This window comes from Pseudophryne corroboree, chromosome 8 (genome assembly GCF_028390025.1).
Source record: "Pseudophryne corroboree isolate aPseCor3 chromosome 8, aPseCor3.hap2, whole genome shotgun sequence".
Classification (NCBI taxonomy): domain Eukaryota; kingdom Metazoa; phylum Chordata; class Amphibia; order Anura; family Myobatrachidae; genus Pseudophryne; species Pseudophryne corroboree.
In genome coordinates, this window is record NC_086451.1 from 25,952,858 (window position 1) to 26,024,413 (window position 71,556).

Below are 71,556 nucleotides of genomic sequence, written 5' to 3' on the forward strand. Positions count from 1 at the left end.
CAAAGTTTGATATTCTTGAAGAATGTTGAAAGTCATTTGAATAAGGAATTCTGTACCCCATATTATATACAGGGGCTCTGTGATGCTGGATAGGTGGAGGCTTCAGGCTCCGTGGGACTATATCGTGCTCTCAATAATATCATACAGAACAAAAATCCACTTTCCCTTCTGGAAATTTTCGAAAGACTACGATCTACTAGGATATTTAATAAAGTTGATCTCCGTGTGATGAGTGGAAAATTGACTTTTAGAACATATCATGGACACTGAGGCCAAGCTTTATCAAGCCTTGGAGAGTGATAAAGTACCAACCAATCAGCTCCTAACTGCCATGTTACAGGCTGTGTTTGAGAACTGGAACTTGCACTTACTCCATGTTAGATGCAAGAGCTATGACTGAAAATGGCTTGAAATGTGCATCCGCACGACACATAATAGGTAATAGTTTTGGATACACTCCCATGACTCACCTACGGAACATGTCTATTATGTGCAAACGTCTCATGGTCACAGAGTAAAGCCCATTTAGTTATCACCGAGAAATGACTGAGATGCGTATGACAAATCTCTTGTAAGCGCTCGGAGATAAGTATGCAGCCTACAGCACATGTCCAGTTCACTAAAAAATTGCTAGGTACCTCCATGTTTGGACTTATGTGTTACTCAGAAAATCAGGCCGAGTGCTGGTTATGCATTTTGAACTCTCTTATGCCATGTAGATAACTCTGAGTTCCCAAACGTTGTTGTGTAAGATAGACTCGAGGATACCTCATGCATTGGATACGGTGGTCTAGGAATATCACTGCCAATCCAAAATGATATTAGCAGTGACTACCTGCCATACCACAATTGAAGAGTCCTATTGCCACGTGTGTGATATTCATCACTGCAGGAAGTTCAAACACCCCGAAGAGATAAACAGATGCAATCTGAAGATGCACCAAGAGCCCCGTTCCACAAATTATGACGTTCATATTGAATGGAGCAAATGTCAAAAGTGTTCGTAACCTGTAGCTTACAAAGTTATTGTTGGCCACTATCTGGTGGAGTACCGATGGTCAAAAGTGGAGATATTAGCTTTTGTAGAAAGCTAATTTTGTTCTAAGATGGAAGACTCTCCAAAGGACCACATTGCAGACCCAGGAACACAGTTTATAATTCTATATCTACAACTAACTCATGTGGAATTTTGTGTTATCACGAACAATAATATTTCCTGGTTAATAATAGAGGAGCAACTTGAAACATGGACTCCACCCTCTTGTCATCCTGGAACAATTGTTCCTCTGACGTTAATGGGTATCTGAAACCGACAGAAACTCACCTCACACCCCCTCATTGCCACTGCCCACCAGCTGTTAAATCCCTGTGAACAAGGTGACCAATGACAAGGTGGAGGATGGAGAACACCCTAAAGCTATGGGCGAGGTTCTTGTCCAAAATGGCAAGAGGCACACATAATAGGGATGTCTCTTCTCCATTGATGGTCTGATAGAGATGGTAAATAGTTTTACCATTAATTGTTGTTCACCAATGGAGGCGCAATGGTGGATGTTCATTGATCATCAACATCATCTATGGAGGTCAGCTGTTGGATGGTGGCCACAGTCTGCACATCCGAGTTTTACCCACAACGGATGTTCACTGATAGTCAACATTGACCACAGTAGTCCGATGTCGAATGGCGGTCGCGATCTGCGCATGCATGCTGGGGGTTCATGGATGGTTCAACCAATAATGGTTTCATCCTGATGGTTAAAAAACCCATTGACAATAATGTAGGAGACCTGTGTTATTCCTAAAAATTATGGACCTTATAGTCCCCATCCCATGCTTTATAACCCATGAACAATAACATCCAACTTCTATTGGGTCCCATACATCAACAAACCAGATTCCCTGTTGATACACAAAATAAAAATCCTCGGATCAATGTTTCCAAACATGTTTGGATCAGAATTGGCGAATCGAGATGATCAAACTTGTTGGATTTTGCCAATTGTTACCACAATCATCGGTACAACGCAGAATTGTGTAGATTGATTGTTGATGTATGGGCACCTTTGGGTCGGGTGATCTGCAAAATCCAAGAGACTTACCGATTCTGATCATATTTGGGTATAAATCAGCAAATCGGGGATTTCCAACATGTTGGATGTCACCGACCCCCCGACCCTAGCATCGGAAGAACGGCGAGTTGGCCCAAAACACCCCTGATCCATGGGCCCCTTAAGGAGGGTGTACCCGATGACGATCCGATGATCGGCGACACAGATCGCCAGCCGTCGTACTCCAATGATCATCGATTTCTCGAGGGATCGTCAAAATACAGGTTAAAAAAATCACCGATTTGCAGATCGGAGTCGATGAATCGATATTGGCTAACTAGTTGGGTTTTGCCAATTACCCGACCCAGGCATCGGCATAATGGTGAATTGCCCCAATTGATCGCCTGACAATGGCTCGTGGCGACGTCCCCGACTCCTGGTCCCGGGCTCACCAGTCACCAGTGACGGCCCAGCGCGTAAGCTCCGCCCCCTCTGTCTCCTATTTATCCGACACCGCCAACCAGGACTCAGGGGTGTGCCTCCGTGTCGAGCGTCACCCTATCGGCAGGAGGACCGAGACAGTAGGCGGGGCTCTGGGCTGAGAGTGGGCGGGGCTCACTCCCGCTGCTCTCCAAGTCTCGCTCTCCCCTAGTCACGGCTGCTGATCGGGGAGTTCCCCCGCCCCGACCGGAAGAGGAAAGAGATCTGTTTCCGCTTCCGTTTCCAGCGTCGCTCCCGCCCGTTGTGGACTGATCTGCGAGAGAGCAGGTAAGAGGATTATGGCGGCGCTGCTGAGAGCTTGGGGGCCTCCTGTGGGTGCTAGTGCGTCACCGGGCGGGGTCCGGAGGCTGGGGAGGCCGTGTACCTCCGTCACCCCCTGTGCCTGTGACACCCATCCCTCAGTACTAGGTACACTGGACTGGTCTATGGCACCATATAGGTCTATACTTACTGAGGGCACTGACCCCCTGCGGCTTGCCTGTGCTCTGACCCCCCCTCCCCCCAACACTCCCCCATGACTCCCCAGGGCGCTGGGCACCTCCTCCTGCGCCTCCCCAGGGCGCTGGGCACCTCCTCCTGTGCGTCCGCAGGGCACCTTCCTCCTGCGCTTCCCCAGGGCGCTGGGCACCTCCTCCTGCGCCTCCCCAGGGCGCTGGGCACCTCCTCCTGCGCCTCCCCAGGGCGCTGGGCACCTCCTCCTGCGTCTCCCCAGGGCGCTGGGCACCACCTCCTGCGCCTCCCCAGGGCGCTGGGCACCTCCTCCTGCGCCTCCGCAGGGCGCTGGGCACCTTCCTCCTGCGCCTCTGCAGGGCACCTTCCTCCTGCGCCTCTGCAGGGCGCTGGGCACCTCCCCCCCCCCCCCCCCCCCATGCACCTCCCATGGGCCCACCTTCTGCATCCCCCCGGCGTGCCTGCCCAGGGTGCTGCGCCTCCCCAGTATACTTGTATACTGTTGAAGCTACTCCCTTGCACTGTGATCTGTGCCCTAAACATAGTATTTATTGTTCCATTCACACTACATTGTGTCTTCAGCATACAGTTTTCTCATACAGTATGTGCTCTGTTATAAGCATACAGTATGTGCTGCTCCATAAATATGCTGCACGTGCTGTTCCCTTCTATAGTATACTGCGCTGTGATCATGCTGTGTACACTGCACTCTAATCATACTTTTTGATCGTACGCTCTCGTGAGCGGGGTCCTATTCCCTCATATTCTTTTCCTCTCTTGATCCATCATCACCTTTCACTGCCAACAGCAGCAGGAAACCTTTGTGTCTGGCTGCCCTGCTGCTTATTTGGCTACTGTGGCAGCTGCTGCAGAAATGTCCTGCAATGCTCTGTACTGTAAGTCACCCTTTTCTTCTGCTCATGCAGAACTGTATGGTGCTGCGGACTCCTTGGGGCGCCATATAGATAAAGGATAATCATACCTTAGATGCTATGGGGGATATTCAATTTGGCCCAAAGAGACTTCTGGAGTAAAAACCCCCGATGTTTCTTCGGGTGCTGCAGTCGGGCTATTTAATTTGCTCGGCCGGTAACCAGTCTTCTTACACCCGAAAACACGCAGGTTGAGTGAAACCTGTGTGTTTTCGGGTGAAATAGCCAAGTTTTCAGGTGAAGCAACCCCCCCGATAAACCGCAGCACGCGCCGGCTTATCGGGGCCAATTAAATAGCCCCCGGCGCCGATACCTATCACCCGGCACCCTCGGGCCAAATTGAATATCCCCCTATGTCCTTCCGTTGCATGCTTTTCTCTTCCACTGTATGCTGTTCTCTGAACTGTATACTCTCCTCCCACCCGCTGTATGCCGTTCTCTGAACTGTATACTCTGCTCCCACCCACTGTATGCCGTTCTCTGAGCTGTATACTCTGCTCCCACCCACTGTATGCCGTTCTCTGAACTGTATACTCTGCTCCCACCCACTGTATGCCGTTCTCTGAGCTGTATACTCTGCTCCCACCCACTGTATGCCGTTCTCTGAGCTGTATACTCTGCTCCCACCCACTGTATGCCGTTCTCTGAGCTCGCACCCGCTGTATGCCGTTTTCTGAGCTGTATACTCTGCTCCCACTCGCTGTATGCCGTTCTCTGAGCTGTATACTCTGCTCCCACTCGCTGTATGCCGTTCTCTGAGCTGTATACTCTGCTCCCACTCGCTGTATGCCGTTCTCTGAGCTGTATACTCTGCTCCCACCCGCTGTATGCCGTTCTCTGAGCTGTATACTCTGCTCCCACCCGCTGTATGCCGTTCTCTGAGCTGTATACTCTGCTCCCACCCGCTGTATGCCGTTCTCTGAGCTGTATACTCTGCTCCCACCCGCTGTATGCTGTTCTCTGAGCTGTATACTCTGCTCCCACCCGCTGTATGCCGTTCTCTGAACTGTATACTCTGCTCGCACCCGCTGTATGCCGTTCTCTGAGCTGTATACTCTGCTCCCACCCGCTGTATGCCGTTCTCTGAGCTGTATACTCTGCTCCCACCCGCTGTATGCCGTTCTCTGAGCTGTATACTCTGCTCCCACCCGCTGTATGCCGTTCTCTGAGCTGTATACTCTGCTCCCACCCGCTGTATGCCGTTCTCTGAGCTGTATGCCGTTCTCTGAGCTGTATACTCTGCTCCCACCCGCTGTATGCCGTTCTCTGAGCTGTATACTCTGCTCCCACCCGCTGTATGCCGTTCTCTGAGCTGTATACTCTGCTCCCACCCGCTGTATGCCGTTCTCTGAGCTGTATACTCTGCTCCCACCCGCTGTATGCCGTTCTCTGAGCTGTATACTCTGCTCCCACCCGCTGTATGCCGTTCTCTGAGCTGTATACTCTGCTTCCACCCGCTGTATGCCGTTCTTTGAGCTGTATACTCTGCTCCCACCCGCTGTATGCCGTTCTTTAAACAAATGACATACACTATCCCTTTCCCAATACACCACCTCTTTAACATACTGTTTGTGCTACGTTCTTCCCATGTGCGCTGATACCTGTACTTCTACCCCTTTCACATCGCATCAAAAACCCGGTATATTGACGAGTTTTAGCCGTGTCTACCCGGTTTGAGCTGCAGTGTGAAAACGCCACAATGAATTTACCGGGTCCAACAACCCGGTATTTCAGCCCTTGTTAAAAGAAGGATCCAACACGGTTCGGACCCGTTTCATTTGTCAGTGTGAAAGCCTCGGTCCCGGTATATTCAAACCTGGAATCTTAAAAAGGAGGTGAGAGGCTGTCTCCCTGCATGATGTCACCAGCCTGAACCCGGTAATAACAAGCAGCACCCTGTAAACACTGGATGAGCGTTTGTTATACTGCAATCACAGTGCTATTACAACATGGCAACCTGGAGTGAGGATGAAGTTAGGGAGTTGTTGAGGATTAGAGGGGAGGCTGAAATCGCCATGCAAATTGCAGGCACTGTAAAGGATGCAATAACCTATAAAAACATCACAAGGATGCTTGCAGCCTCTGGTTTCCAGAGTACCTCACAGCAGGTAATAAATGAAAGTACGGTTCAATATTAAAATAAGGTGTTTTAAATGGGTGAACCGGGTTCAGTGTGAAAGGCACCAACCTGGGAATAACACTGCTCCAAAATACAGTGTGAAAGGGGGTATAGCTTGTTCAGACCCGGGTCGGACGCGTGTTCAAAAGCCGGTTCCTTACCGGGTTAGCGATGTGACAGGGTATACTTGTATGTGCTTCTCCCCTCCAATTTACACTTCTACTTAAATATACAGTATTTTCCACTGTCTTCAATTCTGAGCTGCTTCCTTTCTGTTTGACACTACTTACTAAACATAATGTCTGGGCTTCTTTTCCCACAAAAGCATGCAGTGGGCTTCTTTCCACTACAGATGCCTCCTGCTGCTGTTACATATTGTAGCACAGCTTCTGCGTACAAATAAGCTGTTGCTGTAGTATCCATCACTGAATCTGGCTCTGATCCCTACCACTGCTTCCTGAACATACTGTTTGAGTTGATCCCTACCTCTGTATGCTGCTCTATAGACGTATTGTACCTGCTGATACCTACCACAGTGAGCGCTTTCACTTGACACTATTCCTTTGTATACAAGAATACTTTGTATACAATGCTCCGTTTCATTATAAACTGTTGAGTCAACACGTGTTTGTATAAATGCGTATTTCTCTAACGTCCTAGTGGATGCTGGGGACTCCGTAAGGACCATGGGGAATAGCGGCTCCGCAGGAGACTGGGTACAGCTAAGAAAGAATTAGGACTACCTGGTGTGCACTGGCTCCTCCCACTATGACCCTCCTCCAGACTTCAGTTAGAATCCTGTGCCCGGCCGAGCTGGATGCACACTAGGGGCTCTCCTGAGCTCCTAGAAAGAAAGTATATGTTAGGTTTTTTATTTTACAGTGAGATCTGCTGGCAACAGACTCACTACAGCGAGGGACTAAGGGGAGAAGAAGCGAACCTACCTAACTGGTGGTAGCTTGGGCTTCTTAGGCTACTGGACACCATTAGCTCCAGAGGGATCGACCGCATGGAACCGGCCATTGGTGTTCGGTCCCGGAGCCGCGCCGCCGGCCCCCTTACAGAGCCAGAAGCAAGAAGAAATCCGGAAAATCGGCGGCAGAAGACATCAGTCTTCACCAAGGTAGCGCACAGCACTGCAGCTGTGCGCCATTGCTCCTCATACACACTTCACACTCCGGTCACTGAGGGTGCAGGGCGCTGGGGGGGGGGGCGCCCTGAGAAGCAATAAATACACCTTGGCTGGCAAATATATCACAATATATAGCCCCAGAGGCTATATATGTGATAAATACCCCTGCCAGAATCCATAAAAAAGCGGGAGAAAAGTCTGCGAAAAAGGGGCGGAGCTATCTCCCTCAGCACACTGGCACCATTTTCTCTTCACAGTGCACCTGGAAGACAGCTCCCCAGGCTCTCCCCTGTAGTTTTCAGGCTCAAAGGGTTAAAAAGAGAAGGGGGGGGCACAAAATGTAGGTGCAATATTGTTATACAAGCAGCTATTAGGGGAAAAATCACTCAGTTATAGTGTTAATCCCTGCATTATATAGCGCTCTGGTGTGTGCTGGCATACTCTCTCTCTGTCTCCCCAAAGGACTTTGTGGGGTCCTGTCCTCAGTCAGAGCATTCCCTGTGTGTGTGCTGTGTCGGTACGGCTGTGTCGACATGTGGGATGAGGAAGGTTACGTGGAGGTGGAGCAGAGGCCGATAAATGGGATGTCATCCCCTGTGGGGCCGACACCAGAGTGGATGGATAGGTGGAAGGTATTAAACGACAATGTCAACTCCTTACAAGGCTGGATGACGTAAAACAGCTGTGGGACAGCCGGCTTCTCAGCCCGCGCCTGCCCAGGCGTCTCAAAGGCCATCAGGGGCTCAAAAAAGCGCCCATTACCTCAGATGGCAGACACAGATGTCGACACGGAGTCTGACTTCAGTGTCGACGAGATTGAGACACATACACAATCCACTAGGAACATCCGTTACATGATCTCGGCAATAAAAAATGTGTTACGCATTTCTGACATGAACCCAAGTACCACATAAAAGGGGTTTTATTTTTGGGGAGAAAAAGCAGCCAGTGTTTTGTTCCCCCATCAGATGAATGAATGAAGTGTGTAAAGTAGCGTGGGTTCCCCCAATAAGAAACTGGTAATTTCTAAAAAGTTACTGATGGCGTACCCTTTCCCGCCAGAGGATAGGTCACGTTGGGAGATATCCCTTATGGTGGATAAGGCGCTCACACGTTTGTCAAAAAAGGTGGCACTGCCGTATTAGGATACGGCCACCTTGAAGGAGCCTGCTGATAAAAAGCAGGAGACTATCCTGAAGTCTGTATATACACACTCAGGTTATATACTGAGACCTGCAATCGCCTCAGCATAAATAGTGCTGCTGCAGCGTGGTCTGATACCCTGTCAGATAATATTAATACTCTAGGACAGGGAAAATAGTTTGCTAACATAGAGCATATTAAAGACGTTGTCTTATATATAAAGGATGCACAGAGGGATATTTGCCGGCTGGCATCCAGAAGTAATGCAATGTCCATTCTGCCAGGAGGGTATTAGAAACCCGGCAGTGGACAGGTGATGCTGCCTATAAAAGGCACATGGAGATTCTGCCTTATAAGGGTGAGGAATTGTTGGGGATGGTCTCTGGGACCTCGTATCCACAGCAACAGCTGGGAAGAAATTTTTTTTACCTCAGGTTTCCTCACAGCCTAAGAAAGCACCGTATTTTCAGGTACAGTCCTTTCGGCTTCAGAAAAGCAAGCGGGTCAAAGGCGCTTCCTTTCTGCACAGAGACAAGGGAAGAAGGAAAAAGCTGCACCAGCAGCCAGTTCCCAGGATCAAAAATCTTCCCCCGCTTCCTCTGAGTCCACCGCTTGACGTTGGGGCTCCACAGGTGGAGACAGGTGCGGTAGGGGCGCGTCTCGGGAACTTCAGGGACCAGTGGGTTTGCCCACAGGTGGATCCCTAGGTTCTGCAAATAGTATCACAGGGATACAGGCTGGAGTTCGAGGCGACTCCCCCTCGCCGTTACCTCACCTCAGCCTTGCCTGCTGCCCTCGGAGAAAGGTAGTACTGGCGGCAATTCACAAGCTGCACTTCCAGCAGGTGAAATCTAGGTACCCCTCCTTCAACAAGGCCGGGGTTACTATTCCAAAATGTTGTGGTACCGAAACCAGACGGTTCGGTGAGACCCATTCTAAAATTGAAAGCCTTGAACACTTATATACGAAGGTTCAAGTTCGAAATGGAATCGCTCAGGGCGATTATTGCAAGCCTGGATGGTATCACTGGACATCAAGGATGCTTACCTGCATGTCCCTATTTACCCTTTTCACCAGGAGTACCTCAAAATTGTGGTACAGGATTGTCATTACCAATTCCAGACGTTGCCGTTGGTCTGTCCCCGGCACCGAGGTATTTACCAAGGTAATGGCCGAAATAATTATCCCGTACTTGGACGATCTCCTTTTATAAAGGCGAGGTCCAGGGAGCAGTTGTTCGGCGGAGTAGCACTATCTCGGGAAGTGCTACAACAGCACGGCTGAATTCTGAATATTCCAAAGTCGCAGCTGGTTCCTACGACGCGTCTACTGTTCCTGAGTATGGTTCTGGACACAGAACAGGATAAAAAGGGTTTCTCCCGGAGGAGAAGTCCAAGGAGTTGTCGTCTCTAGACAGAGACCTCCTAATACGTATACAGGTGTCGGTGCATCAATGCACGCGAGCCCTGGGAAGGATGGTAGCTTCTTACAAAGAAATTCCATTCGCCAGGTCCCATTCAAGGATTTTCCAGTGGGATCTGTTGGACATGTGGTCCGAGTCGCATCTTCAGATGCATCGGCGGATAACCATGTCTCCAAGGGCCAGGGTGTCGTTGTTGTTGTGGTGGCTGCAGAGTGCTCATCTTCTAGGGGGCCGCAGATTCGGCATACAGGACTGGGTCCTGGTGACCACGGATGCCAGCCTTCGAGGCTGGGGGGCAGTCACACAGGGAAGAAACTTCCAAGGCTATGGAAAAGTCAGGAGACTTCCCTACACATAAATATTCTGGAACTAAGGGCCATTTACAATGCCCTAAGTCAGGCTAGACCCCTGCTTCAACACCGGCCGGTGCTGATCCAGTCAGACAACATCACGGCGGTCGCTCATGTACACAACAGGGCGGCACAAGAAGCAGGATGGCGATGGCAGAAGCCACAAGGATTCTCCGATGGGCGGAAAATCATGTGTTAGCACTGTCAGCAGTGTTCATTCCCGGAGTGGACAACTGAGAAGCAGACTTTCTCAGAAGACACAACCTCCACCCGGGAGAGTGGGGACTTCATCCAGAAGTCTTCCAAATGATTGTACACCGTTGGGAAAGGCCACAGGTGGACATGATGGCGTCCCGCCTCAACTAAAAGTTACAAAGATATTGCGCCAGGTCAAGGACCCTCAGGCGATAGCTGTGGACGCTCTGGTAACACCGTGGGTGTACCAGTCGGTGTATGTGTTCCCTTCTCTGCCTCTCTTACCCAGGGTAATGAGAATAATAAGAAGGAGAGGAGTAAGAACTATACTCATTGTTCCGGGTTGGCCAAGAAGAGCTTGGTAACCAGAACTCCAAGAAATGATCTCAGAGGACCTATGGCCTCTGCCGCTCAGACAGGACCTGCTGCAGCAGGGGGCCTGTCTGTTTCAAGACGTACCGCGGCTGCGTTGAACGCCGGATCCTGAAGGAAAAGGGAATTCCGGAGGAAGTTATCCCTACGCTATTTAAAGCTAGGAAAGAAGTGAACGCTAACCATTATCACCGCATAGGGCGGAAATATGTTGCGTACTGTGAGGCCAGGAAGGCCCCAAAGGAGAAATTTCAGCTAGGTCGATTTCTGCACTTCCTACAGTCAGAGGTGACTATGGGCCTACAATTGGGTTCCATTAAGGTCCAGATTTCGGCTCTATCGATTTTCTTCCAAAATGGAACTGGCTTCACTGCCTGAAGTTCAGACATTTGTCAAGGGAGTGCTGCATATTCAGCCTCCTTTTGTGCCTCCAGTGGCACCGTGGGACCTCAACGTGGTGTTGGGTTTCCTAAAGTCACATTGGTTTTAGCCACTCAAAACCGTGGATTTAAAATATCTCACGTGGAAAGTGGTCATGCTTTTGGCCTTGGCTTCGGCAAGGCGGGTGGCAGAATTGGCGTCTTTGTCATGCAAAAGCCCCTATTTGATTTTCCATATGGATAGGGCAGAATTGAGGACTCGTCCCCAGTTTCTCCCTAAGGTGGTATCAGCTTTTCACTTGAACCAACCTATCGTGGTGCCTGCGGCTACTAGGGACTTGGAGGACTCCAAGTTACTGGACGTAGTCAGGGCCTTGAAAATTTATGTTTCCAGGACGGCTGGAGTCAGGAAGACTGACTCGCTATTTATCCTGTATGCACCAAACAAGATGGGTGCTCCTGCTTCAAAGCAGACTATTGCTCGCTGGATTTGTAGCACAATTCAGCTTGCGCATTCTGTGGCTGGCCTGCCGCAGCCTAAATCTGTAAAAGCCCATTCCACGAGGAAAGTGGGCTCTTCTTGGGCGGCTGCCCGAGGGGTCTCGGCTTTACAACTTTGCCGAGCTGCTACTTGGTCAGGGGCAAACACGTTTGCAAAATTCTACAAATTTGATACCCTGGCTGAGGAGGACCTTGAGTTCTCTCATTCGGTGCTGCAGAGTCATCCGCACTCTCCCGCCCGTTTGGGAGCTTTGGTATAATCCCCATGGTCCTTACGGAGTCCCCAGCATCCACTAGGACGTTAGAGAAAATAAGATTTTACTCACCGGTAAATCTATTTCTCGTAGTCCGTAGTGGATGCTGGGCGCCCGTCCCAAGTGCGGACTGTCTGCAATACTTGTATATAGTTATTGTTAACTAAAAGGGTTATTGTTGAGCCATCTGTTGAGAGGCTCTGTTATGTTCATACTGTTAACTGGGTATAATATCACGAGTTATACGGTGTGATTGGTGTGGCTGGTATGAGTCTTACCCGGGATTCAAAATCCTTTCCTTATTGTGTCAGCTCTTCCGGGCACAGTATCCTTACTGAAGTCTGGAAGAGGGTCATAGTGGGAGGAGCCAGTGCACACCAGGTAGTCCTAATTCTTTCTTAGCTGTGCCCAGTCTCCTGCGGAGCCGCTATTCCCCATGGTCCTTACGGAGTCCCCAGCATCCACTATGGACTACGAGAAATAGATTTACCGGTGAGTAAAATCTTATTTTATTTTACTGTTTTATTATACATACTTGGCATAGTCCCCCGTTACTCACAAATGATATATTGGTGAAAACTGAGCTGATTAGTGTTCACGCTATGGTGACCTGCAGGCAGTGTGCATGCTGGGAAGGGGGAGTACGTCTACACACACTGAAGGCGCGTAAGCTGCCGAAAAGGGGACTCGACCGATCATGGGAGGGAGGTGTGAACTCATGACATGCCCCCCTTGTCCGTCACTGTCTGGGGAGGTGCCAGCACTTACAAACATGCCAGGATGCCCCCAAGCTCTCCCCTCACTGAATAGATGGCGTGCACATGTGCGCTGCATCTCTTTACCGGTGGTATGCACTACACTGCAACTTTTCCCACCCGTGGGATGCAGTCCTTGTGTGGGTGGGGAGATATGAGGGCAGGCTGTGTCAGTGGGGTGCCATGGTAAGGGTAGGGCACATTTGCCATTTTAAAATTGGGCGGGGCCTAGCGGGAACACTGGTGATTCTTTTCAGATTTGCTGTGTGTAGTTGAATATTTTCTGCACAAGGAGGCTGGGTGCACTGTCCTCCAGTCATGTTATTCTATTAACATGATGTTTTGGCAGAAATTATTCAGTGTGTAAAAGTAATGGGCGCCCGACTGATGATATTCAATTGTTCTGCGAGTGTTTTAGATGACCATTACTTATACCCCTTTCACACCGCACAAATAACCCGGTATTGACCCGGCATATTGCCGGGTCGACACGGGTCAGCGTGTGGTGTGAAAGCGTCATGTGGGAAATCCCGGGTTGCCTGACCCGGCAGTTCAACCCGGGATTAAAGCCGTGTTATTCCCGGGATGAATACCGGGTCAATGGCAGCGTAAACAGGCTCCCGGGTCGATGGGACCCGTTGACTACAACACGGAGAGGCGGCGCGGAGATGAGCTCATCTCTCGGCTATGCCCCCTACTGCTATGGCCACCAGCGTGGCATATTGCAGAGTCGGGGAAGCCAGCAGCAGCTGCCAATGCCGGATCCCACCCGGGAAGGACCAGTTTCCAATTCCTGGGTTGGATCCGGCATTGGCGCTGTGAAAGGGGTATTATTGTGCCCAAATGCACCAGGATTATACACTTTGTGCCAATTCAATAGTTTTGGCCTTATAAAACTCTTCTCTAAACAGGACTGTTTAGACGCCCAAACAATTGTCACAATTCAGTTAATGTTTGGGTACCCATGCACACTGCGCATGTTGCGCCCAAATAGACCGGGTTTAGCCGCATAAAACGGCTACACCCATCTAAAGTCCTGCTTTGGGCGTTCGAATGGTATGCCCAAAGTGCCAACTTAACACACACCTCCTCTCGCACCACAGGAGGCTGCTGGAAGAAATGTCAGTCCCGCAGGTACTGGGCATCTAAACGGAGCAACAATTGAATTGCCTTATTTTGCGCCTCCTAGTGGTAGCATGGAAAAACAATTGAATCAGCCTCATAAAGCAGCTAAATATAAGTATTGGGCGAGCTGCTTAAACGGCAGTATGGAAGCTCAAAAGCACAACTTTTTGCTGGTTTCTGCTCGTCACCTCAGAAGGTAACGGCCACCCACGGCACTTGTGCCCAGTGGCTAAATAGTTGAATTCTCCAGTCGGGGCACCCAAAAACAATTGACGTGACCCGCCATAGATGGCCGTTGAGTACACAGAAGGTTTAGAGATGAGTTTTGCATGCCAACATTGTGAAAGTGATTGAGAGGAGCATAGAATTAGACGTAAAATAAGATTCTAAGATATTTTCTGTTATTACTGTTTGACTGCCGACAATAAATATATAATGGGACATCAGGTAGTGTACGTTTTTGCAGGGGCTGTTCTCAGTGTAGATGTTCTAACGCATTTCACCACTGGCATTATCCTCTTCAGGATGGTAGTTATGATGTGGCAGGGATATGAAACTAGTATCATCTGTGTACATTTGAGCAGACGTTGTATTACCAGCTGTGTATAAGTCATTGACTAGAATATTCTGTCCCTTTCATTGTATGGAAGGAGATTTTCACTTTTTACATTCTTAGTAAATCTGTACATTCCACAGAAGTGACGCAGATTTATCCTCCTCTCTCGCATGGTTCAGAATTTTTAAGTTTACTTTGCTACGCAGTTACTTATTCAGCTGTGTGATGTTGGTAGTGTTCCAGTGAAGTGTGTGGTATTTTCTCTAACGTCCTAGTGGATACTGGGGTGACATTAGTGTTATGATTCCCGTACTGCAGACCAGATGAGATCTTATGGCAGAGGTCTGAGTACTGGAAAGATATGCTGGTTACGGGAGCAGGAAAGCCTAGTAACCCCTGGCGCCCTAACTCCGTTGTCTCGCCCGTGTTATCAGAAATCCCCTGCGAGACTATGGTTGCTTGAGCCCATGGCAGCCGCGTTCGAAGGGCGGATTATGTCTGCCCAACCCCGATGCCCCCTCAGGTCTTAATGGGAGACAAAGGGAAATCCGAGACAGGGTGATAACAAGGGGCCCTCTGACTAAGCAACCAGACCAGGGGTTACAAGCTATCTAACTTAACCAAAAGTATGTGCGGACAAACCGCCAGGGAAAAGGACAACCAAAGATCCACTGATCTGTTACTCCTATCCAGCACCGCTGGATACCAGAGTGGACTAGTGGGAGCGGAATCCTCCGCAAAAGCTCCGGAACACAATAAAACTAAATAATAAATAGTAAGCGGTCAAGCCGCAACACACGGCTACGCCGCGACTCACGAACACCACTGGATGTTAAAGGTGCTCGGTAGGACTCCAGGAAAGATGACAAATTCCGAGTACTGGATCACTGAGGGCAGGAACAACCGGATGGAGCAGGACTGGAAACTCTCTGTAACAGACACAGCAACAGGAAGCTAACACCGGCGTCTGTGAGAAGTCCTGAGAGTGCTTTTATTTAGAACCCCTCCAATCCGGATCCAGACAGGGTAATGTTAATTATGCCGTGCAGCTGCATGCTGCACGGCCAGGATGCAATTTGACCTGATTCATTAGACCTAGCAACGCGGAACGCGGTCCGACAGTGGCGTCCCCGTTGCTATGGTCAGAGCGGCTCCGTGCGCCCGGCGTCTAGCGTTGCTAGGGAGCCGGCGGCTGTCTGCCTGCGGCGTCCCTAGTTGCTAGGCGCCGGGCCGCACTGACGGGCGGACCCTCGGCGCCTAACAGTACCCCCCCCCTTGAGGAGAGGTCAAGGAACCCCTAAGGCCAGGCTTCTGAGGAAATTCTCGAAAAAACGCCCTTTTGAGCCTCGGGGCATGGAGATCCTCATCCAGGACCCAAGACCTTTCCTCTGGACCATAACCTCTCCAATGCACCAAAAAATAAAGCCGACCCCGGGACAACTTGGAATCGAGAACCTTCTCCACTAAGAACTCCTGCTGACCCTGTACGTCTATTGGTGATTTCCCCTGAGAGATCTTGCGAGGAAATTTACTGGACGAAACATAAGGTTTTAACAAGGAGCAATGGAAGGTATTTCCGATCCGTAAAGTTTTTGGTAACCGTAACCGGAAAGCCACTGGATTGACTTTTTTGATAATTTGAAATGGTCCAATAAATTTAGGACCCAATCTGGCTGAGGTTTGTCGAAGTTTAATGTTGCGAGTCGACAACCATACCCTATCTCCAACTTTGAAAGTGCACGGCCGCCGGAGCCTGTCAGAAAATTTTTTCTCCCGAAATGCCGCTTTTCTGAGAGCCAGGTGCACTTTTCTCCAAATGAGTTTGAGATGAGAGGTCAAGGTCAGTGAGGAGACAGAGGAATGTTGAAAAAAGGAATTAGCTCTAGGGTGAAAACCAAAAACTGTAAAAAATGGAGATACATTGGTGGAGGAATGACAGGCATTGTTGTAAGCAAACTCTGCTAACGGAAGAAACTCAGACCAGTCATTTTGGAGTTTGGCCGAGTACAAACGCAAATATTGTTTTAATGATTGATTGACTCGCTCAGTCTGCCCGTTGGATTGGGGATGGTAGCCAGACGTTAAAGATAATTTCATCTTCAATGAGGCACAAAAAGACTTCCAAAATTGTGCAATGAATTGTGGACCCCGATCAGAAACAATATCAGTGGGTAACCCATGGAGTCTGAAAACATGGCGGAGGAACAAGACTGCCAATCCCTGGGCAGATGGCAATCGGGGAAGAGCAATAAAATGGGCCATTTTGCTAAAACGGTCCACTACCACCCATATGACTCGGCATCCGGCTGACAGAGGGAGGTCCACCACAAAATCCATGGAAATATGAGACCATGGCCTAAGAGGAACATTCAAGGGCATAAGTTGACCGATAGGCAAGGAACGGGGAACCTTATGCTGTGCACAGACCTGACAAGAAAAAACAAACTCCTTAATGTCTTTGGAAAGACCAGGCCACCATACCGAGCGGGAAACTAATTCAAAAGTCTTAGCGATCCCCGGATGCCCGGCAACTTTGCTATCGTGAAACTCTGTCAAAACCGTTGCTCTCAAAAACTCGGGGACATAAAGACGACCAGCAGGAGTATTACCAGGAGCTTGATGTTGAAGCTGCTTCAACTGGGTAAATAAATCTTGTGTGAGGCCTGCCCGAATGACTGAAGACGGAAGTATGGGAGTAACAGGACTGTTGTCTTGAACTGGAAGAAAACTGCGTGATAGGGCATCTGCCTTGGTATTCTTGGAACCTGGCCTGAAGGTGATAATGAACTTGAAACGAGTAAAAAATAAAGCCCAACGAGCTTGCCGGGCATTAAGCCGTTTGGCTGATTCAATGTATTGAAGATTTTTGTGATCAGTCAAAACTGAAATGGTATGAGTGGCTCCTTCAAGCCAATGCCTCCACTCCTCAAAAGCCCATTTAATAGCCAGTAATTCCCGGTTACCAACATCGTAGTTGGATTCAGCAGATGAGAATTTCCTGGACATGAAGGCACAAGGATGTAATTCTAGGGAATCCGGATCCTTCTGAGACAGGATAGCCCCTACTCCAACCTCCGAGGCATCGACCTCAACAATGAAAGGCAATTCTGGGTTGGGATGTCTGAGGACAGGGGCTGAGACAAAGGCTTGTTTCAAGGCCTGAAAAGATAACTCCGCATCACGTGACCAGTTGGTAGGATCTGCTCCCTTCTTAGTCAGTGCCACAATGGGAGCAACTAGGTCAGAGAAAGAGTGAATAAATCTTCTATAGCAATTTGCAAACCCTAAAAAGCGCTGAATTGCTTTTAAATTGGTGGGTTGCGCCCAACTAAGGATGGCTTGGAGCTTCTTTGGTTCCATACAGAATCCCCGAGGGGAAATAATGTACCCTAAAAAGGATACCTCCGTGACATGAAATTCACACTTCTCCAGCTTGGCATATAGGTGATTTTCACGTAATTTTTTTTAGAACCTGACGCACCTGGGTAACATGTTGTTCTATAGAGTCAGAATATATCAAAATATCGTCTAAGTAGACTACAACGAATTTTCCAAGAAATTCACGGAGCACATCGTTAATGAGATCCTGGAAAACTGCCGGAGCGTTGGACAGGCCGAAAGGCATAACCAGATACTCATAGTGGCCTGACTGAGTACTGAATGCCGTTTTCCACTCATCCCCTGACTTGATTCTGATGAGGTTATATGCTCCTCTCAGGTCAATCTTAGAAAAAATCAACGCCGAACGTAGCTGATCAAAGAGGACAGAAATCAGCGGCAAAGGGTAAGTATTCTTTACAGAGATTTTATTCAAGGCTCTAAAGTCGATGCAAGGTCTGAGTGATCCATCCTTCTTCTCCACGAAGAAGAAGCCTGCACTTAAAGGGGATTTAGATGGCCTGATAAATCCTTTCCCTAGGCTTTCTTTAACATACTCATTCATGGCCACAGTTTCAGGTCCGGACAATGCATATAACCTTCCCTTAGGCAAAGTGGCACCAGGAATTAACTCAATAGAACAATCATAAGGCCTATGGGGAGGCAGAATATCCGCATTGCCCTTGGAAAATACATCAACAAAATCCTGGTATACCACAGGAATGGGTGCGGGAATGACAGCAGCAATTCTGATGGGAAGCGTAATACATTCCTTATTACAGATGGTACCCCATTGTAAGATCTCCCCCAACTGCCAATCAATGATGGGATTATGAAAGGCCAGCCAAGGGTGACCCAGAACCACAGGAACTGCTGGGCAATGGGTAAGGAAAAACTCAATCTTTTCAGAATGCAGAGCTCCTACCGAAAGTAGAACAGAAGGTGTACAGAGAGAAATAACCCCATTGGACAAGGGACTCCCATCTAAACCATGCATGGTGATACACCTACCCAAGGCTAACTGAGGAATACCTAAGGCCTTGGCCCATGTTAAATCCATAAAGTTCCCTGCAGCTCCACTGTCCACAAAAGCCGAGACCGAAGAACAGAGGCTGCCAAAGGAAACTTTAGCTGGAACCAACAGTGAATTATTTGAGGAGATAAGCTGTAAACCAAAGTGAACCCCCTCACAACTCACTTGGTCGAGGCGTTTCCCGACTTGTTCGGACAACTACGGGCAAAATGTCCCTTACCCCCACAGTATAAACAAAGACCAGAATTTTGCCTTCTGGTTCTTTCTTCTGGAGACAGTTTGGAGAGGCCTATCTGCATGGGCTCCTCTATGTCCACAGGAATGGAAAAAACACAAGGAGTAGACCCGACAGATGCTCCTTTTTCAGCCCTCCGCTCTCTGAGACGACGATCAATCTTAATAGAGAGCTCCATGAGTTTATCGAGAGTCTCAGGAGCGGGATACTGAAGGAGACTGTCTTTTATAGACTCGGATAAGCCGAGGCGAAACTGACTGCGCAAGGCTGGGTCATTCCATCCACAGTCGTTCGACCAACGGCGAAACTCTGTACAATAAATCTCTGCGGGATTCCTACCCTGTCTGAGAGCACGCAACTGACTCTCGGCGGATGCCTCTCTATCAGGGTCGTCATACAAAAGCCCTAAGGACCCCAGAAAGGCGTCTACAGACAATAAAGCTGGATCGTCTGTCTTTAAACCAAAAGCCCAGGTCTGAGGATCCCCCTGTAGCAGAGAAATAATAATTCCTACCCGCTGAGATTCCGTACCTGAGGATACTGGTCTTAAACGAAAATACAGTTTACAAGACTCTTTAAAATTAAAAAACTGCTTTCTATCCCCAGAAAAACGGTCAGGCAGATGCATTTTTGGTTCAGGAATGACCCTCGGGGAAGTCCGTAACAGATCTTCCTGTGACCTCACCCGAAGGGACAGATCCTGAACCATCTGAGTAAGCTCTTGGATCTGGCTAACTAAAAGCTGGCCAGGATTTGGCCCAACACCGGTGGGATTCATGAAGCTGACAAAATCTCCCAACTGAATAAGGGAAAAAATTAACTCCTGTTAATTTTAAATTTTAGTCTGGCCGGTGTTAATGTTATGATTCCCGTACTCCAGACCAGATGAGATCTTATGGCAGAGGTCTGAGTACTGGAAAGATATGCTGGTTACGGGAGCAGGAAAGCCTAGTAACCCCTGGCGCCCTAACTCCGTTGTCTCGCCCGTGTTATCAGAAATCCCCTGCGAGACTATGGTTGCTTGAGCCCATGGCAGCCGCGTTCGAAGGGCGGATTATGTCTGCCCAACCCCGATGCCCCCTCAGGTCTTAATGGGAGACAAAGGGAAATCCGAGACAGGGTGATAACAAGGGGCCCTCTGACTAAGCAACCAGACCAGGGGTTACAAGCTATCTAACTTAACCAAAAGTATGTGCGGACAAACCGCCAGGGAAAAGGACAACCAAAGATCCACTGATCCGTTACTCCTATCCAGCACCGCTGGATACCAGAGTGGACTAGTGGGAGCGGAATCCTCCGCAAAAGCTCCGGAACACAATAAAACTAAATAATAAATAGTAAGCGGTCAAGCCGCAACACACGGCTACGCCGCGACTCACGAACACCACTGGATGTTAAAGGTGCTCGGTAGGACTCCAGGAAAGATGACAAATTCCGAGTACTGGATCACTGAGGGCAGGAACAACCGGATGGAGCAGGACTGGAAACTCTCTGTAACAGACACAGCAACAGGAAGCTATCACCGGCGTCTGTGAGAAGTCCTGAGAGTGCTTTTATTTAGAACCCCTCCAATCCGGATCCAGACAGGGTAATGTTAATTATGCCGTGCAGCTGCATGCTGCACGGCCAGGATGCAATTTGACCTGATTCATTAGACCTAGCAACGGGGAACGCGGTCCGACAGTGGCGTCCCCGTTGCTATGGTCAGAGCGGCTCCGTGCGCCCGGCGTCTAGCGTTGCTAGGGAGCCGGCGGCTGTCTGCCTGCGGCGTCCCTAGTTGCTAGGCGCCGGGCCGCACTGACGGGCGGACCCTCGGCGCCTAACAATTAGTACCATGGGGTATAGATCGGATCCATTGGAGCCGAGCGCTTTAAGAAATCAATGTGTGCCAGCTTCTCCCCTCTATGCCCTTCCTGCAGACTCCGTTTAGAAAAATGTGCCCAAGGAGCCGGGTGCATTCTCTGGAGCTCCAGAGAGTTTTCTTCAGACTTTGTTAGTTTGTTATTTTCAGGCAGCACTGGTTGGCAACCAGTCTGCCTGCATTGTGCGATGTAGGGTTGGGGGGCGGGGGGTTACGAACCAACTTAATATAGCTCATGCCCCAGGGTGTGAGCCCACGCCGGCAGCATGCCGCCACCTCTAACAGATGCCGAATAGACGCGGTGAGTACTACACCGGGCCTCGAGCTGCGGTGCCCGCTGGGGTCCCACACGGGCGCAGAGTAAAAGGGGGATTCTAATCTCTCTCTTTACACAATATGACATAAAATGCCAGTATAATCTCTATCGGGACTGCGCGCCAGTGAAGGGGCGGGGCTTCTAGGAGAGTGGAACCAGAAGCTGAAAGGCCCCATTTCCTGCTGCACGTTGAGACTGCTCCTCCTTAGAGGCCACTGAACCACTAATTATACTGGTACCAGGGGTCTGATAGAAAGGGGGCAGCATATATACAGCGGTTATACCGCGGTGCTAATAGCAAACATATAAATATACCCAGCGGGGCGCTGCTCTGGACTGCGGTGTTGTGAGCTGGTTCCAATCCTCTCTGTGTCACTCCAGTCAGGGCTGTCTGGGCTTATTGTGCTGTCTCACTAACGTGTTGTCACTGCTCTGTGTTATATCTCTGTGTTTCTGCTGTAAGCATGTCTGGGAATAAAATCTGTGTGTCCCTCTTGCAACACCAAGTTTACACCCTCTTCACAAGGGTCCCTACTATGTACCCAGTGTTCTCTGCCTTCACAAGGTAGTGGCTGAATGGGTAGAATAATTTAAAACTATGATTACTGATACAAATACAGAGTTTGCTGCTGCAAAGCGGGAAAGGCAAACCCTGAGATAGTTTGTAGATGATTTCTTGGTTAAGACTGCTGACCACAGTCGGGCTACTCAGCCCCCTCTGGTGGTCTCTTATAAACGCACACTCCCACAGATGCGCCAGTCTGACTGATACTGAAATACCAGTTATGGTGCCCATACACTTGTGCGATGACCCGCGACGCGACATCGCGGGGCATCGCACCGGCAGTTCAGGTGTTGTGTAATCACGTGTTGGGCACGTCACAGCCGAGTGGGGGTGGCCTCCGGCCACCCCCGGTGGGTGCCCATCGCGCAATGCAGTGCGATATATCGCATGTGTTTTTAAAAACACATGCGATCGCACTGCGATTCGATAAATATTAAGTGCAGCACTTACTATCTTGAGACGCGACATTCGACCGGCGTGCCCGCGCATCGCGTCTCATCGTACCTAAAATGTGCATACAATCTATCGATTTATCTCACAGATGCGGTCGAAATCGAAGAATTGTACCTGATATCTCAAGTGTTTGGGCTACATAAGATGAGGGAGAACTGGAGGTGGAAGATGACAGTGCTCTGTCCCTGGTGGTTGAGGCCCTGATTTATGCTATTAAAGAAGTCCTCAACTTACATGGTAAGGAGACAGACCCAGAAGAGGAATTGTTGAATGTGAAACCAAATTCCTCTGTCGCCTTCCCTATCTCAAAAGAATTAAACTCCCTTTCCAAAGAGGCGTGGGTAAATCCTGACAAGAAATGTATTACTCCTAAGAGGTTACTAAATTCCTTTCCATTTCCTGCTGAGGATAGGAAAGTGTGGGAAAGCCCACCATCCGTGGGATACTTCAGTGTCCAGGCTGTCACGTAAGCTCATACTGCCTGTACCTGGGGCTGTTTCTCTCCAAGACCCAGCTGATCGCAAAATTGAGACTACTCTCAAATCAATCTATACAGCAGTGGGCGTAGCTCAACACCCCACTATTGCTTGCTGCTGGATATCTAGGGCCATTATTAAATGGTCCGATAATATAATAAATGGGTTTCACTCCCTACCTCAGGATGAGATCATTATACTACTGCAGCATACTCAAGATGCTGCAAACTTTGAGGCAGTTAAGGAATTATGTCTCATTAATGGCCGTACCACCGCTATGGCGGTCTCGGTTGCAGAGCCTTGTGGCTGCGACAATGGTCAGCAGAGGCGGATTCCAAAAGGGGTGTTGAGAACCTTCCTTTTACGGGCGATGCCTTGTTTGGAGAAGAACTAAACAAGTGGATATCTCAGGCGACAGCAGGTAAGTCTACCTATCTACCGTCTGCTGCACCTCCTGCTAGACGTCCCTACCCTGGGCCCTCTCTGCAGTCCTTTCGTGTGGCAAAATTCAGAGGCAGAGCCAGAATTACGCACCGTCCAATGCTGCTAAAGGAACTTGTGGTAAGTCCCGTAAACCGGCAGCTGCTGCAGCTCTGGACCAGGCCTCTGGATCCTCATCCACAAAGCCCTCCGCGTGACGGTGGGCTCCAGCAGCAAGGCGACTTCCAGGTAGGTGCTCGCCTTCAGCACTTCACCCATGTGTGGGCAAAGTCCTGCCGGGATCCTTGGGTGAGGGAGCTCATATACCAAGGATACCGGCTGGAATTTCAGGAACTTCCTCCTCTCAGATTATTCAAGTCTGCCTTGCCAGCTTCACCTGAAGCAAGAGTTACCTTGCAAAACAGCAATGCAAAAACTGCTTTCCACAGGAGTTATTGTGCCAGTACCACCTCTGCTGCAAACAAGGGGATTTTATTCAAGTCTCTTTGTGGTTCCGAAGCTGGACGGCTCGGCATGAGTCTTGAATCTCAAATCCCTGAACCCGTGTCTTCGCGTATTCAAATTCAAGATGGAATCCCTAAGGGCAGTGATTTCCGGTCTGGAAGAGGGGGAGTACCTGGTATCTCTGGATATCAAGGATGCATACCTTCATATCCCAATATGGCCACCCCATCAGGCTTACCTTCGGTTCGCTATACTGGATCAACACTTCCAGTTCCAGGCCTTACCCTTTGGTCTCTCCACAGCTCCAAGGGTATTAATAAAAGTCAAGGTGGAGATCATGCTGCAATTGCGCAAGATGGGAGTCAACATAGTCCCGTACTTGGACGATCTGATAAAGGCGGTGTCCAGGGAACAACTGCTACAAAGCATCGACTTGACATCTCTCCTGCTTACGGATCACGGATGGATCCTAAATTTCCAGAAATCTCACCTGGAACAGTCTCAGAGAATTCAGTTCCTGGTAATGATCCTGGAGGCGGTATCTCAGAAGGTATTCCTTCCGATGGACAAGGCCTTGACTATCCAGGCTATGATCCGCTTGGTGCTCAGACCATGCAAACTCTCGATTCATCTTTGCATTCGATTGCTGGGCAAGATGGTGGCCTCCTACGAGGCAATACAGTACGGTAGGTTTCATGCGCATCCGTTCCAGCTGGATCTGCGGTCAGGTTCTCACCTGCACATGCACCAGAGTATAACTCTCTCACCAAAAGCATGGATGTCCCTGATGTGGTGGCTACAAGTCTCTCGCCTTGTGGAGGGTCGGTCTTTCAGCACCCAGTCTTGGACCATACTGACACGGATGCCAGTCTCAGCGGTTGGGGTGCTGTGACCCAGGGGGATCAGTTCCAGGGAAAGTGGTCGAGTCGGGAATCTGCCCTACCCATAATTGTCCTGGAACTCGGGGCAATTTACAATGCTCTTCTACAGGCCTCCTATCGCCTTCGGAATCAAGCCATCCAGGTGCAGTCGGGCAACGCCACGGCGGTGGCGTACATCAGCTGACAGGAAGGAACAAGAAGCAGGGCTGCAATGCGAGAGGTGTCAAGGATACTTCTCTGGGCGGAAGCCAACGCAAGCGTCTTCTCAGCCCTATTCATTCCAGGTGTGGCCAACTGGAAAGCGGACTTCCTCAGCAGGCACGACCTCCATCCGGGGGAATGGGGGCCTTCACCCTCAGGTGTTCCAACAATTTGTTCACCGGTGGGGCTGTGCGCAGATAGACCTGATGGCTTCTCATCTCAACAAGAAGCTCCGTTGTTACTGTTCCAGAACGAGGGATCCGCAGGCTGCAGCAGTGGACGCTCTGACGGCGCCGTGGAACTACCAGTTTGTATACCTGTATCCTCCAATCCCTCTCATTCCAAGAGTTCTAAAAAGACTCAAAAGGGAAAGGGTTCAGGCAATTCAGCCTCGACGGGCCTGGTACGCGGGCCGGGTACAGGGATCCTCTCTGGAGGAACCCTGGCCTCTGCTGCTACTCAAGGACCTTTTTAACAAGGACCGTTCGTCTATCCAGACTTACTGTAGCTACGTTTGACGGCTTGAAAGTTGAGAGGGATATCTTAACTAGAAAAGGTCTCCTGTCCGAGGTTATTTCCACTATGGTCCAGGCCCGTAAGGTGGTCACGTCCAAACATTACCATTGTATCTGGAAGAAATATGTCTCGTGGTGCGAGGGTAGAAAATATCCTCCTGCGGAATTTCAACTTGGCCTTTTCCTGCAAGCAGGTGTGGATAAGGGCCTACGGTAAGTCTCCATCAAAGTTCAGATTTCGGTTCTCTATAGTCTTCCAGAAACAACTAGCGGTACTCCCAGAAGTACAGACTTTCCTAAAGGGAGTTATTCACATTCAGCCACCCTTTGTCCCTCCCACAGCTCCGTAGGATCTCAATGTGGTCTTGACTTTTCTCCATTTCGAACTGGTTTGAACCCTTACACAGGGTAGACTTGAAATATCTAACGTGGAAAACACGTTGCAGGCTTTAGAATCTGCAAGACGTGTATCGGAATTGGGGGCCTTATCCTGTAAGAGCCTGTATTTGATATTTCACGGGGATAGGGCGGAGCTCAGGACTCGCCCACAGTTTTTGCCGCAAATGGTATCTGCTTTTCACATTAATCAATCGATAGTGGTTCCGGCACTGCCTGACACATCTGTTGCTCCAAAGTCCTTGGACGTTGTGAGGGCTTTGAGGATTTACGTCAAGAGGACAGCTTGTCACAGGAAGTCGGACTCCCTTTTTGTCCTTTGACGCTACCAAAATTGGTCGTCCTGCTTATAAGCAGTCCATTGCTCGTTGGCTCAGGTTGACCATTCAACAATCCTATTCTTTGGCAGCATTGCCGCTGCCGAGTTCTATCCAGGCCCACTCCACTAGGTCAGTGGGTTCTTCCTGGGCGGCTACCCGGGGTGTCTCGGCTTTACAGTTGTGCCGTGCAGCTACCTGGTCTGGTTCGAACACGCTTGTAAAATTCTACAGGTTCGACATCTTGGCCAGAGATGACCTTCAGTTTGGTGAGGCGGTATTGCAGGGGTCTCAGCACTCTCCCACCCGTTCTGGGAGCTGTGGGACTTCCCCATGGTACTAATGTCACCCCAGTATCCACTAGGACGTTAGAGAAAATAGGAATTTAATACCTACCGGTAATTCCTTTTCTCCTAGTCCGTAGTGGATACTGGGCACCCGCCTCAGTTCCTCGAGTTCCTGCTTACCTGGTTGTAAGTGTTCTTGGTTGGGTCTGCTGTTACTGTCCCTTGTTTGGTTAGCGTTGCTTTTCTCTGTTCTGGTTAGCTCTGCTATCTTTATTGTTGTGTGTTGGTTCGTTACCTCACCGCTGTTTGTGTTTTATATCCTTCTCTCAAAGTATGTCCATCTCCCCGGGCACAGTTTTCCTAGACTGAGTCTGCAGGAGGGGCATATAGGGGAGGAGCCAGCACACACTGACTGATTTCTTAAAGTCCCAGGCTCCAATGGACCCGATCTATACCCCATGGTACTAATGTCACCCCAGTATCCACTACGGACTACGAGAAAAGGAATTACCGGTAGGTATTAAATTCCTATTTTCAGCATACATCTGATTCTGTGTAAAAAACAAAAACAAAAAAAAATAATTAGAAATTGGCTACTGGCATTATAAGTTTGATTTACATCGAAGGGACAAGTAGGGTTAGGCTGTGTATTGCTGACAGCAGGGCTTGAGGTATTAATACGTTGGTGGGGATAAAGGTCTTGTGTTTATATATATATATATATATATATATATATATATATATATATATATATATATATATATATATATTGTTAGTATTTAAAAAATGGAATAAGAGTTTTCAGGGGAGATCTGGTTATAGACTTGAGGGGCAAATTAAATGAGTTGGATCGCGTGATTAATGCCACGAGTAAAAGTGCCAGGAACAATTCCGTTTCTGAGTTACAGAGTATAATAGTGACTTGCCTCTATGGGGTCGATTCAATTCAGCAATGTAAGAATAGCTTCCGGGAATTAGCTCCCGACGCTATTCAATTCAGCTCCAGTTAAGTCAGCGATGTCCCGTTCTCGCCGACTAAACAGGTTGAATTGTCGGGAGAACGGGCATTCTCCAACTTAACTCCCCGGCGCGAGGCTGATTCCCGACAGAATCAGCCTCGCGCCGGCCGCGAGGCAGCACCTTTGTCGGGTTTCTACTCTCATCCCCCGGGGATGAGAGAAGAATTCCCGACAATTGCGGGTCACTAGCAGCTGAATTGAATAGCGTCGGGAGCTAATTCCCGGCGCTATTCTTAAGTTGCCGAATTGAATCAACCCCTATATTACATACTGTTAGAGCCTTTTGTTTTTACAAGCTTTTATTGGATGGGGTAAGATACATTGCAGAAAGGAAACCGGTGGTCAGGGAGGTGGGCAATGTGTAGTTTAAACACATCACAATGTTGAGTTGGCAGACAATGATATAGGACAGATGCGTGAAATAACTCCCCTGTTTACTCCTAACAATCATACTACCCTAGATTGGGCTTGTCTCGAGGGTAAGGAGTCATCACCCTGTATATACCCTGGAGGTGTAATCTTTCCCTTCTTTACGCAACACACCAAGGTTTGACCCCTGCATTAGGACTGCTGTGAAGTCTGAAGAAGCACTGCAGATATTCCGAGATACTGTTTTATCAAAGTCTGTTTTTGACTCTGAATTTGACAAGCAAAATTGCAGTTATTGAGCCTATATTAGGCGATTCTAGTCTTTGTGGTCTATGATGTAAACATGGTCCTGTTGGAAAGATAGAACTTCGAGCACATTGCTTTGTTTGGCGCGTCCTGATTTGCCTATCAGCAGGTAGTTGTCCAGAGAGGGCCAAGCTGCAACACCCAGTTTCCTGAGTTGCAGCCATTGTTGTAGGTTGGTGAAGGTGGTTGGCAAGTTTGAGAGGCCAGATGGCAATCGTGTAAACGGGAAAAGATTTCCAGGCAGAAGAGTGTCCGGGAATGATGGAGCTGTGGTGCCACTTTTAATGTTCAGATATGGCATCCTGTGTATTGCTGTAAGGCAGGGCTGGCCAAACCGGTCCTCGAGATCTAGCAACAGTTCATGTTTTCCAGGCCTCCTGGAGATCTGTAGACTTGTCAGGAATGAATGCAGCACATCTTAATTAGTAATGACTACACCTGTGCACCAGTTAGGTGGTCTGGAAATTGTGAACTGTTGGTAGATCTCGAGGACCGTTCTTGCTCTGTTGCATTGAGTTACCGGTTTCCATGTGGGAATGCCTTGCATACACAGACTGTCTCCTCGGTTTGAGAATAGCTCAAAAACCTCGATTCCCTTTCTACCAGATTATTAGGTGTAGAATCTGGTTCGTTCTAGGGTCATTACTTGCTCTTGTGCCGGCGTCTGTAGTCTGAGGCCGTAAAGTCCTCATTTGCAAAGGGGAGGTAATAAACCTACATTCTGGTTCCTTTGTGTTTTAATGTCTTGCATCTAGCAGTGTTGTGTAGCGTTTCTCCAGGCCTCCGCGATCCCACTGAGGGCCGTAGCGGCCAGGAGTCATGGTGAATTCTTTTGATCAGCCTCCCGTGCCCAGACAAAAGTGCCTCTTGGACGCTGTTCCCACATACTGTCTAGCGCACTGTTCTTTCACTAGACTCTAGGTATGAGCTTCTTTTGCTGTTGTGTTGAGTACGTCGAGGAAGTTTCCTTTTCTTCTGTGACAAATAATGGAATTTGCAGTTGGTGAATTTTAATTTCTGTGACCAGTTGATGTCCAAATGAAAATATCCCCCTTAAAGGGAAAAAAAACAATTAAGCCTTTCCAAGGATGCAGCCAAAGAGCTCTTATCCGCTACAGTTCACATCGTTATTGTAGCTGAAAGCATGAAGGTATCCAGTGACACAGGAACACCCCCTCCGGCCGGTTTTTTTTCCCGACGTGGGCTCTGGTTCCATGCTGTAGGCTGGTGTACCGTAACCCGATAATGCCACCAGCGTTCCTTGTGAGTTACATGAACGGTGATCCACCAGTGATGTCAGATGCAGTGAATGCTCAGCAGTAGGGAAGCTGGTCATGCACCTTCTAGTGAGGTTTTCCAGGTCCTTCACTGGAGCAATTTAGCATTTCTATGGCGTCGGGACAGCTGCTCTGAAAAGCTGAAGATGGATTTTGTCCTCCCAGGCAAACGTTGAAAACTGCAAGTTTTCAGAATTTGCTGTGTATTTGGCCGCCCTATTGGGCCCCTTGTAATGAATGGGCCTGTTAATTAAAACAAGTAGAAACTAGCGTTTCCACCTGTGTAATGGGCCTATAAGGAATTCTGGGGCAGCTGTATTAACCTGGAGAAGGCATAAGGAAGTGACAAACCAGTGATATGTGCAAGGTGATAAAGGCACCAGCCAATCAGCTCCAATATGTAAATTAACAGTTAGGATCTGATTGGCTGGTGCCTTTATCACCTTGCATATATCACTGGTTTGTCACTTCCTTATGCCTTCTCCAGGTTACTACATCTGCCTCAATGAATAGGAGAGAGAGAAGCTAGGACTTCAATAAGAACTTCTTAAACTGCTCGGGCTCCTGCTGTCACCACTATACCCCACGGTTCCAGAGGTACTAAAGCATGTAAGCACCTACTAGAGTGGCTCTCTGAAGACTGAGAAGCTCCTTCCTTATGGTAAACCCTGATAATAACCTACCTGTAACAGCAGCTTGGTGCACGTTGATCTCAAGTCCCTGGAAGGCAAGGTTCCTCTTTCTGGTCTTCCATATGTTTGCTGGTCTTCTGCGCCCCTCATCACCGGTGAACATATTCGCCATCCACTTGTGACCCAGAGCAGCAGCATTAAGTGTAATTCTGGGGACATCTCTTACTATCGGTGATGGGGGTTCCGTATAACTACAGGGGATAGAAGGATGAATCACCGGAGCAGGTTCAAGTAATGGGAGGGGGGAGAAGTAAATTACAGGGGTGGGCTGTTGATGATGGGAAATGCATTACAAGAGAGGGTGGAGGGTAAAATGAGCTGCAGTATGTGTGTGTGTGTGTGTGTGTATATGTGGATGTTATAAGGCGCATCTGGCGTTAGTGGTCACGTACAGTAACATATACCCCCACCCCCATTTAAATATGTGCCGGCTAATTTGTGTCGCCTTCTGGTCAAGTGTGTAGAAGCATCCTCTCGACCCAACTATTTGGTACGTTTGTCCTGTGGCGGAGAACCATTGTCTTGCCCAATCTGTGTCACTTTTGCAGCCGTGCAGTGACAATGATTGATTGCGTTCATGTGTCTCCCCCGAGAGGACATTTGTTCACCCTTCTCGTGTGTTTATAAATTAGAGATGAGCGGGTTCGGTTTTACTCGGTTTTACTCGGTTCTCAAAACGGCATCTAATTGGCTCACGGATGTCACGTGTTTTGGATAGCCAATAAGATTCGGTTTTGAGAACCGAGTAAAACCGAGTAAAACCGAATCCGCTCATCTCTATTATAAATCCAGATTCTGTGAATCCCTCGATCGGCTTGTTTTGTGCATCTGTGTAGTGTGGTTACATCACGTGGGAGCGCAGCACGTGTGTTTGGATGCATTCTCTAGACTGGGTTACATGATCACCATCGGTTCTTAGAGCGGTTTTACTTTTGAAGCTGCCTGGTGCAGCAATGTAGCCTTCAGATTCCCCTGCCTGTGAAGGGAATTTCACTGGGCCGTGCTGGTGCATTAATGGCATGCACTGACCCCGGGGGATGGAGGAGAGAGGCTGCCTCAGATGTCAGCGCATTGCAGGGTGTTCCTGTCTGCTTCACTTCCTCCCACAGCAGTCTGTCTTGTGGGCTGGAATACAAGGAATGTAATGAGTCAGAGCCCAGAGTAGAGAGAGCATCCATGTGTATCTCTCGATGCGAGTCCCTCGCACATTACGGCAGCTGCTCCAGGCTGTGTGACAAATCTACCATCTCCTTCTATTGTTTCAGTTGCAGGCATTTTCCCGTCACCATGTCTGAAGGCTGGAGAGACTGGCCCATTCTGGGCCCCGGCTGGATGCGGCGGACGGTCACCCGTAAATCGGGAGCATCGTGTGGTCAGTCGGACACGTACTATCAGAGGTATTGCTGGACGGAATCTTTATTTCATGTATTTTATAACCTAGCAGCTGCCCGTAATTGGCAGCCAGTAAGGTATTCGCTGGTCGGAGTGCAGCTTTTGGATTTGAGTTTCACGTTTTTGCTCAATTTTCTTGTAATTGTGGCCTTATATCCTTGTATTTTTTAGCCCCACCGGGAAACGCTTCCGAAGCAAGACTGAAATGTGGAAGTTCTTAGGGGATTCTGTTGACCTGTCTATGTTTGACTTTAAGAACGGTACCGTAATACCACTTGAGAAGGTAAGACCCTACTGTTCCACGGGGGAACACTGTATAAAAGGTGGCGATGACCTTGTTAACCAATCAGATGTTTGTCTTTTATAAAAACAAAAATGTGGACGTGTCCTGAAAATACAACCATTAGAGTCTGTTCTCGATGGTCAACATTTTTGTTTTTACACCATTACTTGTAGAATGTTTTTGATTATTATGAATAATTGTTTCATATGGTCTTATTTACAGCGGAGGACTCCTAAGAAGCCTTGCTTAGCCCCCAAACCTGCGGCTGAATCCCAAGCCAAAAAGCTAAATTTGTCCTTTCCACTTACTCCTACCCAACTGCCGGAAAATAATGTGGAAAAAGAGTCTGTGCCCATGTAAGTTCACTAGGAATTGGATAAGACCCTTTTAAAGTGATTGCACAGGAAGGATCGGCTGTAGAAGTACAGCGAAGGGGCAGGTAGTTGGGATGTAGATATAGGATACTGCAGGATTGTGCATAGTATTCTCAGGTTGGAGTTAGGGATAGTATGGAGTAAAATAATCTACTTTGATGTAGAGACGGGTGGTCCTGTCATAGCTTGTTCCATATTTCGCCTACATCCAGTCAAGAGGACACTGACAGACTCTGGGTTAGAGGGATGGGCACTTGGAGCAGATATTAAATAGTTAACTAGAACTGCAACAAAGCTCCGCCTCCCTCTAAGACCTCCCACCATCACCGGACCGAAGTTTTTCCTTCAGACTAGAAGTGTGTGAGCCTGTGAGTTTTGCACCATAAATGACAGTGTGAAAAGCATTTCATGGCCCCCGACAGTACATCGTGTTGACGGTTGTACTGCTGGCGCCCTTGAAATGCTTTAAGTGCATTTCACACTTGTCGATGTCCCAGCGTTTTGGGGTCCCCATAGTGCTTGTCACTATAAGGAATACATCCCAAAGTAGGAAAGGAGTCCTGTTTAAAAGATTTATTTCTGTGTTTCATTTTCTTTTTTTAGGGTGGGAGGGGGCATGACATTTTAATTACAATTTGATGTGGTAAGAGGTGCAGCGTTATATAGCTGTATAGGGTGGTATGATGTCAGAGGATCAGGGTTTATGAACGAGGAGTAGTATTGGGTGGAATGCAGCAGTTACAGGGCATATTTATGGAGGATATCCAGTAAGAAGAAGCTACGTATAAGGAAGTAGTATAGGGTGGAATGATGCAGTGACAGGGCGTATATAGTGAGGGTATCCGGTAAGAGGAAGTAGTATAGGGTGGAATGATGCAGTGACAGGGCGTATATAGTGAGGGTATCCGGTAACAGGAAGTAGTACAGGGTGGAATGATGCAGTGACAGGGTGTATATAGTGAGGGTATCCGGTAAGAGGAAGTAGTATAGGGTGGAATGATGCAGTTACAGGGAGTATATAGTGAGGGTATCCGGTCAGAGGAAGTAGTATAGGGTGGAATGATGCAGTGACAGGGTGTACATAATGAGGGTATCCGGTAAGAGGAAGTAGTATAGGGTGGAATGATGCAGTGACAGGGCGTATATAGTGAGGGTATCCGGTAAGAGGAAGTAGTATAGGGTGGAATGATGCAGTGACAGGGTGTATACAGTGAGGGTATCCGGTAAGAAGTAGTAGTATAGGGTGGAATGATGCAGTGACAGGGCGTATATAGTGAGGGTTTCCGGTAAAAGGAAGTAGTATAGGGTGGAATGATGCAGTGACAGGGCGTATATAGTGAGGGTATCCGGTAACAGGAAGTAGTACAGGGTGGAATGATGCAGTGACAGGGTGTATATAGTGAGGGTATCCGGTAAGAGGAAGTAGTATAGGGTGGAATGATGCAGTTACAGGGAGTATATAGTGAGGGTATCCGGTCAGAGGAAGTAGTATAGGGTGGAATGATGCAGTGACAGGGCGTATATAGTGAGGGTATCCGGTAAGAGGAAGTAGTATAGGGTGGAATGATGCAGTGACAGGGCGCATATAGTGAGGGTATCCGGTAAGAGGAAGTAGTATAGGGTGGAATGATGCAGTTACAGGGTGTATATAGTGAGGGTATCCGGTAAGAGGAAGTAGTATAGGGTGGAATGATGCAGTGACAGGGTGTATATAGTGAGGGTATCCGGTAAGAAGTAGTAGTATAGGGTGGAATGATGCAGTGACAGGGCGCATATAGTGAGGGTATACGGTAAGAGGAAGTAGTATAGGGTGGAATGATGCAGTGACAGGGTGTATACAGTGAGGGTATCCGGTAAGAAGTAGTAGTATAGGGTGGAATGATGCAGTTACAGGGCGTATATAGTGAGGGTATCCGGTAAGAGGAAGTAGTATAGGGTGGAATGATGCAGTTACAGGGAGTATATAGTGAGGGTATCCGGTCAGAGGAAGTAGTATAGGGTGGAATGATGCAGTGACAGGGTGTACATAATGAGGGTATCCGGTAAGAGGAAGTAGTATAGGGTGGAATGATGCAGTTACAGGGTGTATATAGTGAGGGTATCCGGTAAGAGGAAGTAGTATAGGGTGGAATGATGCAGTGACAGGGTGTATACAGTGAGGGTATCCGGTAAGAAGTAGTAGAATAGGGTGGAATGATGCAGTGACAGGGCGTATATAGTGAGGGTATCCGGTAAGAGGAAGTAGTATAGGGTGGAATGATGCAGTGACAGGGCGTATATAGTAAGGGTATCCGGTAAGAGGAAGTAGTATAGGGTGGAATGATGCAGTGACAGGGTGTATACAGTGAGGGTATCCGGTAAGAGGAAGTAGTATAGGGTGGAATGATGCAGTGACAGGGTGTATATAGTGAGGGTATCCGGTAAGAGGAAGTAGTATAGGGTGGAATGATGCAGTTACAGGGTGTATATAGTGAGGGTATCCGGTAAGAGGAAGTAGTATAGGGTGGAATGATGCAGTGACAGGGTGTATACAGTGAGGGTATCCGGTAAGAAGTAGTAGAATAGGGTGGAATGATGCAGTGACAGGGCGTATATAGTGAGGGTATCCGGTAAGAGGAAGTAGTATAGGGTGGAATGATGCAGTTACAGGGTGTATATAGTGAGGGTATCCGGTAAGAGGAAGTAGTATAGGGTGGAATGATGCAGTGACAGGGTGTATACAGTGAGGGTATCCGGTAAGAAGTAGTAGTATAGGGTGGAATGATGCAGTGACAGGGCGCATATAGTGAGGGTATCCGGTAAGAGGAAGTAGTATAGGGTGGAATGATGCAGTTACAGGGTGTATATAGTGAGGGTATCCGGTAAGAGGAAGTAGTATAGGGTGGAATGATGCAGTGACAGGGTGTATACAGTGAGGGTATCCGGTAAGAAGTAGTAGAATAGGGTGGAATGATGCAGTGACAGGGTGTATACAGTGAGGGTATCCGGTAAGAAGTAGTAGAATAGGGTGGAATGATGCAGTGACAGGGCGTATATAGTGAGGGTATCCGGTAAGAGGAAGTAGTATAGGGTGGAATGATGCAGTGACAGGGTGTATATAGTGAGGGTATCCGGTAAGAGGAAGTAGTATAGGGTGGAATGATGCAGTGTGAGGGGGCGTATATAGTGAGGGTATCCGGTAAAAGGAAGTAGTACAGGGTGGAATGATGCAGTAACAGGGTGTACATAATGAGGGTATCCGGTAAGAGGAAGTAGTATAGGGTGGAATGATGCAGTGACAGGGCGTATATAGTGAGGGTATCCGGTAACAGGAAGTAGTATAGGGTGGAATGATGCAGTTACAGGGAGTATATAGTGAGGGTATCCGGTCAGAGGAAGTAGTATAGGGTGGAATGATGCAGTGACAGGGCGTATATAGTGAGGGTATCCGGTAACAGGAAGTAGTATAGGGCAGAATGATGCAGTAAAGGCGTATATAGTGAGGGTATCCGGTAACAGGAAGTAGTATAGGGTGGAATGATGCAGTAATAGGGTGTATATAGTGAGGGTATCCGGTAAGAGGATGCAGGAGTATCAGGAAGTGGTATATGGCGGAATGATGCAGTAAAGGCGTGTATAGTGAGGATATCCAGTAAGGGGAAGTAGTATAGGGTGGAATGATGCAGTAATATGGTGCATATAGTGAGGGTATCCGGTAACAGGAAGTAGTATAGGGTGGAATGATGCAGTAATAGGGTGTATATAGTGAGGGTATCCGGTAAGAGGATGCAGGAGTATCAGGAAGTGGTATATGGCGGAATGATGCAGTAAAGGCGTGTATAGTAAGGATATCCAGTAAGAGGAAGTAGTATAGGGTGGAATGATGCAGTAAGGGGAACAGGATGTTTAGCGATGTGGAAGTTATGGGGCAGGAATTGGGTAAATAGTTGGGACGTGCATATTTAATGATGGATCCCCCTCTCTCCCTCTCCCCAGCTGCTGCACTGGTTGTAACGTCTGGTTTACTGGAGTTGAGTTTGGTAAATCAAAGCAAACTGTGTGGTACTGTTCTGACTGCAGAGGTAAGTGCTCGCTGACGAGCTTTGTACAGTTATTTGTCGAGAGGCGCATTTGCAGATATCGGGGTAAATGTAAGAGCCTGCGAACTACAATCATTAAAAAGACTAAACCAACATGGCCGACGTCTGCAGCTCGCAGGCTATATTACATTTACCCCCTCATCTTTATACACAATCCTCCTCCTTACGTGGTTATGACTCGATGCTCCTGGGATAGTTGTAGGTCCAGAAATAACATGGAAGAAGTTACAGGGGTGGATGAAGACCAGCATACGGAGATGACCAGCTGGATGTAATCACTCTGCTTTGCTTACTTAATAAAGAGGACTGCCCTAGTGGATCGTAGCATTTGGCTGTGGCCTTTGGGCTATAAAACCATTGCTACGTTTAGTGTTCCAGGCTGTGTGACGGGAAGTGACTGGAATAGCAGCTTCCCATTGTCCTCCACGCAGGGACATGAATTGCTGTACTTCCAGTCACAGCTTACAAGACCTGCTCTGCTGCTGGTCGGTGGGGGGAGGGGACGAGCTGAGTTCTATGGAGCATGAAGGGACAATGGCTGAAGATATATAGAGGGAACCTATACTGCCTTTACTATGATCTAAGTCCCAGTCCGCAAATAGGCAATTAACGCCCTAATCCCAATAATTATTTGACCATGAAGTTCCCGTAGGCCTGTGACCAGTATGACTGCATTTCTGTTAAATTTACATCTATATCCATTATAACCTAAAGCGATCTGTTCTCTTAGGGTCTTGTGCGAAGTTATGAGCAAATAAATAAAAGGGGCAATTTGCACCTTGGCAAAACCATGCTGCACTGCAGGTACAACAGAGATTTATCGGGAAAGGAGGCTTGCATTACAACATGGGGGGATCATTCAGACTGGATCGCTGCAGCGGCAGTGATTGCAGTCTAAATCCTTTTGTGGTGTGCGCACGCGCTGTGGCCGCACTGTGCGTGCGCACCTTGGGAGCCCAGTGAGATGCTAAAAGCATCTCGGGTCTGCGATCGCCTCTGCCTAATTGACAAGCAGAGGCGGTGGCGGGAGGGCGCTTGCCAACGGCGTTAGAACTCCGCTTGCGGGTTGCGGTCCGGAGGCGTGGTGCAGGGCGTGGTTTGGACAACGCAGCTGCTGAGACCCGGGACACGGTGGGTAGCGGCCTGCCAGTGCGCAGGAGCTGCGCTGGCAGGGAGCTACTCGCCAGGTGCAAAAGCCTCACCGCCATGCGATGCTTTTGCACATGTGCGGGGGGGTGGGGTGGTTGGGCCTGGCATGCGGGGTGGGGCTAAATTTAGCTGATCTTTGATTAGATCCGAATTACCCCCATGGTTTGTTCCAGGAGCAAATTACTCCTTGCTTGTTCCTCTGTTTTTTTTTCTTTTCTCTTACGTCCTAGAGGATGCTGGGGACTCCGTAAGGACCATGGGGTATAGACAGGCTCCGCAGGAGACATGGGCACTATAAAGAGCTTTAGAATGGGTGTGCACTGGCTCCTCCCTCTATGCCCCTCCTCCAGACCTCAGTTAGATCCTGTGCCCAGAGGAGACTGGGTGCATTACAGGGAGCTCTCCTGAGTTTCTCTGTTTAAAATAATTTTGTTAGGTTTTTTATTTTCAGGGAGCACTGCTGGCAACAGGCTCCCTGCATCGTGGGACTGAGGAGAGAGAAGCAGACCTACTTAAATGATAGGCTCTGCTTCTTAGGCTACTGGACACCATTAGCTCCAGAGGGAACGCAGGTCTCACCCTAGCCGTTCGTCCCAGAGCCGCCCTCCTTGCAGAGCCGGAAGATAGAAGCCGGGTGAGTATTAGAAGAAAGAAGACATCACAGGCGGCAGAAGACTTCAGATCTTCAATGAGGTAACGCGCTGCGGTAACGCTGCGCGCCATTGCTCCCACACACAACACACACTGAGGCACGGATGGGTGCAGGACGCAGGGGGGGCGCCCTAGACAGCAATATAAAACCTCTAGGCTGGCATTTTAGGATATATAAGCTGCGGAGGCAATATATATACAAATCCCCCGCCAGTATTGTATTTTTGAGTGGGACCAAAGCCCGCCGCTGAGGGGGCGGAGCTTGATTTCACAGCACTGACCAGCGCCATTTTCTCCACAGCACACTGCAGAGAAGCTGGCTCCCCGGACTCTCCCCTGCTGAACACGGTGACAGAGGGCTTAAAAAGAGGGGGGGGGGCACTTAATTTGGCAGTGAGTGTATATTGTATAATAATAAAGCGCTGTGTATCTGGGAATTTGTTTTCCAGGGTCATTGGCGCTGGGTGTGTGCTGGCATACTCTCTCTCTGTCTCTCCAAAGGGTCTTATTGTCTCCAGATTAGATATTCCCCTGAGTGTGTGGGGGTGTCGGTACGTGTGTCTCGGCATGTCTGAAGCGGAAGGCTCTTCTAGGGAGGAGGTGGAGCAAATGAGTGTGGTGTCTCCGCCGGTAACGCCGACACCTGATTGGTTGGATATGTGGAATGTTTTAAATGCAAATGTGAATTTATTGCATAAGAGATTGGACAAAGCGGAGTCCAGGGAAAATGCAGGGAGTCAATCCTTGCCTTTCACTATAAGGCTGCTCACAGAGCATAGGCTGCATGCCGTGCTGCAGGGGTTATAACAGGCTGCATGGGTTTAATATTGCATATGCAGCATCCATTATGTTAATAGGTTGTTAAGCCTATATTGATTCCACAGTTAGGTACAGGTTATAAAGACATATGTTGTAACCTTACCTGTGATTTCACTGTAAGCATGGCATGGGGGCCATTTTAACCATGCTTCCTGTGTCTTCCTATGATTCCAGAACGTTCCTGTCCTACATCTCTACTCCACCGGATGGCGCAGGGGTGTTAGTGGGAATTTTGGATCAGGTTTCATATAGTACTGGCCACGTGCACTGCACTGCAGCCATATATGTATATTACACACTCCTTAGTACAATTTTACTGAGTCGTGCAAGTGTCTGTCTTTTGTATATTGTATTGTCTGTCAGCATAATGAGTAAGGCACCAGCAAAATCTAAAAAGCAGTTTCACTGCAATGTCTGTAAAAGTGTGTTACCGGATGGATCTACCACATGTACATTATGTTTTGTGAATTCAGCTACGAATACAATTTCGCCTCCGGTTTCAAAGCCGGTTTCATCCCCGGACCCTCCTTGGGAAATGCTAGTCATTGTAATGGCTGGGTTGCAATCAGAATTGGCTGCCGCTCGACAAGAGCGGGAAGCGGCAAGATCTGAGTCTCGGGTGAGACCGCTGGAACTACCGGAGGGGTCTCAGCCTTGCCATAAGTCCAAGTCCATTTTGGCTAGTAGGGATAAATTCCATTTGTCTTATGATTTACCCGTTTCTGCTATGTTGCATTCTGACGATTCTATGCCAGACCTCACTGCTCAAGATGAGGGTGAGGAGGGCGAAGTAGACCAGCAGTCAGATAGTGAAGATTTTGACAGCCCAGGCATTGATAATCTCATCAGAGTGGTGCGTCAGTCTCTGAAGTTTACAGAAACTGAGGAGCCTCTGACAAATTATGAAGTCGTCTTTACTAAACGAAAGAGATCTCCAATGTGTTTTCCTGTTTCGGAATCTCTTAATAAGATGTTAGTAGAAACACGAAAAAATCCAGATAACGGTTTTCTATACCTCGCAGATTTAAGTCTAGTTACCAGTTTCCAGAATCTGTGACATGTACATGGGAGAATCCGCCAATGGTGGATTCGTCTGTGTCAAAACTTACAAAGAAATTAACCATACCAGTGCCAACGGCTACTACACTTAAAGACCCTTCAGACCGTAAAATAGAAGCTATGCTAAATGTATATAGCAGCAGGGAGTGTTGCTTAGACCTGGGTTGGTTGGCATTTGGGTCACTAAGGCGCTAATTGTATGGATAACAGAACTCAAGTCTGCCCTACATGACGATCACCTTATACTTCTTGTTGATCAAATCTGTGAAGCTGCTGAGTATCTATGTACAGCTTCTACTGACGTCTGTCAGCTCACTTCTCGCATTTCATCGTCGCTAGTTACAGTAAAACGAGCACTCTGGCTGCGTTCTTGGCAAGCGGAGGCAGAGGTCAAAAGAGGTATAGAGGCGTTACCTTACGGTGGCGAGAAGTTGTTTGATCCTGAATTGGACAAATGGATTTCTGAGGCTACGGGAGGAAAGTCTGTTTTCTTACCATTGCCTCCAACGGTACCAAGATGGAAATACTCTGGTCCGGCGTTCAAATCCTTTAGACCTCAGCCCTTTCGAGGCCGTGGTAGAGGAACAGCCACGCCTGGTAGACGAGGTCGAGGACGTGGTTTCCAACAAACCAACACCAGTCGTCAGGACGCTAAGGTCACCGACAAGCCAGTGGCATGACGGGCTCCCAGCCCATCTCGGATCTCCAATTGTGGGAGCATGCCTTCAGACGTTTCATTTGGCGTGGTTCCAGACATCCACAGATGGGTGGATCCGCAATTTAGTGTTAAAAGGTTACAAAATAGAGTTCGACTGTCTCCCGCCACTGCGGTTTTTCAAGACAGGACTGCCTCTGTCGGACGACAAGAGGGCGGTTCTGCAAATTGCCATTCAGTCCCTGCTGGATTCAGCAGTTTTGATTCCGGTCCCTGTACAACAACAAGGTCGGTTATTCCAGTCTGTTTGTGGTACCAAAGCCGGATGTCTCGGTCAGGCCAATTTTTAACTTAAAGGGTCTCAATCAGTACGTCACTTACTACAGATTCAAGATGTAATCTCTGCGGTCAGTAATTGCAGGTTTAGAGCCACAGGAATTCATGATTGCGCTAGATCTCAAGGATGCGTACTTACATATTCCGATTTGGCCACCTCATCAGAGGTTCTTGCGTTTTGCAATGCGGCAGAACCATTACCAGTTTCAGGCTCTACCGTTTGGCCTCTCGTCAGCGCCTCGGGTATTCACCAAAGTGATGTCTGTGATGATAGCTCATCTCAGATCCCTGGGAGTGACAATAGTTCCGTACTTGGATGATCTGCTCATCAAAGCTCCGTCTCAACAGATGCTCCTCCAACATGCGTTGCTAACGTACAATGTACTGGTTCACCACGGTTGGATTGTCAACTTCAAGAAATCACATCTAATTCCGTCTCAACGACTTCAATTCCTGGGTATGATTCTCGATACGGTAAATCAAAGAATTTACCTACCAGAACAGAAAGTACAGATTATTCGTCTTCTGGTACAATTAGTGCTCAAGCCACGCACAGTATCGGTACATTTGTGCATTCGCCTCTTAGGCACAATGGTGGCGGCTTTCGAATCGCTTCAGTTCGGAAAATTTCACTCGCGTCCTTTTCAACTGGATGTGCTCGCACAGTGGTCAGGCTCGCATCTGCAGATTCACCACAGGGTGAGGTCGCCACCGGCCAGGGTATCTCTACTCTGGTGGCTCAAAGTACACAATCTAACCGCAGGGAAACGGTTCGGCGCCTGGAATTGGATAATTCTTACGACGGACGCAAGTCTCAGAGGTTTGGGAGCTGTAGTTCAAAATTGTCAGCTCCAGGGTCTCTGGGCGGATCACGAAAGATTGCGTTCTATAAATATCCTGGAACTCCGGGCAATTTACAATGCGCTACGACAAGCAGTACACATGCTTCGGTCTAAGACTGTCCAGGTGCAGTCGGACAACGCGACGGCGGTCGCGTACATCAACAAACAAGGAGGAACGAGAAGCCGCATGGCAATGTGGGAAGTAGCTCGAATCCTCAATTGGGCCGAGCATCACCAAGTGATATTGTCGGCAGTGTTCATTCCGGGAGTAGACAACTGGGAGGCGGATTATCTCAGCCGTCGGGATTTTCATCCAGGAGAAGGGGCATTAAATCCAGAAGTTTTTCACATGTTGGTCCAGAGGTGGGGTTACCCTCAAGTGGACCTGATGGCATCTCGCCACAATCACCAAACGCCCCAGTATGTGTCCAGAACTCGAGATCCAAAGGCAGCGGCGGTGGATGCTCTCACAATCGCGTGGCCGTACAGCCTCGTATATCTGTTTCCACCGTTTCCGCTGCTCCCTCTGCTGCTAAAACGGATCAAGAGAGTCCGCCATAGTCATACTAGTGGCGCCTCATTGGACTCTGAGAGCTTGGTTCTCGGATCTCCGCGGACTACTCGCAGAAGATCCTTGGCCGCTCCCACTACGTCCGGACCTGTTACAACAGGGTCCGTTTCTTTACCCCGATTTAGCGCGGCTGCGTTTGATGGGGTGGCTGTTGAGACTGCCCTCTTAAGAAGAGAGGGCATTCCAGAATCTGTTATACCAACCATGTTACGAGCTAGGAAACCAGTTACAGCAGCTCATTATTACAGAATTTGGCGTGCCTATATAGGTTGGTGTGAAGCTCGGAAATTTCCGACATCATCTTTCAAGTTATCCCGTCTTTTGTTCTTTCTACAGACGGGGTTAGATGGAGGACTGCGTTTATCTACACTAAAGGTGCAGGTATCTGCTTTGTCAATTTACTTTCAAAGACGATTGGCTCTATTGCTCGTCTGTACACACCTTTCTGCAAGGTGTCCTCAGAGTACAGCCTCCATTCATTCCACCTACAGCGCCATGGGACTTGAATCTGGTTTTAGATTTCTTACAGTCTTCATATTTTGAACCATTACAACAAGTGGATATTAAGTTTCTCACTTGGAAAACAATTTTTCTCCTAGCCTTAGCTTCAGCAAGGCGTGTTTCAGATTTGGGTGCCTTGTCATGCAAGCCACCGTATTTGGTGTTTCATGATGACAGAGCGGAACTTCGGACGAATCCCGCTTTCTTACCAAAGGTAGTGTCATCTTTTCACGTCAATCTACCAATAGTAGTTCCTGTGTTAACAGGAGATTCCGAAACTTTGGATGTGGTACGCGCACTACGCGTTTATGTATACTGAACGTCTACAGTTCGTAAGACTGATATGTTGTTTGTTCTCTATGATGCTGCCAAAATGGGTTGGCCAGCATCTAAGCAGACCTTATCCAGATGGATTAAACTGACCATACGTCAGGCTTACCTTCATGCTAGGTTACAGCCGCCTACATCAGTAACAGCTCATTCCACATGTTCTGTGGGAACTTCATGGGCAGCTGGTCGTGGGGCTTCTACGACACAGCTTTGCCGTGCGGCTACATGGTCATCAGTGCACACGTTTGTGCGCTTTTACAAGTTTGATACGTTTGCGGCATCAGCATCTAGCTTTGGCCGCCTAGTGTTACAGGTGCCAAACAGCTCTCCCGCCCACGGGGGAAGCTTTGTTACGTCCCAAGAGTACTCCAGTGACCCCTAGTGGATGAAAAAGAAAATAGGATTTTGGTACTTACCAGGTAAATCCTTTTCTTTGAATCCATAGGGGCACTGGACGCCCACCCAGAGCAGTTTTACCTGGTTTGTGGTAAGTTCAGGGGATCTTATGGTAACACATTCTCACCGACTGGTTCAAAGTTTCAAGTTCTATCGGTTATGGTGTCAACTGTTTAGTCGTCAGTAACGTTATATGTCAACTTTATTGTTGTCCGTTATGTTATATGTCATTCTCCATTGTCAACCTCTCTATAGCTCCTGTTCGGCTCAGTAAAAAACACTGAGGTACTCTGGGATATGGAGGGGTGGAGAGTTCTAAATTTAAATATTCAGTGCCCTGTTTCTGCGGAAGCCGTCCATATCCTAAGAGTACTCCAGTGCCCCCTATGGATTCAAAGAAAAGGATTTACCTGGTAAGTACCAAAATCCTATTATCACTGATGACCCTTCTGTCCCTGACACGAGGGTCCACATGTTTAAAGAAAAGAAACCTGAGGTTACTTTCCCAAGCCCTTTCAAACAACTCATTTAGCTCATGAGAAGGGGGGAAACTCCAGACAAGAAATTGCAGATTCCCAAGAGGATTCTTATGGCGTATCCTTTCCCGGCTTAGGACAGGATACGGTGGGAATCCTCCCACAGGGTGGACAAGGCGTTAACGCGCTTATCCAAAAAGGTGGCGCTGCCGTCTCAAGATACCGCAGCCCTCAAGGATCCTGCTGATCGCAGACAGGAGACTACCTTGAAGTCGATTTATACACATACTGGTACCTTGCTCAGACCGGCAATAGCGTCGGCTTGGGTTTGTAGCGCTGTAGCAGCTTTGGAGAGATACCTTGTCTACTGAATTTGATACCCTGGATAAGGATACCATTTTATTGACCTTGGGTCATATTAAAGATGCTGTACTATATATGAGAGATGCTCAGAGACGTTGGCCTACTGGGTTCAAGAGCCAACGCCATGGCGATTTCTGCTAGGCGAGCCCTGTGGACCCGCCAATGGACGGGTGATGCCGACTCAAAGAGGCATATGGAGGTTTTGCCTTACAAGGGTGAGGACTTATTTGGGGAAGGTCTCACGGATCTAGTTTCCACATCTTCTGCAGATAAATCTAATTTTTTACCTTATGTTTCCTCACAGCCAAAGAAAACGCCACATTATCAGATGCAGTCCTTTCGGTCGCATAAGTCCAAAAGAGGTCGGTGATCTTCCTTTCTTGCCAGAGGTAAGGGCAGAGGGAAAAAGCTGCCAGCTCCAGCTAGTTGCCAGGAACAGAAGTCCTCCCCGGCTTCTACTAAATCCACCGCATGACGCTGGGGCTCCGCTGAGGGAGTCCGCCCCAGTGGGGGCACGTCTTTGACTTTTCAGCCACATCTGGGTTCAATCACAGGTGGATCCCTGGGCAATAGAAATTGTATCCCAGGGTTACAAGCTGGAATTCGAAGATGTGCCTCCTCGCCGGTTTTTCAAATCGGCCCTACCAGTTTCTTCCCCAGAGAGGGAAGTAGTTTTGGATGCAATTCAAAAACTGTGTCAACAACAAGTGGTGGTCAAAGTTCCCATGCTTCAACAGGGGATGGGGTTTTACTCAACCCTGTTTGTGGTCCCGAAACCGGACGGTTCGGTCAGACCCATTCTGAATTTCCCTAAACCTATACTTGAAAAGGTTCAAATTCAAGATGTCATCGCCAGCCTGGAGGGGGGGGGGGGGGGGGATTTTATGGTGTCTCTGGACATAAAGGATGCATACCTTCATGTCCCCATATATCCTCCTCATCAGGTGTTCCTGAGGTTTGCTGTACAGGATTGTCATTACCAATTTCAGACGTTGCCGTTTGGGCTTTCCACGGCCCCGAGGATTTTCACCAAGGTAATGGCGGAAATGATGGTGCTCCTGCGCAAGCAGGGAGTCACAATTATCCCTTACTTGGATGATCTCCTGATAAAGGCGAGATCGAGAGAACAGTTGCTGAAAAGCGTGGTACTCTCCCTGAGGGTGTTACAATAGCACGGCTGGATTCTCAATCTGCCAAAGTCACAGTTGGTTCCAACGATCCAATTGCCTTTCTTAGGCATGATTCTGGACACGGAACAAAAAAGGGTTTTTCTTCCAAGGGAAAAAGCCCAGGAACTCCAGATCTTGGTCAGGGACCTGTTGAAGCCGAAAAGGGTGTCGGTCCATCAATGCACTCGAGTTCTGGGAAAAATGGTGGCATCTTACGAGGCCATTCCCTTCGGCAGCCTCCGAGGATGTGGAGCAGTCACACAGGGAAGAAACTTCCAAGGACTGTGGTCGAGCCAGGAGGCTTGTCTACATATAAACGTACTGGAATTGAGGGCCATCTACAGCGGCCTCTGTCGGGCGGAGACTCTTCTTCGGGGCCTGCCTGTTCTGATTCAGTCAGACAACGTCACAGCCGTGGATCATGTAAACCGCCAGGGCGGAACAAGAAGCAGAGTGGCGATGGCGGAAGCCACCAGGATTCCTCGCTGGGCAGAAAATCATGTAAGCGCTTTGACGGCTGTATTCATTCCGGGAGTGGACAACTGGGAAGCAGACTTCCTCAGCAGACACTATCTCCATCCAGGAGAGTGAGGACTTCATCAAGAAGTCTTCACAGAGATTGCGAGTCATTGGGGACTTCCTCAAATAGACATGATGGTGTCACGCCTCAACAACAAGCTTCTGAGGTATTGTGCCAGGTCAAGGGACCCTCAGGCAGTAGCAGTGGACGCCCTGGTGACACCGTGGGTGTTTCAGTCGGTCTATGTGTTCCCTCCTCTTCCTCTCATCTCAAAAATATTGAGAATCAGAAGACGAAGAGGAGTACAGACAATTCTCATTGTTTCAGATTGGCCTCGAAGGGCCTGGTATCCGGATCTGCAGGACATGCTCACAGAAGAACCGTGGCCTCCTCCTCTCAGAGAGGACCTGTTGCAACAGGGGCCCTGTCTGTTCCAAGACTTACCGCGGCTGCGTTTGACGGCATGGCGGTTGAATGCCAGATCCTAGCTGGGAAGGGCATTCCGGATGAAGTCATCCCTACTCTGATAAAGGCTAGGAAGGAGGTGACAGCGAAACATTATCACCGTATCTGGAGGAAGTATGTCTCTTGGTGTGAAACCAAGAATGCTCCTCCGGAAGATTTCCATCTGGGCCGTTTTCTCCACTTCCTACAGACTGGAGTGAATATGGGCCTAAAATTAGGCTCCATTAAGGTTCAGATTTCGGCCCTATCCATTTTCTTTCAGAAGGAATTGGCTTCTCTCCCAGAAGTCCAGACTTTTGTGAAGGGAGTGCTGCACATCCAGCCTCCTTTTGTGCCCCCAGTGGCACCATGGGATCTTAACGTGGTGTTACAGTTCCTTCAGTCTCACTGGTTTGAGCCCCTTCAAAAGGTGGAATTAAAGTATCTCACTTGGAAGGTGGTCATGTTGTTGGCCATGGCATCTGCAAGGCGAGTGTCCGAGTTGGCGGCTTTGTCACACAAAACCCCATATCTGATTTTCCATGTGGATAGAGCTGAGTTGCGGACTTGTCATCAATTTTTGCCTAAGGTGGTTTCCTCTTTTCATATGAACCAACCTATTGTGGTGCCTGTGGCTACGCGGGACTTGGAGGATTCCGAGTCCCTTGATGTGGTCAGGGCATTAAAAGTTTATGTAGCCAGGACGGCTCGGGTTAGGAAAACAGAGGCTCTGTTTGTCCTGTATGCAGCCAACAAGGTTGGCGCTCCTGCTTCTAAGTAGACTATTGCTCGCTGGATCTGTAACACGATTCAGCAGGCTCATTCTACGGCTGGATTGCCGATACCTAATTCGGTAAAGGCCCATTCCACTAGGAAGGTGGGCTCTTCTTGGGCGGCTGCCCGAGGCGTCTCGGCATTACAGCTTTGCCGAGCGGCGACTTGGTCGGGTTCAATCACTTTTGCTAAATTCTACAAGTTTGATACCCTGGCTGATGAGGACCTCGTGTTTGCTCATTCGGTGCTGCAGAGTCATCCGCACTCTCCCGCCCGTTTGGGAGCTTTGGTATAATCCCCATGGTCCTTACGGAGTCCCCAGCATCCTCTAGGACGTAAGAGAAAATAAGATTTTAAACCTACCGGTAAATCTTTTTCTCCTAGTCCGTAGAGGATGCTGGGCGGCCGTCCCAGTTCGGACAACATTCTGTAAGACTTGTATATAGTTATTGCTTACATAAGGGTTATGTTACAGTTTGGATCAGTATTTGACTGATGCTGTTTGTTTCATACTGTTAACTGGTTCGTATATTCCAGGTTATACGGTGTGGATGGTGTGGGCTGGTATGAATCTTTCCCTTAGATTAACAAAATCCTTTCCTCGTACTGTCAGTCTCCTCTGGGCTCAGTTTCTTTAACTGAGGTCTGGAGGAGGGGCATAGAGGGAGGAGCCAGTGCACACCCATTCTAATGTTCTTTATAGTGCCCATGTCTCCTGTGGAGCCCGTCTATACCCCATGGTCCTTACGGAGTCCCCAGCATCCTCTATGGACTAGGAGAAAAAGATTTACCGGTAGGTTTAAAATCTTATATTTTTTAAATTTATTTTTTCATTTAAGATTGGTACTATAAGTGCGGCATATAGACTCGCGCCGCAAAGGGACTCGCACCTAATTGGATTGAGCCCTTTATACTCCTTTCTACAGCAAGACGTAGGCTACTTCCACCTGCAGAGAGAGAGGTGCCTGTCTCATCGGTGTTGGGCAGGTTATGATACTCAGTGTTGTATGGAGCATCCCAGGCTGTACTGCCTGAGATTGACGCACAGATCACAACCATAGTCCCTGATACGGGATTATTTGTAGATTGTGTACTGCTGATTACAGCTCAGAAACCTCTCTGACTTTTCCCACTTTTCAGTGAGTCTAAACTACTAGGAGCATGTCTGACTCTTATCTGTGCATCCTATTTCATACGTGCCCCTGGTACAGTAGCTGGTTGTTCATTGCTAGTCTATTGCACACTTTTACCGCAGTGACAGTATATTCTGATTTTACTTTCAGCTTCCAGAAGAGCTTTCAACAAACAACAGAAGCTTTTAAAGGTTTGGACACTTCCCATTGTTGTTCATAGACATATTACTTAGGACCGTGGTTTTGTTGTGTTTGTGTGTGCAGCGGCTGGTGTTTTTTGTGTGTGCAGCGGCGGGTGTTTTTTGTGTGTGCAGCGGCGGGTGTTTTTTGTGTGTGCAGCGGCGGGTGTTTTTTGTGTGTGCAGCGGCGGGTGTTTTTTGTGTGTGCAGCGGCGGGTGTTTGGGGCTAGCAGGCAGTAACTAGGGCAATGCGTTTTTGTGTGTAAAGTGGTTGTAAGAATCAGTATCTAGCAGCAGCTATGCCTCCCACTGTTAAATAGACTCATCATAATATATATCTGATTTGACTTCATTTATTTATTTTTGTTAATACCACTTTCTACATCTTTCTGTAACGGTAATGTTGTGAATGGTTTCATGCACTGCGGTCGATCAGGCACAGTCCGGTTTGGTAATGGGCTGCTGCCATATAGATGTAGGGGGTTTGCTATAAGGCTTAGCCTGTACTGCGATTGTAGCATGCACGTCATCCTCTCACCGCTCTCCTCCTCCACTGCGCAGAACACCGGCTGCGGGATGTGCTCCGCCTGCAGGTTGTCTGAGAACTGTGGACACTGCACAGTGTGTCTCCTCCGCACTCACAACCCAGAATTCGGCAGCTCCTGGAAGTGTGTGAAAAGGCGATGCCTGCAAGTAATACGCAAGGTACGGTGGCTCGGAGAGGTGGGTTAAGGTGACCATCTATATCCACACATGGTCATGATCTGTGGAAACCATAATGTTGAGACCCAGTTGGCTGGCCAGTCTCGTATGATTACTAGACTCTCTATGTAGCAACTTGGGGAGAGTAAGACCAGTTTCTCTTACGTCCTAGAGGATGCTGGGGACTCCAAAAGGACCATGGGATATAGACGGGATCCGCAGGAGCTTGGGCACACTGAAAAGACTTTAACTGGGTGTGAACTGGCTCCTCCCTCTATGCCCCTCCTCCAGACCTCGGTTAGACTTTGTGCCCAGGACTGACTGGACACTCACTAGGGGAGCTCTCCTGAGTTTCTCTAGAAAAGACTTTGTTAGGTTTTTTATTTTCAGGGAGACCTGCTGGCTACAGGCTCCCTGCAGCGAGGGACTGAGGGGAGAGAAGTCAGACCTACTACTTCTTCTTCTTCTTCTTCTTCTTCTTCTTCTTAGTTAGTCTTTTAAAATGTGGGATGTAAATGGAATGCTGCAGCGTACATTAGTACAGTTCATTGGTCCTAGTTCGAAGTGTGGGGTGGACTTTCTCCGAAATATGGCAGCTTGCAGTAAACAACTGTTTTGGGGGTAAACTGAAGAGGTGTGACCTTGTAAGACCCTACAGTATAGTCCTCTACCAGCATGCCAGGAGATAGAGTATCCTGCGCCCATTGTCTGTCTTTGATCATGTGTTATTGCAGTGGAATTAATGCAGTGCGTTCTGTACTCCACAGGGCACGGATTGCGGAAAGTGCCAGGGGTGCAGCACGACGGAGGATTGCGAGGACTGCGCTGTGTGCGTGACGAGGCAGCAGAACCCCAGCCAGCAGGTCACAGAGAAGTGTCTGAAGCGCAGGTGTCTAAATAAGGTGACCCTAACGCACAACTGTTACCCGAAATGCTCTGCAGAAAGCGTTGCTCTCTGGACGCTCATTGCTGTTCTTTTGTGTGTGTTCAGAAGCCGGAGGTCCAGTCGTCACAGAAAAAAGGCTTTGTTAAAAAGAAAGGGAACATAGTAAGTCTGTCTTGTGACCATTGGCTGGGGGGGGTGATGACGGCGGCACAAGAACTTGGGGCGTTTTTAGTTATTCTCCTTGTTATCATCCTCCTTGTAGAAATGGAAACCATTGTCTGAGCGAGATTCCAGCTCGTTTCCACCCAAACATAAGGTTTGTGAGACGCTTGGTTCCTGTGTGCGTGTGACTGCTTGGTGGGAGATGATGCACCCCCATGCTCCGTGGCTGCACCCTTCACTCCCGGCCTGCACATCTGCCCGGTTCCTCCCCTAATCTGCAAGTGCTTGCACACCCTACTCCCTCCTGTGCATGTGGCTGCATGTCTGGTCCCCACCACCACACCCAGGATCTGCATGCTTGTGCCTGCCCTGTGCTCACGGCTCTCCTGACCCTCTCTTTAAGCTGAGCTTGGTTGTGGCATGCAAGTGGAAACCTGCTCCCTGTCCCCAACATAAGGCATGCTGTTGTCTCTCCACCTCCTTCACAAGCCTGCGTGTCCCTACCCCCTCACCTGTGTGAGTCTGTGGCTGCTGTTTTGATGCTCATTTCTGATTTATTTCCCCCCCTCTCCCCCAGAAAAAAGCCTATTTTAAAAAAGTGAAGCCAATAATTGAGAAGAAAAGAACACAGGTTAGTAACTTGTGAAGGCCTCATTTCCTCTAAACTGTAGTGGGGTTTTAGTGATATTTTATCTCTCTCTCTTGCTGCTGCTTCTGTTGTGGTGGTGCAGTGTTCTAATTCATTTGCATCTGTTAATCTTTCAGATCTTCTCTATGCATCCTCCTTTTCCCACTAGCAGAGCTTCCTTGCATATCCCCCCCTCTCCCACTCTGTCCTGCTCGGAGTCCTCTAACCGTCTGCATCTCGTCTTGCTTGCAAGCATTTTCATGCATCCTTTCCTCCTACCAGCATGGGTTCTCCGCGCAGCCTGCGCTCCTCCCTTTTGCATCCGTTCCATCTTGCAGAGATTACTCATGCATCCCCTGCTTCAGCTTGCAGAGCTTTACCCCCACCCATAACCTCACCCAGCCCAGGCCTCTCCTTTCTCCAGCATGCAATTTAGCATCATGGTATGACTGACCGACATGAGGTAGAGTTCCTTATCTCTCTTCCTTGTCCCTCCCCCTATATTCCACAGCAACTGGCAGGCCGCCGCAAGAACCGGAAATGTGGCGCGTGTGAGGCCTGCCTACAGAAGTTGGACTGTGGCGAGTGTGACTTCTGCCAGGACAAACCCAAATTCGGTGGCCGTAACCTAAAACGGCAGAAGTGCCGCTGGCGTCAGTGCCTACGTTTCGCCGTGGTGGGTTGTATGGCTTAATAATCTGGTCTGGCCTGGGAGAGCTATATAGGACTTCTCCGGCTCTAATCTTCTGTCTCTCTCTGCTATTGTTTACCCTAAGCTGTCTCTTGTGCACTGCTGTCTGTTGCGAACCACTCACATCCTGGATGTCGACAGACATTTGTGCCTAGGTAGAAGTCCCAGTACCTGGCCAAATATTTGCCTTGCATTTGAGGTTTTGGAACCCTCGTGCTGGTGTCTATTACACCCGGAGTTGCACACTTAAGCTTTTTGTGTATTTTTTTTATTTAATACTCCCGCCTGCAACTGTACCCCTGTGCCTTGGAGGCGCCCATTATTCTTAGGCATGAAAGGAAGCGATTTGTGAATGTTACCCATAATCCTTTGGCAGTTATGGTCACCCCTTAGCCAGTCTGAGAAGTGCTACATATTTAAGAAGAAAAGGCTATTTCTCGGTTCCAAATTATAACCTGCCAGCAATACCGAAACTTACAACTGACCTCCCAAATGCCCGCTCCCCCATTTCACGCTATTAGCTTTGGTTTCTTTTGCCAGCTGTAGTTTAGGGGCCTTCTCTCTGAATAAGTCCTGTTTTTAGCCATTTAAAATTAATTTCCATGCTCGTGTTCTGATTTACATCTGTCATGGTATTTTTCTTAGGAGAAGAACATCCCATTATACCTGAAGTCCAGCAATCACCCCGTGCTGCTGGAGCGGATAAAGAAAGAAGCAGCGGAGAACATGGAAGCACTGGTCAGTTTCGAGGCCTAGGGTCTTGTTTCTGGGGTTACAAATCCGGGTACCAAATCAGAGTTGAAGAGAAGTCATGGGTTTCTCTTTGTATCTCCCTCTAGAGGCAAGATGAGGAAATGCAGTCGCACCGCAATGTACAAGCCTTTAAATTGGAATTGATGGAGCAGCAAAATGGCGGATATGAGTCTTCAGATGTAAGACTTTTAGATACACATCTTTATGAAAGAAGTTCTATATATTCTATCTTGCATAATATACTTTTGCATTTTTATAGCTCATTACAAGAAAATGCCTACATTGTTCTGAAATAACATTTCCCCGTATTTATCCTGGAGAGTAGCTATTGATTTATTATCTCCTTCATTTACAGGAAACCTATGGTCGCTGGGCTGCAGAACGCGTGGATCCCATAGTGATAAAACAGGAGATCATAGAGTGTCAAATTGATGACGGACAAGACTGCTCTGTGGTATGTAGCAGGCCGTATGCTCTCTATTACACATCCTGTTCTCCCCTTCCCCCGGTAATTTGTTCCATCTCTCGCCACCGCTGCAGGATCTCCAGTACTCCGTGAATACTGACGAGTTTATCACGGAGGATGATGATGTGGAGGAGGCTGACGAGAGCACTCCAGTGGTGAGATAGCCGACTTTGTGTCTCGAATTGCATTTGTCATGGCGGTGCTTGGATCCTGGAGACACGTCCAACAAGGCTTTTAGCAATATTATGTATATAGATGTGGTGCTGGATTTCTTCTGGTAGCCCAGCGGAAACGGGGACCTTGCTTTGCGTTCGCATTGTGTTCTCCATATTCATTTATTTTCCGGGTCCCGTAGACCACGCAGTACTCTCTACTGGCCTGCTTATAGTTCCTGAGAGGGCTGATTCTGTATTGCCTGCAGTGCCCATGTACACGCAGTTCAGTGATTTTTCTATTTTTTTTTTTTTTTTTTTGCTGCTGCGCGTAAACTGTTGCACAGCGCAGGGGTCTCAGAGTGTGTGCGCAGCTGTAATTGAGATGCACAGCGGTAATTGGGAGGTGGCTATGCGGACACAGAGGTGGTATGTGTTGTGGCATGGTTGCAAGCTTAGACGCATACTCGCTCCCATTGGAGGCCTCACGCTGAAGGAGAATCTACACCTAGCACGCAGGTGGTGCAGCCAATGGACACTCACGGTGAGTGTCTCCGCCCATGCACATTCAGACACATGACTGTGCAACAAGGGGAGGGGCTTGTAGCGACATCTGCATAAAGTGACGACACCGGCAAAAGATGCACACACGGACGCTGCAGCTGCTGGCGCAGAGTCAGTCCCAGAGTTTTATTGGACCATATATCGTGTCGGCACATGAACATTGATAGGGTGACGATTGGATTTATATATGCCCATCGCAGGCTTTTCTGCAGGGAACATCTACAATGTAGATGGGGGTGCAATTTGGAGTGGAGATGTGTTTTTATTTTGTTTGTGTGTAGGAAGTTTGGGGGGTGGGGGGGGAGCTTTGTCACGTAAGCCAGTGTAAGTAATATAATATCTCCCACGGGGCTTTGGGTTCCGTATGTGGCCACTTTCTAAGGGATTGGGTTTGTGAGATTATGGATTCATCCCTATTACTAAAGCAATATCTGAACTCCCAGGATAACGCTCTGCTGTTTCTGGACCCCTGACTAAATCTGTGATGCACATTGGAGCGTATAATGTGTAGCCATTGGGCCAACGTAAATAGATTTATAAGTAACATTGCCTATAGTTAGTACGGATGTGACCTTATACACCTAGCACCTGTACACCATATGGTGCGACTGACAGGAGTAGCCTACCATGGCTCATCTTATATTTATTATTTACTTATTACCAGTTACTTATATAGCACACACATATTCTGCAGCGCTGTACAGAGAGTATTTGGCCATTCACATCAGTCCCTGCCCCAGTGGAGCTTACACTCTACACTCTCTGTCACACGTACACGCACACACATTCACGCTAAGGTTAATTTGCAGGGAGACGATTTAACCTACCAGTCATACCAGTTATACGCATCACAGACGCAGCAAAAAGCCACTCGGAGTGTACGTGCAAAGTCACAGATGAAGCACAATGGGATTGACAGGCAGAGGCGGTCGCGGGGCGAGAGGGAGCGTGCCAACGTAGTTAGAACGCCGTTGGTGGGGCGTGGTCCGGACAACGCAGGCGAGTCCGGACCATTGCGTAGGTGGGCGGCTGCGTGATGTCATACGCAGCCGCTGTGACCTGGGGTGCGGCCGGTAGTGCCCCCTGCCAGCGCACAGGAGCAGCGCAGGCAGGGAGCTACTCGCCGGGTGCAAAAGCATCACCGCCGTGCGATACTTTTGCACCCGGGGGGGGGGGGAGGGGGAGAAATGCTGGGTGGACTGACTCTGTTCTGGGCAGAGTTGAGTAAATGATCGTAGATGTGCTGAATTTAGCACATCTGCGATCAGATCTGAATTACCCTCTTGGTGCGAGTAAAGCTCAGATGGAGCTCAGTTTACACGAATACAGACTCAGTCTCACATCAAATTGATCAGTGTAATCCAGCAATGTATATTTGTCGCTTCCACTTGATTTATTTATGCAACAAAGCTACATGTTTTGAGCAAGACAGACACTAGGTGCTTCCGAGCCGCCCAGGACCTAGCGCGCTAAGAGGGGCTATTTTCCGCGACTTAAGTCAGTGTATGAGGATTCGTTTATATGCTGGTATTTTCAAATCTTACTCTACCAGCAGTGCCCCAGTGAGGTGGGAAGGGGCCTTATTTTATAAAGGTACGCGAGGCAGGTTTAAAAATGACATGCTCTGTAATAACCCCCCACCTTCTCGTCGTCTTTTTGTTCCTTTGCAGATCATGGAGATTTTCAGCCTGGGGTCGTACAACACCGTAAATGGCCTCGACCAGGTTCTGCAAGAATTCATGGCGGAGCTGCACGAGATTCCACTGCCAGCTCACTGGGAAGTATTGTCTCACACCGGCCCTAACTTGCAGTTAGTTCAGAGGTCCACCCTCTCTACCATGGCAGAGACGGTCATTCACATCCAACCCCGACTGCAGTTTTTTATTGTAGTAAGAGACTACACTGTCCCTTCCTTGCATGAACTCTACAGTAAGCACCCAAGTCGGCTCACTACCGTCGACGAAGTCGTGGAGCTAATCTGCGACCTGGAAGCGTATCGGCCTTGCGCCAGTCTTCCCAAAGAAGGACCTCGTTCTCCAAACTGTCGCGTCCTGGTGTATGAGGGGCGGTGCCCAGAATGCTGCACAAACCCCTGGCCGTCAGGCAGTGACCTCTAAAGGTGGGGCAACGGGTTAGCCAGCGCTCAGGGACATAAAGGACTGCTCGTCAGACTTTTAAACAGTGAAGTGGTTGGATTGTGCGCCTGGGAGTAGGGAACGTTGGAGACCTTCACCTGTAAAGAACCCGTGTATTAAGTAGCAGTTGCCCAGCATTGTGGATTGTTAAACCCCCCCCCCCCCCTTACCACCACAGCATACTGCGATGTTGCACCACAATGAAGTCTTTGCATAGGGAGAAGGTATCCAGAGAAGAGAAATGGGTGTAACCCAACAGGTAACCCAGTAGGTAGTTTTGGGTTCTTGATGCTAAATGAAATGCAGAATTAGAGGAAAGCAGAATTGTGCTAGTGAACAGTCAGTAGGGATCTCTAACCAGACCTAGGAGAAAATGCGATGTCCATCCCAGTATCCGTAACGTGGACCAAATAAAAGCCATGGCTCTCTCATGATTGGAACGCTAAGGGCGTATTGGCTGCAGGGGGAAGCTAGACTGTGTAGGGAGAACCTGGATTTGTGCTAGGAGCCTAGTGAAAGAGACGTCGCTAAAATATTCAGGTATTGCGAGCTGTGCCCCAAAGTGCGCGTTTTGGGAGGGGCGTTATCGTACCGGTGATACGAGCAGAGAAATGATAGCATAATAAATATTCAAGATAGTCTATTTGAACAGCTTTAGGTTACAGATGATTTTTTTTATTTTATTTTCTACACTGGATGAAACTGAGGCTGGACCACAGGTATAAAGTTATTCAGATCTACAGAGTTCTTATCAGGAATCCCGATCAGGTTGTGGTTTTCGTTGCTTATTTTGTGTTTATTAAGGTTATGGTGGTCACTGGACGCATGTAAAGATCTATTTTAAACTAACGTATTACTCTAGTCTTCCTGTCAGCCTGTGCAGGGCTGAACATCTCTCTCTCGTGTGCCTGCGTGCTGAGCGGAAGATGTCTCTTCTCCCGTTAGCTCTCATCAGAAAGCTGCTGCTTTTTAAATAAAGAAGAATAACCTTTATATTTGTTATACTGTACAGAACTGTCTGGTTTATGCATCACGCCGACCCTCGAGCTCCCACGAAAGCTGTATAGTAGCTGTGAAAATGGCTGTCGGGAGTGGCCTTCGGACCACCTGGTCCTTTGCGCTACATCAAACTATTTCTTTAGGTTACAGAAAACATGAAATTTTTGTTTTTGGGGTTCAGATAAATATTACTATAAGACTGTCTCTATTTTGGTTTTGTTCGTTTTTGTTTTTTTTTTTGTTTGCTAAATATCAACTCAAAACTCTACATTATTTTGTGCATCAATATCCACTATTAACTACTCTGGTTATCAGGAAGTGTCATATATACGATGAAAGGCTGAGCAAAACTCTCACCCCGACAGGCTCCAATCTTGGGGTGTGTTTGACTCTCATGAGTTCCAAGTCTTATCTGCTGAACCTAGAAACCGCATCGTCCTACCTGATGCATTAACTTATTTAAAAATGTTTTCCATCGTTGAGCGCCTTGCGGGGTCCACTCACAAGTGCGCACGGCTGTCGAGATAATCAGCGTTGCTTGCTAGCATACCCTAGTGTTTAATGTGAACGCAGCAGTGAATTTAAGCACCCCAAGTTTAAAGCCGTCGTATTTTGGTTTTTGGTCAGCCATATAAATGAGTTCTATAACTGGTTCACTCCTCTATGGAGGTACTTGTTTCTTTAATAAATTTTATTTTGTTTATACGAAAAGCTTGTTTTTGTTTTTCCTTCAATGCCTCCGTTTATCTTCTGATACTCAGTTTTTAATAATCTGTTCATTGGCATAGGAAAAGCTGTACGAAAAGTTATTATACTGTACTTGGGAGATGAAAGAGATTCCAACTGGAGTGAAGTGATTAAAGGTAGAGGTATAAGTTGTTTCTCTTACGTCCTAGAGGATGCTGGGGTCCACATTAGTACCATGGGGTATAGACGGGTCCACTAGGAGCCACTGGCACTTTAAGAGTTTGAGAGTGTGGGCTGGCTCCTCCCTCTATGCCCCTCCTACCAGACTCAGTTTAGAAAATGTGCCCGGAGGAGCCGGTCACAGCTAGGGGAGCTCTACAGGGCTTCTCTAGTAAGGTTATTTTTAAGAGTTTATTATTTTACAGGGAGGCTGCTGGCAACAGTCTCCCTGCTTCGAGGGATTAAGGGGGGTAGTAGTGTCCACCCTGCGGGGTCTGAGCCTCTATCTCCGCTGACAGGACACTGAGCTCCTGGGGGGGGGGGGGAGAGCTGAGACTGACTATTCCCTGTGGGTGTTCAATGCCTTTCATAGCCATGTCTAGGGACTGTCATATGCTGCTGAAGTGGTTTCCTCTCAGGAGGAATCCATTTCATGTACACAGAAATCTAATCGCGTTGCTGAGCCAGCGTCTAAATACCCTAAGCTGGTCACAGACGCTAGCTGGAGACTAAATCCCCAGGCTAGCGACAGACTCCTCAGGCCAGTATATAGAAGTTGCGCGGGAAGACGCGCCATCTTCGGTGGGTGGAGCTTCTCAGTGCGAACCCAGCAGAGTTCAGCACCATTACCGGTCTGCTGCTCCTATTACACAGACTGCGAACGGTGATAGGGACGTGCTGGGGGGAAGGGGGCGCGCGGGGGGGGGGGGGGGGGCAGTGGCGGTGGCACCACTTGCAGGGGATTCGACTCATGTTGGAGGCCATTAGCTAAACAATAAGAATAGCCTTACGAACCTTCCTTGCGTCTAATGTATTACACGCCGTTTGAAAAATCCTGTGAGGATAGAATGAATTGGGGAAAAACCCACCCATAGTTGATGCATCTGTGTCCAGACTGTCAAGGATGGTGGATTTACCAGTTCTGGGATCTGCCGCGTTGAAAGAACCAGCTGGTCACGGGATTGACACTATGCTCAAATCCATATACACAGCTTCGGGGGCGATACTGGGACTTATCATTGCCTGTGTATGGCTTTCTTAAGCTATAGTAAAGTGGTCTGACAGTTACTTGAGAAATTGATCAGAATGGATAAAAGTGACGTTGAATTGTTCTTGCGTAACATACAGGATTCTGCGGGATTTACGGTGGAATCCATGAAAGACCTGGGTTCGACGGCTGCAGGAATTTCTTCCATGTCCGTCTCAAATCGTCGAGGACTGTGGCTGCGCCAGTGGTCTGCCGACGTGAAGACCCTACCCTACACAGGTCAGGTTCTTTGGGGAAGCATTGGATGCGTGGAGTCCCCTTTTCTTCCCTCAGCAGCTCCTGCTATGAGGAAACCATTTTCTTCACCTGCATCTCAGTCCTTTCGGGTTACTAGACCAAGAAAGTTAAAACCGGGCCAACCAAAATCCAAGAAACCTGCTGCGGCGGGTTCCCAGGAACAGAAGCCTGCTTCAGGTGCCCCAAAGTCCTCCGCATGACGGTGGACAGCGCAGACTGAAGGTAAGGCCAGTGGGGGCGAGACTCAGACATTTCAGTCACGTCTGGGTGTCGTCCGGCTTGGACCCCTGGGTGCTAGACATTGTGTCCCAGGGGTACCGGCTGGAATTTCAAGATCTCCCTCAGCGGTTCTTCACATCGGGCTTGCCAACTTTACCGGCAGACAGGGCTACCCTACAGGGGGCCATTCAGAAGTTGGTGGAGGCACAGGTCATTGTGCCAGTTCCTCCTCAAATGCAACACACGGGTTACTATTCAAACCTTTTTGTGGTACCGAAACCGGATGGTTCGGTCAGACCCATTCTGAACTAAAAATCACTAAACCCCTTCCTGAGGGAGTTCAAGTTCAAAATGGGGTCTCTAAGGGCGGTGATATCAGGTCTGGAAGTGGGGGAATTCTTGGTATTCCTGGATATCAAGGATGCGTACCTCCACATTCCGATTTGGCCTCCGCATCAAACTTATCTCCGATTCGCACTGTTGGACTGTCATTTTCAGTTCCAGGCCCTGACATTCGGCCTCTCCACAGCACCAAGGGTATTCACCAACATAATTCCAGATCTGGACGATCTGCTGATACAGGCATCGTCCGAGGAGAAGCTGTTACGGTCAATACTTCTCACGACCAAGCTTCTCAGGGAATGTGGTTGGATCCTGAATATCCCAAAATCACATTTGAAACTGTCCAGGAGGTTGTCCTTTCTGGGACTGCTCCTCGACGCGAAAGTGCAGAGGGTGTTTCTTCCGGATGAAAAAGCGTTGGTGATACAAACAATGGTCCGGGATGTCCTGAAGCCAGCCCGGGTGTCGGTTCATCAGTGCATTCGCCTTCTGGGAAAGATGGTGGCCTCTTACGAGGCTCTGAAGTACGGGAGGCTTCATGCTCTGCCCTTCCAACTGGATCTCCTGGACAGGTTGTCTGGATCCCATCTACACATGCACCAGAGAATACGTCTGTCGCCAAAGGCCAGGATTTCACTCCTCTGGTTGCTGCTATTACCTCACCTTCTGGAGGGCCGCAGGTTTGGGATTCAGGACTGGATCCTTCTAACCATGGATGCAAGTCTCCGGGCCTGGGGCGCAGTTACTCAAGGGGAATCCTTCCAAGGAAGGTGGTCATGTCTGGAAGCCAGCCTGCCAATAAACATGACTGAACGAAGACCTGTCTACAGCAGTCTTCTCCAAGCGGCCCCTCTTCTAAGAAATCGGGCCATTCAAGTGCAATCGGACAATGTAACGACAGTGGCTTACATAAACCGACAGGACGGAACGAAGAGCAGAGCTGCAATGTCAGAGGTAGTGAGAATCATCCTCTGGACAGCGGTGGCGCTGTCAGCAATCTTCATTCCGGGAGTAGACAACTGGGAAGCGGACTTCCTCAGCAGACACGATCTCCATCCAGGGGAGTGGGGTCTCCATCTGGAGGTGTTCAAGGAGGCAACAGATCTTTGGGGCGTTACACAGATCGACATGATGGCCTCTCGTCTCAACAAGAAGCTTCGGCGGTATTGTACCAGGTCGAGAGATCCGCAAGCAGTGGCGGTGTACGCCCTAGTGACTCCGTGGGTGTTCCAGTCGGTGTACGAGTTTCCTCCACTTCCACTCTTTTTACAAGAGTTCTTAAACTCATAAGGAGAACTAAAATTCAGGCAATCCTCATTGCTCCGGACTGGCCAAGAAGGTCTTGGTACGCGGATCTACTGCTAGAAGAGCCAAGGCCTCTTCCTCTTCCGGAGGACCTGCTGCAGCAGGGGCCGTTCGCCTATCAAGACTTACCACGGCAACGTTTGACGGCATGGAGGTTGAAAGCCAGATACTAACTCGGAAGGGCTTCCCGAACAAGGTTATTCCTACCCTGATACAGGCTAGGAAAGGAGTAACGTCAAAACATTACCATTGTATTTGGAAAAAATATGTATCTTGGTGCGAGTCCAAGAAGTTTCCTACGGTGGAGTTTCAACTGTATACGCCAGATCATTGTACCTGTAACTCTGAGCTACTATCGCCTCTTCTATACTACTTACACACTATATACGCCAGATCATTGTACCTGTAACTTGAGCTACTATCACCTCTTCTATACTACTTACACACTGTATACGCCAGATAATTGTACCTGTAACTCTGAGCTACTGTCACCTCTTCTATACTACTTACACGCTGTATACGCCAGATCTGGCGTATACAGTGGGGTATATTTACTAAGCTCCCGATTTTGACCGAGATGCCGTTTTTTCATCAAAGTGTCATCTCGGTCAATCTCGGTCATTTACTAAACACTAATCACGGCAGTGATGAGGGCATTCGTAATTTTTTTCTAGTTCAGGTAAAAAATTACGAATGAATACACCATCGGTCAAATTACGCCTGTTTAAGTATGAATCTCGGTCATTTACTAAGAAGTGCAAAGCAAAAAAACCCAAAACACTGCCGTGAAAAATTACAATTCGTAAAAAAGTCCTAAAAAAAAACAGACCTGCTTTTTTTATTCGTGATTTGAGATGCATGCAGGGATCCATGAGATCCGTGCATGTATATCAGTGGGAAGGGGTTGGAAAGTGCTTTTTTTTGCCAAAAAAAATTGCGTGGGGTCCCCCCTCCTAAGCATAACCAGCCTCGGGCTCTTTGAGCCGATCCTGGTTGCAGAAATATGGGGGAAAAAATGACAGGGGTTCCCCCATATTTAAGCAACCAGCATCGGGCTCTGCGCCTGGTCCTGGTCCCAAAAATACGGGGGACAAAAAGAGTAGGGGTCCCCCGTATTTTTAAAACCAGCACCGGGCTCCACTAGCTGGACAGATAATGCCACAGCCGGGGGTCACTTTTATATAGCGCCCTGCGGCCGTGGCATCAAAAATCCAACTAGTCACCCCTGGCCGGGGTACCCTGGGGGAGTGGGGACCCCTTCAATCAAGGGGTCCCCCCCCCCCAGCCACCCAAGGGCCAGGGGTGAAGCCCGAGGCTGTCCCCCCCCATCCAATGGGCTGCGGATGGGAGGGCTGATAGCCTTTGTTGTAAAAGAAAAGATTGTTTTTAGTAGCAGTACTACAAGTCCCAGCAAGCCTCCCCCGCATGCTTGTACTTGGAGAACCACAAGTACCAGCATGCGGCGGAAAAACGGGCCCGCTGGTACCTGTAGTACTACCACTAAAAAAATACCCAAAAAAACACAAGACACACACACCGTGAAAGTATAATTTTATTACATACATACACACATACATACATACTTACCTTATGTTCTCACGCAGGTCGGTCCTCTTCTCCAGTAGAATCCAAGGGGTACCTGTTGAAGAAATTCTACTCACCAGATCCAGTGGTCCAGGCTCCTTGGCAAATCCAGGGATAATCCACGTACTTGAATAAAACAAAAAAAACGGCTGCCCGACCACGAACTGAAAGGTGACCCATGTTTGCACATGGGTCACCTTCCCACGAATGCCAGAAACCCACTCTGACTGATGTCTAAGTGGGTTTCTTCAGCCAATCAGGGAGCGCCACGTTGTAGCACCCTCCTGATCGGCTGTGTGCTCCTGTACTGACTGACAGGCAGCACACGGCAGTGTTACAATGTAGCGCCTATGCGCTCCATTGTAACCAATGATGGGAACTTTCTGCTCAGCGGTGACGTCACTTTAGGTCAACCGCAGGGCAGAAAGTTCCCATCATTGGTTACAATGTAGCGCATAGGCGCTACATTGTAACACTGCCGTGTGCTGCCTGTCAGTGAAGACAGGAGCACACAGCTGATCAGGAGAGTGCTACAACGTGGCACTCCCTGATTGGCTGAAGAAACCAACTTAGCCAGAAGGCAAAGTGGGTTTCTGGCATTCGTGGGAAGGTGACCCATGTGCAAACATGGGTCACCTTTCAGTTCGTGGTCGTGACACCGTTTTTTTATTTTTAACAAGTACGTGGATTACACCTGGATTTCCCGAGGAGCCTGGACCACTGGATCTGGTGAGTATAATTTATTCAACAGGTACCCTTGGATTCTACTGGACAAGAGGACCGACCTGCGTGGGGCCATAGGTAAGTATGTATGTATGTGTGTATGTATGTAATAAAATTATACTTTCACGGTGTGTGTGTCTTGTGTTTTTTTGGGTATTTTTTTAGTGGTAGTACTACAGGTACCAGCGGGCCCGTTTTTCCGCCGCATGCTGGTACTTGTGGTTCTCCAAGTACCAGCATGCGGGGGAGGCTTGCTGGGACTTATAGTACTGCTACTAAAAACAATATCTTTTCATGATCACAAATGGCTATCAGCCTCCCCATCCGCAGCCCATTGGATGGGGGGGGGACAGCCTCGGGCTTCACCCCTGGCCCTTGGGTGGCTGGGGGGGGGGGACCCCTTGATTGAAAAGGGGTCCCCACTCCCCCAGGGTACCCCGGCCAGGGGTGACTAGTTGGATTTTTGATGCCACGGCCGCAGGGCGCTATATAAAAGTGACCCCCGGCTGTGGCATTATCTGTCCAGCTAGTGGAGCCCGGTGCTGGTTTTAAAAATACGGGGGACCCCTACTCTTTTTGTCCCCCGTATTTTTGGAACCAGGACCAGGCGCAGAGCCCGATGCTGGTTGCTTAAATATGGGGGAACCCCTGTCATTTTTTCCCCCATATTTCTGCAACCAGGATCGGCTCAAAGAGCCCGAGGCTGGTTATGCTTAGGAGGGGGGACCCCACGCATTTTTTTTTGGGATTTTACATTGTTTAATTAAAAAAAAAAAAAAATAAGAACCCCAGCACGGATCACACAGATCTGGCCGAGATTGATTGTAAAAAAAAACGGCAGTGTTTTGCTAATCACTGCCGTAAAAATAGGTAAAAAAAAACGAATGACATCGACATCGGAAGCAAAGAAAAATACGAATACGACAGCTTAGTAAATCCATCGTAATCAATTCAAAAAGTTGCAGTTTTACACTGTCGATGTCATTCGTGATTGAACTTTGACCTATTTTCGGAAATTACGAATCTTAGTAAATATACCCCAGTGTGTAAGTAGTATAGAAGAGGTGATAGTAGCTCAGTTACAGGTACAATGATCTGGCGTATACAGTGTGTAAGTAGTAAAGAAGAGGTGATAGTAGCTCAGAGTTACAGGTACAGTGATCTGGCGTATACAGTGTGTAAGTAGTATAGAAGAGGTGATAGTAGCTCAGAGTTACAGGTACAATGATCTGGCGTATACAGTGTGTAAGTAGTATAGACAGCTGCGGACTATGAATAGCCGAGAACAGTAGTATATAATCTGTGTTGGATGTAGGAACAAGGTTTGCCCACAACAGTGCATGTAATGGTAATGAATGCCGGTCAGAGAGAAGGGAAGGGCGACGGCTGTAACTATGATTCGAATTTACCAAAATATTAGAAAGGATGATTCCGAGTCTGTTGCAAAGCGGCTGCAACTGAGGATCCGGCGCCAGCCAGATATGGTCATTTCTGGGCGGCCACCGGGCAACTAACGTGCAAAAGATCCATGTCATGGGAGTGTGATGGGTCAGTGGCCTGGCTTCTGTGCTAATCTGAGTTATGTGTATGGAGATGGAGCACCTGTATCTGATGGGTCTTTTTTCCCGGCATGGGGTAGATGTAAGCACGGATACTTATTATTGCGGAGCAAATGGGAAAACAATGAGCAGGTTCCTTCCATTAGCGGAAAGTAATATTTCACAGACTTCCAGCCACGCATGGAGTAAGCCAGACATATGGAGTAACCCGTCCTACTTCTCTGGCCTTCACAACATAACCTCCCCCCCAGCCTCCAGATCATACCCTACCCCTGACCTCCAGGACATACCCTCTACCCCTGACTTCCAGGACATATCCTCTACCCCTGACTTCCAGAACATATCCTCGACCCCTGACTTCCAGAACATATCCTCTACCCAGCCTCCCGAACATACCCTCCTCTTGGCCTCTAGAGCATACCCTTCTCTCAGCCTGCACAGATGGGCACCGGGGAAGGGCAGTGTAGCAGCATTAGCACAGAGCCGCAGCGGGGAAGGGCAGTGTAGCAACGTTGGCACAAAGGTGCAGCAGGGAAGGGCAGTGTAACAGCATTAGCACAGAGGGGCATCGAGGAAGGGCAGTGTAGCAGCATTAGCACAGAGGGGCATCGAGGAAGGGCAGTGTAGCAGTGTTAGCACAGAGGGGTACTGGGGAAGAGCAGGGCAGCAGCGTTAGCACAGAGGTGTAGCGGGGAAGGGCAGTGTAGCAGCATTAGCACAGAGGGATACGGGGAATGCCAGTGTAGCAGCGGTAGCACAGAGGTGCAGCGGGGAAGGACAGTGTAGCAGCGTTAGCACAGAGGGGCAGCGGGGAAGGGAAGTGTGCAGCGTTAGCACAGATGGACACGGGAAGGGCAGTGTTAGCACAGAGGGGTACCAGGGAAGGGGTGGTATTCATGTGACTGGCGGTCAGCTGACCGACAGTCACATGACCTCCACCATCCCGACGGCTCACTGTCCCGATGGTCGGCATGCCAACCAACAGGGACTATTTCCACTCGTGGGTGTCCACGACACCCATAGAGTGGGAATAGAACCCGTGGCGACCGCAGGTCGCCACTGAGCCCGAAAGGGGCTTGCTACACTCGCCCCTCCCCGCCGGGATCCCGGCATCGGTAAGCTGACCGGCGGTCTCCTGACCGCCGGTCAGTTGTACTACACCCCCGGGGAAGGGCAGTGTAGCAGCATTAGCACAGAGGGACACGGGGAAGGGCAGTGTCGCAGCGGTAGCACAGACGGGCTCCGGGGAAGGGCAGTGTAGCAGCGACAGCACAGAGGGGCACTGGGCAAGTGCAGTGTAGCAGCGTTAGCACAGAGGGACACCGGAGAAGGGCAGTGTAGCAGCGTTAGCACAGAGGAGCACAAGGAAGGGCAGTGTAGCAGCGTTAGCACAGAGGGGCACAAGTAAGGGCAGTGTAGCAGCGTTAGCACAGAAGAGCACAAGGAAGGGCAGTGTAGCAGCGTTAGCACAGGGCCACCGGGGAGGGCAGTGTAGCAGCATTAGCACAGAGGGACACGGGGAATGCCAGTATACCAGCGTTAGCACAGAGGTGCAACGGGGAAGGACAGTGTAGCATCGTTAGTACAGAGGGGCAGCAACGAAGGGAAGTGTGCAGCGTTAGCACAGAGGGGTACCGGGGAAGGGCAGTGTAACAGCATTAGCACAGAGGGACACGGGGAAGGGCAGTGTAGCAACGTTAGCACAGATGGACACGGGAAGGGCAGTGTAGCAGCGTTAGCACAGAGGGGTACCGGGGAAGGGCAGTGCAGTAGCATTAGCACAGAGGTGCAGCAGGAAAGGGCAGTATAGCAGCGTTAGCACAGAGGGGCACCGGGGAAGTGCAGTGTAGCAGCGTTAGCACAGAGGGGCACCGGGGAAGTGCAGTGTAGCAGCGTTAGCACAGAGGGGCACCGGGGAAGTGCAGTGTAGCAGCGACAGCACAGAGGGGCACTGGGGAAGTGCAGTGTAGCAGCGACAGCACAGAGGGGCACCGGGGAAGTGCAGTGTAGCAGCGACAGCACAGAGGGGCACCGGGGAAGTGCAGTGTAGCAGCGACAGCACAGAGGGGTACCGGGGAAGTGTAGTGTAGCAGCGACAGCACAGAGGGGCATCGGGGAAGTGCAGTGTAGCAGCGTTAGCACAGATGGACACGGGAAGGGCAGTGTAGCAGCGTTAGCACAGATGGACACGGGAAGGGCAGTGTAGCAGCGTTAGCACAGAGGGGCACCGGAGAAGTGCAGTGTAGCAGCGTTAGCACAGATGGACACGGGAAGGGCAGTGTAGCAGCGTTAGCACAGATGGACACGGGAAGGGCAGTGCAGCAGCGTTAGCACAGAGGGATACCGGGGAAGGGCAGTGCAGCAGCGTTAGCATAGAGGTGCAGCGGGGAAGGGCAGTGTAGCAGCGTTAGCACAGAGGGGCACCGGGGAAGGGCAGTGTAGCAGCGTTAGCACAGAGGGGCACCGGGGAAGTGCAGTGTAGCAGCGTTAGCACAGATGGACACGGGAAGGGCAGTGTAGAATCGTTAGCACAGATGGACACGGGAAGGGCAGTGCAGCAGCGTTAGCGCAGAGGTGCAGTGTAGCAGCGTTAGCACAGAGGGGCACCGGGGAAGTGCAGTGTAGCAGCGTTAGCACAGAGGGGCACCGGGGAAGTGCAGTGTAGCAGCGTTAGCACAGAGGGGCACCGGGGAAGGGCAGTGTAGCAGCGACAGCACAGAGGCGCACCGGGGAAGTGCAGTGCAGCAGCGTTAGCACTGAGGGGCACCGGGGAAGTGCAGTGTAGCAGCGTTAGCACAGATGGACACGGGAAGGGCAGTGTAGCAGCGTTAGCACAGATGGACACGGGAAGGGCAGTGTAGCAGCGTTAGCACAGAGGGGTACCGGGGAAGGGCAGTGCAGCAGCATTAGCACAGAGGTGCAGCGGGGAAAGGCAGTGTAGCAGCGTTAGCACAGAGGGGCACCGGGAAAGTGCAGTGTAGCAGCGTTAGCACAGAGGGGCACCGGGGAAGTGCAGTGTAGCAGCGTTAGCACAGAGGGGCACCGGGGAAGTGCAGGGTAGCAGCGTTAGCACAGAGGGGCACCGGGGAAGTGCAGGGTAGCAGCGTTAGCACAAAGGGGCACGAGGAAGGGCAGTGTTAGCACAGAGGGACACCGGGGAGGGCAGTGTAGCAGCATTAGTATAGAGGGGCACTGGGGAAGGACAGTACCAGGGATGGCATAGGGGGGCACCGGGGAAGGGCACTGCAGCAGCGTTAGCATAGAGGGACACAGGGAAGGGCAGTGCAGCAGCGTTAGCACAGAGGGGCACCGGGGGAAGGGCAGTGCAGCAGCATTAGTATAGAGGGACATGGGGAAGGGCAGTGTAGCAGCGGTAGCACAGAGGGACACGGGAAGGGCAGTGCAGCAGCGTTAGCACAGAGGGGTACCGGGAAGGGCAGTGCAGCAGCGTTAGCACAGAGGTGCAGCGGGGAAGGGCAGTGTAGCAGCGTTAGCACAGAGGGGCACCGGGGAAGGGCAGTGTAGCAGCATTAGCGCAGAGGGGCACCGGGGAAGTGCAGTGTAGCAGCGTTAGCACAGAGGGGCACCGGGGAAGTGCAGTGTAGCAGCGTTAGCACAGATGGACACGGGAAGGGCAGTGTAGCATCGTTAGCACAGATGGACACGGGAAGGGCAGTGCAGCAGCGTTAGCGCAGAGGTGCAGTGTAGCAGCGTTAGCACAGAGGGGCACCGGGGAAGTGCAGTGTAGCAGCGTTAGCACAGAGGGGCACCGGGGAAGGGCAGTGTAGCAGCGACAGCACAGAGGGGCACCGGGGAAGTGCAGTGCAGCAGCGTTAGCACAGAGGGGCACCGGGGAAGTGCAGTGTAGCAGCGTTAGCACAGATGGACACGGGAAGGGCAGTGTAGCAGCGTTAGCACAGATGGACACGGGAAGGGCAGTGTAGCAGCGTTAGCACAGAGGGGTACCGGGGAAGGGCAGTGCAGCAGCATTAGCACAGAGGTGCAGCGGGCAAAGGCAGTGTAGCAGCGTTAGCACAGAGGGGCACCGGGAAAGTGCAGTGTAGCAGTGTTAGCACAGAGGGGCACCGGGGAAGTGCAGTGTAGCAGCGTTAGCACAGAGGGGCACCGGGGAAGTGCAGGGTAGCAGCGTTAGCACAAAGGGGCACGAGGAAGGGCAGTGTTAGCACAGAGGGACACCGGGGAGGGCAGTGTAGCAGCATTAGTATAGAGGGGCACTGGGGAAGGACAGTACCAGGGATGGCATAGGGGGGCACCGGGGAAGGGCACTGCAGCAGCGTTAGCATAGAGGGACACAGGGAAGGGCAGTGCAGCAGCGTTAGCACAGAGGGGCACCGGGGGAAGGGCAGTGCAGCAGCATTAGTATAGAGGGACGTGGGGAAGGGCAGTGTAGCAGCGGTAGCACAGAGGGACACGGGAAGGGCAGTGCAGCAGCGTTAGCACAGAGGGGTACCGGGAAGGGCAGTGCAGCAGCGTTAGCACAGAGGTGCAGCGGGGAAGGGCAGTGTAGCAGCGTTAGCACAGAGGGGCACCGGGGAAGGGCAGTGTAGCAGCATTAGCACAGAGGGGCACCGGGGGAAGTGCAGTGTGGGTGGTCTTCTGTTTGCCGGCGGTCGGGCTCCCGGCGCTCAGTATACCGGCGCCGGGAGCCCGACAGCCGGCATACCGACACTTATTTTCCCTCGTGGGGGTCCACGACCCCCATAGAGGGAGAATAAAATAGTGTGGCGCGCATAGCGCGCCACCGTGCCCGTAGCGTGGCGAGCGCAGCGAGCCCGCAAGGGGCTCATTTGCGCTCGCCAAGCTGTCGGTAAGCCGGCGGTCGGGCTCCCGGCGCCGGGATGCTGGTCGCCGGGAGCCCGACCGCCGGCCAGCCGTAGTGAACCCGTGCAGTGTAGCAGCGTTAGCACAGATGGACACGGGAAGGGCAGTGTAGCATCGTTAGCACAGAGGGGTACCGGGGAAGGGCAGTGTAGCATCGTTAGCACAGAGGGGTACCGGGGAAGGGCAGTGCAGCAGCGTTAGCACAGAGGTGCAGTGGGGAAGGGCAGTGTAGCAGCGTTAGCACAGAGGGGCACCGGGCAAGTGCAGTGTAGCAGCGTTAGCACAGAGGGGCACCGGGGAAGGGCAGTATAGCAGCGACAGCACAGAGGGGCACTGGGGAAGTGTAGTGCAGCAGCGTTAGGACAGAGGGGCACTGGGGAAGTGCAGTGTAGCAGCGTTAGCACAGATGGACATGGCAAGGGCAGTGTAGCAGCGTTAGCACAGAGGGGCACCGGGGAAGTGCAGTGTAGCAGCGTTAGCAGAGAGGGGCACGAGGAAGGGCAGTGTAGCAGCGTTAGCACAGAGGGACACCGGGGGGAGGGCAGTGTAGCAGCATTAGTATAGAGGGGCACTCGAGAAGGACAGTGTACCAGGGATGGCATAGGGGGGCATCGGGGAAGGGCACTGCAGCAGCGTTCGCACAGAGGGACACAGGGAAGGGCAGTGCAGCAGCGTTAGCACAGAGGGGCACCGGGGAAGGGCAGTGCAGCAGCATTAGTATAGAGTGGCACCGGGGAAGGGCAGTGTAGCAGCGGTAGCACAGAGGGACACAGGGAAGGGCAGTGTAGCAGCGTTATCACAGAGGGGCACCGGGGAAGGGCAGTGCAGCAGCATTAGTATAGAGGGGCACCGGGGAAGGGCAGTGCAGCAGCATTAGTATAGAGGGGCACCGGGGAAGGGCAGTGTACCAGTGATGGCATAGGGGGGCACAGGGGAAGGGCAGTGCAGCAGCGTTAGCACAGAGGGACACAGGGAAGGGCAGTGCAGCAGCGTTAGCACAGAGGGGCACCGGGGAAGGGCAGTGCAGCAGCATTAGTATAGAGGGGTACCGGGGAAGGGCAGTGCAGCAGCATTAGTATAGAGGGGCACCGGGGAAGGGCAGTGCAGCAGCATTAGTATAGAGGGGCCCCGGGGAAGTGCAGTGTAGCAGCATTAGTACAGAGGGACATGGGGAAGGGCAGTGTAGCAGCGGTAGCACAGAGGGACACAGGGAAGGGCAGCATTATTGGCCCTTTTTAAATTGCAAAAATAAATGTGTGTATTTTCCACATAATTTGTGGGATACAGGTGGCTGAACGCTAGGAGTAGTTGTATGGGGACTGAACGAGCTCTCAGCGCTACTGCAGGTCATACTGTATACTGTGCCCCCTCTAGCTATGCCCCTGGCTGGGGGACCAAATCTATAAAATAATGTTGTACCCTGTAGTTTGCATAAGGGGCGTGGCCATACAATATGCTTTTAGGCCACGCCCCAGAACCCGAAGCCCAGTGGGGTTGTATCTCTCGTCATCTGGCACTGCTACGTGTGCTAGTTGCTGGCCCTGTTAAGTGCCCTGGGCCCCCAGAGCATAATCCGGCCCTGCCAGGAAGGGGATCTTATGCTGCCGCAGGAGCAGCGAGCACAGCCCCAGCTGAAGGACCCTGCGTGGCTTAATTGGTGTCCAGTCACAGAGGAGCCGGCACATGGGATCCAGTGGGGACCAGAAGAAACCCCGCCCCTTCCCCTGTGGCGGTGACATCACCAGGATTCCCGGCGAGGACTACAGGAGGAACGTAGGCACGGTGAGGGGCAGACCCAAAGACTCCAATCTGGCGCTGAGGACCCCTAGCAGGAGTCCCAGAGAGGCCCCCGGGATGCTGAGCTGTCCACGGAGCTGCCGGTCTGAGAGTGAGCCTGGATGGAGCGGCAGCATCAGGTACAGGAGCCGCGCAGAGAAGAGGCGACAGCCCAGTGGGGGAGAGGAGCGCTGATGACCTCCAGCCTGATAGGGGAGGGGGGGTGGATGGAAGCGGCGGCTGGCCTTGGACGGGGCGACGGGCGGGAGCCAAAGACAGCCCGGTGCTGTGAGGACCCCTAGCTAATGCTATCCCCGCGGAGGAGCCGGCTGCAGGAGCCGAGGAGGCAGCGTGGGAGATGGGGGAAGTGAGGAGATCGGGGATCGCACTGGGGACGCCGTGTGCTGCTCCTCCGGCTGTGTGCCGGGAGTCCGGGTGAGAGGAGCCCGGTGGGAGGGGGGTACAGGTGGCTGCAGGCAGGGTCGGGTAGGAGGGGGCAGGGTGTGCACTGGGCAGCAGCCCGGCGCAGACATCGGGGGCCCTGTGGCCGCGTCCTCCAACTCCCGCTTGGCTGGGTCCCCATACATCAACAGTGGGCACCCGGTGGCTGCTGGGGGCGCGGAGCACACACCTCCAGCCTTGTGCTCTGGATCTACAGCCACGCCCAGCGCAGTCAGGCCGGAC

General features: G+C 49.8%; 1 protein-coding gene across 4 annotated transcripts; it reads left to right on the top strand.

The window, feature by feature from the left end:
• Positions 1-2,673: 2,673 nt before the first annotated feature.
• On the top strand, positions 2,674-57,042 carry MBD1 (methyl-CpG binding domain protein 1). 4 transcript variants are annotated; one of them, XM_063936106.1, is made up of 17 exons: positions 2,676-2,816; positions 30,964-31,095; positions 31,262-31,373; positions 31,596-31,729; positions 35,723-35,808; positions 48,165-48,205; positions 48,755-48,898; positions 49,663-49,797; positions 49,887-49,943; positions 50,044-50,097; positions 50,521-50,574; positions 51,083-51,247; positions 51,908-52,000; positions 52,102-52,194; positions 52,371-52,469; positions 52,556-52,636; positions 54,868-57,042. In XM_063936106.1, exons 2-17 carry the CDS (start codon positions 30,986-30,988, stop codon positions 55,312-55,314), a joined length of 1,905 nt encoding a protein of 634 aa, XP_063792176.1. In that variant the 5' UTR covers positions 2,676-2,816; positions 30,964-30,985; the 3' UTR covers positions 55,315-57,042. The 4 variants fall into 4 exon arrangements, with proteins under 4 accessions (XP_063792178.1, XP_063792176.1, XP_063792179.1 ...); XM_063936107.1 differs by lacking the exon at positions 2,676-2,816 and adding an exon at positions 2,849-2,957; XM_063936108.1 differs by lacking the exon at positions 50,521-50,574 and having other exon boundaries at positions 2,674-2,816.
• Positions 57,043-71,556: the final 14,514 nt, after the last annotated feature.

Coding starts and splice junctions, on each gene's coding strand:
- MBD1 (XM_063936106.1), top strand. CDS start 30,986: ATGTCTGAAGGCTGGAGAGACTGGCCCATTCTGGGCCCCGGCTGGATG. Junction 48,206..48,754: donor AACAACAGAAGCTTTTAAAG/GTTTGGACACTT, acceptor TCCACTGCGCAG/AACACCGGCTGCGGGATGTG. Junction 49,944..50,043: donor TTAAAAAGAAAGGGAACATA/GTAAGTCTGTCT, acceptor TCCTCCTTGTAG/AAATGGAAACCATTGTCTGA.